We start from the raw sequence: 71477 nt of genomic DNA on the forward strand, positions 1-71477 counted from the left end.
TCCTCCTCCCTAATCTTGTCCTATTCTCATTGCCCCGCCTCTACTTTCTGTCTGGTTGACCCACCTATACTTCCTGTCTGGCCAATCAGCGTTTTATTAAAATATATGATTAACAAAATACAGATAATTCATCCGCACCAGCCTAGACCCAATGTATCCTTTTGTTCTGTCTGACATTGGTTGTGCCTGCCTTATGGAGTATGCTGTTCTCCCAACTGGTTTGGGCTGTGCCTGTGCCCATGGGGTCTTCTGGACTTGAAAAGAAGGCTTTACATGTGGAGGTTGATGAGGTGGGTGGGTGTCTTATTTCAGGATTCTGTTGCTGTGAAGAGACACCATGACCACAGCAACTACTCTCTGACTCTGCCTTTCTTGTCCCATGCTATAGGCCAAGCCAGTTCTTTATTCATTAACCAATAAAAGCAACACATAGACAGAAGAACCTCCCACACCAGGCCGCTAACATTAAACATACCTAGAACCCAGACTTTGTGCTCTGCAGACCTCCCACAGTGTTAATCACCACCAAGTACAACTCACACAACAGAATTTAGCCTTTTATTTAATTATATTAATTTATCCCAACAACTTTAGCTACTGACAGTGCTAATCACAGAGTTTGTTTCAGAATAGAGGTCTTTTAAAAATGTCTGCTCTTCAACCATTACTGCCCCTTACAAGGTTGTCATCTGAAAGCTCCATCCCTGCCTCAACATGTCAGGAGAATTCATTTTAAATAAGACAGGTCTGAAGTAAGAAAATGATGGGTAAAATCTCTTCCATACTCAGGAATGGGTCCAGCCAGTGCTATTAAGTAATAATGTCTCTGATGGTAGGATGTTTTATAACTGTGTTCTCAGTTTAGTAGCCATTAGCCACAGTTGGCTAATGAACTCTTGAAATGTAGCCAGTACAATCAAGGAACAGTTGGAAAATTTCCTGAATTGTACAGAATTTCAATCAAAATGGTCGCAGTGGGTTTGTGGACATCATATTGAATAGTGTTAGTTAGTTTAGAACAATTCTAAGGTTGGAGAAACACAGTGGGCATTGACTTGGAAGGAATATATACTTGTCGGGTATTTTAGAAATGCAAACTTATTTCCTAATTCTTATTTAAAACAACTGTTCCAAGATATTCAAAAGGTCAAAGGCTTCTTTAATATGAAATTTTAAGTTTGCCATATAGAGAGCTAATTACATTCAGAGAGAAATGGGCAAGAATGTTTTTCTCTTTTTATCTCAACAGTACCCTAATTCACTCTGCAACACTTGTGGCTGCACCTCAGTTCTGCTGTGGTTGAGGTGGATATTGCTCAACAGGATTTGAGCATTTAATAGGAATCCACATTTAGCAGGTCCCTGGCAAATATTGTTGGTTCATAGATGGCCCCAGCAAGCCTCAGAAATATTTAATAGCCACATCCATTTTGTCTTGTAAAGACTTTGACTGGAATGGTGGCATTTCCATTCAAGGGAGGGCTTTCCTTTTTCAAAGGTTGCTATTTCTCATCGAGCCAGCACAGCTCTCCTACTAGGGCATCAAGGGAGTTTATTCACCATGATACCTTTGTTCATGAGAATGCTCAGATGTGTTGATCCTTCCAGCACTGGTGACTCAGAAAGACTACATTGTGAGAAAATCTGGTCGTGCATAGCTGAACTAGAGAAAGCTAGAGCAGGTGAATGGAGGTAGAGAGTTTCAAGGGGACTGTACTGAATGTGAAAAACTCATACCCAGATCTGTTGACTCTTCATGGGCCAACCTGAGCTGGAGAGTCAGGACAAATCTCTCTCCAGCCTTCTTCCTAGTCCCACCCCATTCCTCTCCATTTCATTCTGCTTCCTGTTGAGCTAGGGTTCAATAAATGAAGAGAAAATATATGCTAGTAAGCCTAATTAAAGGGTTGGAACATAGACCATTAAATACCCTTCACTTTAACTTTCACAATTGACCACATACACCTCCCAGGTAAAGGCTACATGAGATCAGATAAAGTTATCTACTGCATTTGATGTCTCCTGGAAGGTCTGTCAGACAATGCCTATGCCTCTTTCCACAGTCAGGGATAAAAGCAAATGTTAAATGATTGGTAGGGCAAGAAAGGACTCTGCTGTATTTCATGATGAACATTTCTGAAGATGAAGACAATGACTCCATTGCTTTTCTTCTATAAATACAGCCATCAATCAATGACATAAGACACATGGAGAGATATTTTATGTTTTTTTTAGTCATTTTCTTCTCTCCAATACCAGCAGCCTGGGCACAATGGACGGCTCAGAACTCACAGGAGCAGAAATGTGATGCTGATCATTTGTTTTGCTCTCCATCACTGTTACTCATCGTTCATCCACAGGGTGGACCTGATCAAATCGCCACAGCTGGCTGCTTTTACCATCACACTGACTCAAGTACAGATTCTTACTGTCTCCTGGAGCCCCAGCTTCCACGCATTTCCCAGAAAGAATGTGAATGATCATTCCATCCTGAAAAGAGAAGGAAGGAGACAATTCCTGACAAAGTTAGCAAAGGAAGGCATTTTTAAGATTTCTTCTGAACACTAAAAGACTGATGGAGGTGGTATGTACTAGCCTGGAATAAATGGCAGAATTTTTAGTTAATAGAAAACATAATTTAAATATTCCTAAAATTTAGATGTCTTTCAAGTCTAAGGGATCCTGATCCCCATTATATTGCTGTTATATGATTGTATGCTGTAGCAAGTGGTAACCCGCCCACTGGAGCATGGCCTCTTATACTATATATGCTAATGCAAAGCATGTGTCTGCTCTCTTTCCAGCCTCTCCCTCTGTTCTGGTTACAGATTTTGGTTTCTGTTCTCTGATCAAGCAGAGGATTCTGATTTGTGAGTTTACTCCTGAATAAATAGCCATCTATTTCTCAATTCTAAGCTAGTGTGGGATTTCTTTTAAGTGGCAGTCCTCATTTGGTGCCCATATGGAATCAGACTCTACACCTACCGGGTGGGTGGCCTAACAGCCTGACCAGTCCACGGCCCAAACAGTCTCCCAACCCTGCCCGCTTGGCTTGCTTTTACCTAAGTGGGTTTTTGTAGAATCCCTGTCACAGCAGAGTTTACTGCATGTGGCAACTTGGAAATTTCCCAAGCACATGCATGCATGACTGCTGCATTTCCTGGGGCAGTTCCTTCCTGTGTGGTGACTTGTACAGCTTCTGGTTTCTGCTCCCTGCCCCTGAGTTCTGGTTTTCTTGTTCTGTGTATGGGATTGATTTAATTGCTTTTAATTTGTCAAACAATGCATATTTCTCAGTATTTAACCAGTACCAAGGCAGAAAACTAAAGCAACTCAGAAATTAAAGCAGCCCAGGACCATTCCTGTCGCCACTGTTTGCACTGCTTCTAGTCACAACTCTGCGGTCACAACATCTGCTGGATAATAAAGTTTACTGGATCACATAACAGGTAATTAATATATCATTATGGCAGACTTCGTTAATAATGCAACTTTTATGCTAATGCTATGGATTGTATTATGCGAGACTTATATGACTATGGTGATACTTTAATTTATTGGGTACTAGGTTTCAGTTTTCTTCTCCATATTCTATCATTAAGAAAGAATATGGCGCTTTTAGGAATAATACAGTCTTAACAGACTAATAATGTTGACAGAATTAATACCATCAAAATTTAAAAGTTACCAGAAAAAGTCAATACTATTACAGACAAAATTGAATCCATATCTAAGGGTACTAAGAAACTATCTGAAAGAATTCATACTGTTGAATTTGACAATCAAAAGTTGTCAAAAAGTTATGGTAAGTTAACAGAAAAACTGTCTCTCCAGCATGGCAATCTGCACGCTATTCAAGTAATGTCCAAGGATGAGATGTTTTCTTTAAAGAAGAAACTTCAGACCTTGGAATCACATGTACAGAATAAGGACCAGAGGTTGGGTGCCTCAATAAAATCACTAGAAATATATACAGGGCAGGAGATTCAAGCTTTATAAAAGACAATAATAAAAAGATATGAAATAATTGACAAAATTACTGGAGCTGATAAACAGAGAAAGAAGGCACAAGTACAGGATTCAACATTGCCATTAGTTGTCAGGTATGACTTACCCAGGATTCTAGCTTCCTACCCTGTAATCTGCTCTGACAAAGCATCAAGTTCTAAGGGCCCAAAAGGATCCAAAGGAGGTAGATGGATGTCTATAGGAATGAATGATCTAAAAGAAATTAAGCAAGCTATTAAAACTTATAGCTTGCATTTCACACTTGTTAAGGAGATGATAAAGACTTGGGCTTCTAACCTCAAAGCAACCCCACATGATTTTTTTCAGTTAGTTTCAGCAGTCCTGGATGATGGATCTTTTTTGATGTTAAAATATTTTAGAGAGGAGGCCAAAATTTTGGAACTACAGGGAAAAGCAAAAGACCTTGAGACTTCCCAAGATCAAATTCTTGGTGAAGGCACTTATGCTGACCCACAGGCTCAAGCTCTTTATGATGAACAAATCTTGTCCTTATGCCAGAGCAGCTGTAAATGATTGGGACAGGATTCAAGAACTAAGAAAAATATTTGAATCATATACCAGGGTTAGACAGGGACCGAGAGAACCCTTTACTGACTTTTTACAAAGATTAAGTAAGGCTGTACAAACAGGAGTAACACACCCAGATGTTAGACAAGTACTTATTGAATCTCTAGCTTTTGAAAATGAAATTTTAAATGCAAAAAGATACTTGGGTCTTTAAAGGTTAGTTCAGAACCTATGGATGAATGGATTCTGCATACAATGAATATTGAGACATTTGCCTATAATACTGAATTTTGGATAGGAGAAGTAATTTCCAAAGGAATGAGGAGACATAAAAATGCCAAATGTTTTAATTGTGGTAGAATAGAACATCTGAAAAGGGATTGTAGACAAGGAAATCCTAGGAATAATATCTCTTCTGGGAATGGCGAAAAAGGAGAACTCAGCCTTCAGGTATACATAGAAGGTGTGGCAAAGACCAATGAATGCAAATCAACAACAGACAGACAAGGCAACTTGATACCATCAGAAAATTCTCTCGCAGGCCCCCAAGTCAAAAGTGGCCAAGTCATTCCCAGTAACCATGGATGACATCAGGAAAATTAAAAACCCAGAGCCTTCAGTAGAAGACAATACTATTCTAAATGATGGCATAAACATAAAGGATAAGACAAACATTCCAATAGGAAGAAAGAAATGTATATTCTGGCAGACCAAAGGTAAGCATGCATATAAATGGCATTGTAATTGTTGGTTTGGTAGACATAGGTACAGATGTGAGTATCATTACTCCAGAATCTTGGCATCCAAATTGGCCTCTTCACGAGGCAGATGTTCAATTACTAGGAATTGGAACCATATCTCAAGTTAAACAAATCATGAGATGGGTTGACCGTATTGGGCCAGATGGTCAAAGAGGGAATCTGAGGCCATATGTAGCTAATATTGCAATAAATTTATGGGATCATAACCTGCTGCAGCATTGGAATACCCAGATTAACATTCCTACAGTACCAGGAACTCATGATTCTGTGAAGGACATAAGGTACTATACACAAAGGACACCAGCCATTCAGGCTGTATAAGAACATAAAGCAACTAGCAAACTTTAAGAGGTACCAACAGCCCTACCTTTAAAATGGTTAACTGAGAAGTCAATATGGGTTAAGCAGTAGCCTCTAGCTGAAGATAAGTTGCAGGCTTTAGAACAACTGGTACAAGGGCAGCTATGTGCTCCCCATATTGAAGAATCAACCAGTCCTTGGAATTCTCCTGTATTTGTTGTAAAAAAAGAAATCTGGTAAATGGAGAGTGGTGACAGATCTAAGAGCTGTCAATAAGGTTATTCAACCTATGGGCCCTCTACAATCTGGAATTCCTCTGCCTTCTCTATTATTAAAATGATGGCCTCTTACAGTTATTGATTTGAAAGATTGTTTCTTCACTATGCCTTTACAAGAAAAGGATAGAGAAAAATTTGCCTTCACAGTGCCTACTTATAATTCTCAGCCTACTAGGAGATAGCAATGGACTGTCCCCCCACAAGGAATGCTCAATAGACCCACATTGTGTCAATGCTTTGTAAGTCAGCCATTGGAAATAATATTTAAGCAATTTCCTAAGTCTATAATTTATCATCACATGGATGACATTTTGCTATCTGATTCAAACATGGGTAATTTAGAAAGAATGTTTGAAGAAGTAAAGAAAGTTTTGCCAAAATGGGAATTACAAATTGCTCCTTAAAAAAATACAGAGAAGAGATTCTGTCAATTACCTAGGTTATAAAATAGGTTTGTAGAAAATTAGAACACAAAAGGCACAAATTAGGAGAGATCAGTTGAAGACTCTTAATGATTTTCAAAGATTGTTAGGAAACATTTCCAGTCTACGACTGACTGTTGGAATAACATCTGATCTATTAATTCATTTAAACAAAACCTTAGATGGTGATAAAGATTTGAATAGTCCCAGAGAATTAACAGCTGAAGCAGAAAGGGAATTGACAATTGTTGAAGAAAAATTACAGGAGGCACATGTGGATAGGGTGAATCCAAATCTTAATTGTATTCTAGTCATATTCCCTTCCATAATTTCTCCTACATGAATTTTAATACAGAGGGATGATATTATATTAGAATGGATCTTTTTATCACATAAACCAAGTAAAAAACTAAAAACTTCTCTGGAAAAAGTCTCTGAATTAATTATAAAAAGTAAATTGAGACTTCATCAATTAGCAGGTATAGACCCAACAGAGATTATTGTGCCTTTCACTACTGATGAAATAAAAAAGTTCTGGGAGGACAATGAACCATGGCAAAGAGCTTGTGCTAATTTTTGGGAGAAATTAATAGCAATTATCCTCAAAGCGATAGGCTTAACCTTATAAGGAGAACTTCTTGGATTCATCCCTGAATTGTACATGATGCTCCAATAACTGGAGCCCATACATTTTATACTGATGCAAACAAATTAGGGAAGGCATGTCACAAATCAGAAGAATTAAGTAAGGTGGAATAAAGCCTTATAATTCTGTCCAGAAGGCAGAATTATATGCTATTCTCATGGTGCTAAGGGATTTTAAAGAATCTCTTAATATAGTTACTGATTCACAATATGCAGAAAGAGTTATCTTGCATATTGAAACTGCTGAATTTATACCAGATTATACAGAATTGACTTCGTTATTTATCCAAGTGCAAGACATAATCAGGAATAGGCTTTATCCTATATACATAACACACAATCAAATGGGTGTGCAAGGTCCTCTAGCACAATGTAATGCAGAAATTGATCAATTGTTGATTGAAAACTTGTTGTAGGCTTCAGAATTTCATTTAAAAAATCATGTCAATAGCAAAGGTTTAAAGAAAGTATTTTCTATTTCATGGCAACAAGCTAAGCAGATTGTAAAGATATGCTCTACTTGCTCTTTCTATAACCAAACACCACTACCTGCAGGGCCTAACCCAAAGGCTACTCAAAGGAATGAAATCTGGCAGATGGATGTGTTCCACTTTGCAGAATTTGGAAAATTAAAATATGTTCACCCCACCATTGACACTTATTCAGGTTTTCAGTGGGCAACGGCTTTAAGCTCAGAAAAGGCTGATTCAGTAATCTCACATTTATTAGAAGTTATGGTCATAATGAGTATACCTGCACAAATAAAGACAGATAATGGTCTAGCATATGTCTCTGGGAAAATGAAACAATTTTTGCTTAGTATAATATTCAGCATGCTACAGGTATACCACACAACCCTACAGGTCAAGCAGTTATAGAAAGATCAAATTGAACTATAAAGGATATGTTAAACAAACAGAAAGGGGTAGAAAATGCACCCAGAAATAGATTACATAATGCTTTGTTAACCTTGAATTTTCTTAATGCTAGTGAGAAAGGGATAACGGCAGCAGAGAGACATTGGATAATAGAAACGTCTTCTGAATTAAATCAACTGGCCTACTTCAAGGATGTGCTGACCTCACAATGGAAGCTAGGAGATGTGGTGCATTGGGGAAGGGGTTTTTCTCTTGTTTCCACAGGAGAAGAAAAACTATGGATACCATCAAAATTAATAAGGATTTGGTTTGAAAAGGAGAAACCTCTTGAAAAGGAGAAATGACAGCTCATACACAATGGTGATAACCATACAGGTGGTAAGGAATGCATTAGGGTGGGAGCAGGGTTCTGTTCTTGTCTTTGCAGGAAAATACTCATCTTCAAAAATCCAAGAGACCCTGGAATTTGGATGTTGACAGAAGGAGAAATAACTATTCAATAAGGATCATCAAGAAAAATAAATATGACTTGTAAGGACAGGTAATAAAATATATACATACATATGAATGTATGTGTGTATGAATATTTAGAGCTGGTTTTGGAGTTGGACAATGGTTCTGTCCTTCTCTAAATCCAAGCATGTTGTTAAAAGAAAAATCCAGAGTTTCTGTCTTATGTCAAGAGCCATCTGGTATGGGACAGAAAGAAAAAAATTTTTTTCTTCCTCATATCTACTTTTGTCCTTATTGTACTTTTCATTGAATATATATGTCTGTATGTGTCTATATAAATCATGCTTAAATTTTCCACAATGAACAAAGAATTTTCCTGCAGTAAACTTTGAAGATTCCAGGAAGAAGATGGGACCCACAACAACAACTCCACGTGATTGATATGTCATGATGCTGATAGCACTACTACAAGACCTGTTTTGGATACCAGCTGCACAAGATAGTTCCAACTTGGTTAGCTGAAATGGTGCACATTTTGCAATGTTCTGGCCGACCTCCACCAAATACTCAGAGACTATTTGCAATTATAGTAGACATAAATCTTGGAATTTAAACATCATTTTACTTTCACAAGATCCCATAGAAAGAACATCGCCCCCATGACAGCTCGAAGTAATTCTAGAAGACTACATCCCCTTTCCAAACAAAGTTGGTACTCAGGGTTAAGGACACAATTTAGGGGTTGATTATAATTGGTATAGGTTTGGGGGTTGGGAGGAAATTTTATAGGCTCAGGGAACTCTTTGGAAGAAAAAGGAAAATTGGATGGGATACTAGATTGGTATAAGCTTACTCACACTAATAATAATAGTGAGTAATAGAGTAAATACTTGTGAGTTATTATTTATAGACAACTACATTGATGTAGATTTTTGTATATTGATACAAAGTTAAATTATATTGAATATTGTATGCATGCATGTTTCTACCTCTGCTTAAAATATTTTTATATATTGATATATATTTATCATATTACAATGTGCATTTCTACATTGTTTACATTTGGAAATCATTGTCCTCATTTGTTGCACAGTTGTTTATTGCTATAATCTTTAAGTTATGTAGGTATTAAGAATTATAGATCAATAGTCATCTATGTTTGTCATAGTTAGACTAATCAGGTTCTTTAGATACATAGATATTATAGTCTGCATAGATAGTTAATCTTCAACCACTTCAAAGAACTGTAGAATATGGCATTTAAATAACTTAGGGTTCTGTTGAAGTGAGACACAATTGCTCCTGGCAGCACCAATCTGTTCCCGAGAGAATGTTGAGCACCAAAGACACTCCACTTGGAGCTTGTTTTCTTCTTGGCAAAAACTGAACTTTGGGCAAAGAAATGCCCATGCCTCAACCACTAACAAGAGACATAGTATCTGGAAATGGATAAAAATCTTGACAAGGTAGGGTAAGACAGTTTTGAAATTTTTCCTACCTTTGAAAATGGTCTGGTTTTTAAAATTTTATTTATTAAAAATTTCCACCTCCTCCCCACCTCCCTTTCCCCTCCTTCTCCCCAACCCCCTCCCTCTCCAGTCTGTCAGTTATTGTAAGCCTTAACCAAAGTTAGTTACTTCAACATTGCAAATGAGACTTTGGGTGATTGCCCAGGTAGCCAGCTGTCTCTGTCATTTGTTGCACAGTTTGGAAAATGCTTGATTGCACTTCCTGCTTATTCAAGTAATATTATTTCCCTTCTTGGATCTTCAATGGGGTTGAAGACTGGATAGTTGTAGATACTTTTATCTCATGGATTTGGCCAAGTTATTTATTATACAAGACTTAAACTAGTTAGAATAGGATAATTATTGAATATATTTGTTCTTATTGTATATAATTTTGTATTAGGCTTAGAACTCTCTTATTTAAACAAAAGGGGGAGGTGCTGTAGGAAGTCTTATAGCTAGTGGTAACTGGGGCATGGCCTCTTATACTATATATGTTGATGCAGAGCATGCGTCCACTCTCTTTCTGGCCTCTCCCTCTGTTCCAGTTGTGGATTTTGGATTTTGATCTCCAATCAAGCAGAGGATTCTGATTTGTGAGTTTGCTCCTAAGTAAATAACCATCTATTTCTCAATTCTGAGCTAGTGGAGGATTTCTTTTAAGGGACCGTCCTCAATTGTGCCATTTATTAGAAAATTCTGGTCAGAGTGACTCTGGTTAGGGTGTGTTCAGTCTTTGTGCTGTTATCACTGCATTCACGAACTTCTGCTATCAGAAGGATTTCCTCATTAGTGCTACCTTCTGCTAATCCTGCAATTTGAAACTGTGGCCACTAGGTTGCAGTAAAGAGAAAGACTGAGGCTATCCTGAAAGTCTACTTAGACCATCCATGTGAAAGGTATGGCTCTACACCAACAGAATCAATATTGACCATAACATCCTTTTTTCAAGACAAATTGGATTTCTTTACAAACTTAAGCAACTTTAGCCATAATGTTACAAATTCTTGCTCATTGTTGAAATTTTCCAAAATACAGACTGTAGTTATCCTTATTATTTTCCAGAATATTTCCATTACTGCCAAAGACACCACTACCCAGTAGCAATCATTTGCCCTTCCCTGCTCCTACTAGCCACTGAGAATTACTGGTCTCCTTTCTGTGGTTATGTATTCACCTAAACTGTTGGGACACACACAGATGTGAGCCTGTTCCACCTTGTTTGAATGTCAGAGTGTTTGAGCTTATTTTTGTTCTTTCAAATTGTTGACAACAGGTGTGGCTACAAAACAAGGTATCCTGACCTAGGGTGTGGTTACTTGGTGTTTAGGATATTAAGATGGCCCATAGAGGTGGGTCCACTCCACCACAACCAGGGATCAGAGAATTCTAACATACTCCTGTGCTCCTTCATTTAAAATAGTAGGTTTGACATAGGGAGCGATTGCCTACAGGGTACTTGGTTTAAGGTGTGTTCACTGCCCCAAACATCAAATTCTTTACTCAGGAAATGATGGCTTAATGTCTCAGGTATTGAAGCAAGTAACTGTTCTGGTTGTCTTCTGTGTCATGTTAAAACAGTCTTTTACCTTCTCCCCCCACACCTTGGATATTGGGGTTTAAAAGCATATGAAAATTAAACACAGGTGAACACAGAATTCAGCATTAAGTTGATGCGGGAGAATTGTCTGTATTTTGTCAATCATATTTTAATAAAACGCTGATTGGTCAGTCAGGCAGTATAGGCGGGAAAACCAAACAGGAAGTAGAGGTGATGCAATGAGAACAGGAGAATTCTGGGAAGCAGGGAGGTTCCTCTGCCATTCCTGTGCAGACCACCAAAGAGGCAACATGTAAGCTGTCACACTGAGAAAGGTACTGAGCCATTATGGCTAACATAGATAATGATAATGGATTAATATAAGTTACAAGGACTAATAAGAAGCCTGACCTAATGGGGCCAATCAGTTTATAACCTTATGGAGTCCTGTGTGTGATTTCTCTTTGGGATTTGCCGGTTGTGGGGTACCGGGCATGACGGAAACCCCAACAAGCCGGCCCCCTCATGTTACATTAAGTTTTCACAGAGTTTCTCTCCCGTTACTATCCATGTCTTTGTGTTTCTTTCTTACATCTGTTTTTTCTTCCTAACATTTCTAATCCTCATGCCCCTACCCTGGAACATACAAACCCACTGTGGCTGGACTGCAGAAGTCACCCCCCAAAAGGTGACTTTCAACACTAAACATTTCATGTAAATAGAATTGTGTAATACGGTTCCTTTAAACTAGCTTCTTTCATTTTGTATGCTTTTTTATTTATTGTGTTAGAGCAAAAACTAACACTTCACTTACTTCTTTTTACTATAGAAAAACACACCAAAATTTAGCACTTTTAAAACATTTTCAACTATAAAGTTTAGAAAAATTAAATACATGAGTTGTCCATAATATTTTCATTGTGAAAAAATACTCTCTACTCATTAAACAATAATTCCCTTTTTTCTTCCTTACCCATCCACTGGTAACCACCGTGCTTTTGTGGCCTTAATTGCTTTACATAAAATGAATAAAGTGAAATGATACAGTTTTGGGATGGGTGTGCATGTGTGTGCATGCTTGTGCTCATGTGTGTGTGTGTGCATGTGTATGTGTGCATGTTAGTTATTTAATTTAGTTTAATGTCCCCAAATGTCACTCTTGTTCTACCACATGACAGAACTTCCTTTTATTTTAATGCTGAGTAATATTTCACCATGTGGAATCACTTCTAGGATGTAGATAATGCTAAGTGGAAAGCTTCAGGATAGATGTCCACATTTTTCTATATGTTTATAGATGGATGGTTGGATTGCCTGCAGCACTCTTATGTTATAAATAGTTCACTAGAAATAGTGCCTCCTTCCTTTTCTGACTGAACAATAACTTTCATATATATTCCTCCTTACCCATTCTGGACACTAGCCCCAGGGCCTTGCATTCAATGGGTAAGTGCTCTAGAACAGTGAACTAAACCCCTAGCCACATCTCCTTTCTTTTCTTTTCTTTTCCTTATTTTTCTTTTCTTCTCTCTCCTTTTTTTAAATCTTTCAATTTTTAAAAGCAGGGTTTCTTTGTATGACCTTGGCTGTCCTGGAACTCTTTCTGTAGACCAGGCTGGCTTCAAACTCACAGAAACCCACCTGTTTCTGCCTACTGAGTGCTGGGATTGAAGGCATACACCACCTCCATCTGGTCCATATCTCAATTCTTAATGCCTAGAAATAAACCATGTGTATCTTTTGATTTTGGTTGCTTGTTGAAAATTCAGCTTAAGTTTGCCATGATGGGATTTTCTTCTTCTCTGCTCTATGAACCACCAGTACAGAGCTCCACTAATTTTACCCTCTTTACTCTCAACCACAATTTGAAGAGAAGAAAGACTATAAATGTATATACCTCTTTGCCCAGTGGTACACTAATTCAGCTCGGGAAGGATTCTAATTGAGAATACTTCATGGCCACATATTGCAGATGTGGCAGCCTTGGTACAAATATCAAGGGAATGGTGGTCAAAGAGACCCTCACCAGAGTAGAACAAGAGGGATTCACAGAAGAACTGAGGTAGGTTTGGGGATCATTTTCTGATTGTTCTGCTGCAGCAAGAACTTGTCTCATGGTCAAATCCACAAATCCCTTTCCCTATTTTGTATCTGGGACCAGCGTACTGACCTAAGTACTTACATGATGTGGGACGTTCCTCTATATGCTGTGAATATGTTTTATTACCATTGTTTAATAAAGAAGTTGCTTTGGCCTATAGCAGGGCAAAATATAGCCTGGAGGGAAGTACAAACAGGGATATATATATAGAGTAGGCAGAATCAAAGAGATGCCATATAGCTAGCTGCTCAAGGTAAAGATGTGCATAACCTTTCTGGTAAGTCACAGCCTCATGGTGATGCACAGATGAATAGAAATTGGTTAATTTAAGATGTCAGAGCTAGGTAGGAATACTCTTGAGCCATTTGCCAAGCAGTGTTTCAATTAATATCATTTTTCTGTGATTATTCAGGTCTAGGTGGATGGAAAATAAAGAGCAGGCTCCACTTACAAATGACGTCCAATGTAGGGCTTGGATCAATAGAAGACCCTAAAGACGCTTAAGAAAAAAGAAGAGCTACCAGACCCACAAAATGGGAGCCAATTGCAGCTTGTTGGTAGCCACATTTTTTTTCAGATAAGCTCTGCTTGCTGGCCATAAGAAGAGGCATGACTCCTTTAGGAGAAGGATTTCTGATTTGTGCTGGTGTCATGAATGCTCTGACTCTTTCGGGAAGTCCTTCTATGGAGCACTTGAATAGAGTTTGTGAGCAGAGTGTTACAAGTTGCATATTGGCAACATAGACCCACTGCATCCCTGGAGCTGGGGTGGTGAGCGTGGCTCACAGAGACTGTGATCATACCTCTGCCATGTAGGACTAGGCAGGACCAAAAAGCAAAGCTGCAGCTTTAATCCTAGCCATACCTGCTTAGCATTTAAAAAAAAACTCTCCTGGTCAGAAAATAATTATAGATACACAATAAGACAGAGAAAAAAAACCCTCTGCATAGGTCATAGTGCTGAGTAAATATACATGGGCTTATGAGAGAGAAGAAAGAATACAGAAAGTCATAGATTAAAGGAGTAAAGATAATAAAATAAATGTTAAAAAGAATAGAGTTTTTTAAAAAAATCTATGTAGTCAAATAACAGATTTCTGTGTGTACAGAAACACACAGAAAGTCTGGATTATGTATATTATTGTGTTTTCTTTGTGTTTTTAGACTGCAGAGAGACATTTGATTCGGGGGGGAGTGTGTGAAGCTAAGCCAACACATATATTTTAAAGGTATCTTGACTTCAAAATTTGAGTCTAAGGATATGTTGCTTTGGAAAAGAGTTTCTGCTTTTGTTTCCACAGAAGATGAGAAACTGTGGATTCATTCCAGGCTAATTTGTTTGATGGAATAAGACCACTGAAGGACCTCCATTAACCCTAAAAATTCTTCGCTCCAAAACAGCAAGAAGCAGTTTGGAGAAAACTGTGCCCAAACTCCCAAAAGTTTTTTTATGGACTTTGGTTTATTGATACAAATGTAAGGTCAATTTTGTTATATGTATATTTCTACTTTTGTTTAAGGTGTTATGTTTGTGCAGTTCATTTAAAAATATAATGTATAGTTAAGAAATATCAATTGATAAGTCATTTATGATAGTCAAACTTATAGTCAATCATGTTTTAGTCAATTTATAGTAATGTTTTCTAGATGTACAGTGATATATTTCAGTTAAATAGATAGTCAACACTTCAAAGATCTATAGAATATGAGATTTAAAATGTTTTAAGAAGTTAGATTTTTCTCAACAGTGAGACGTATCTGTTTCTGTCAGCACCAACTGCTTCAGAGAGGTGGATGGGCATTGAAGAAAATTGCTATAGAATTTGCCTTCAATGTGACAAGGCTTGCCATTTGGGCAAGAAACTGTTCTTGCCTGGACTGCTTAACAATATGCTGTATAAACTGGACACATGCAGAATTCATGAAAAAAATGACTGTTGAACTTGCCAAAAGAGGGTGAGACAGTTCTTCAGGGCTCCTGTTCCACCAAAGAAACTGCCAGACATTTTCCAAGGCGTAAAAGAAAGTGACTGACAAACTGCCAACATAGGCAAAACAGTCTTTCAAATTTTTTGCTTCATGGAAAAGTCTGCCAGATATTATGGGACTGTAGGCTGAAGATGATTGCTCCAATGCTACAGAAGAACTTTGGGTGTCTGTCCAGGCAGTGAGATGTCTCTGTCAATTCTAGAATTTTGAAGGTTGTTTACAAAGCACTTCCTGTTTACTTAGGTAATATTATATCCTTCTGGGGTCTTTGATGGAGTTGAAGAGAGATAGTTATAGTTCTCCTTAGTTATAATAAAAGATAAATTAGATATGAAACTTTAGATGCATAAAGAAATAATGTAACTGTAATTCAGCTTAATACCTGTTTTGTTATATGTAATTTTCCTCTATTAAAGTTTAAACCTTCTTTTTTATTAAGACAGAAAAGGGAAGATAATGTGGAATATCCCTCCGTATGTGGTGAATATGTTTTATTGTCATTGGTTAATAAGGAAGCTGCTTTGGCCTATGGCAGGGCAGAATATAGCCAGGAGGGAAATCAGAACAGAGATATAGATAGAGAGTAGGCAGAGTTAGAGACATACCTTATAGCTGCCAAAGGAGAAAGATGCCTGGAACTTTTCCAGTAAACCACAGCCTCATGGTGATACACAGATTAATAGAAATAGATTAATTTAAGATGTAGGAGTAAAGTTGGAATACTCTTGAACCATTTGCCAAACAGTGTTGTAATTAATATAATTTGTGTGATTATTCATGTGTCGGTAGCTGGGAAATGAAGAGCAGTCTCAGTTTAAATTTATATCCCTCTATTTTCTCTCTGTTGGTGTATTTCCTCTGGGAAGGTTCTAGAACTTCCTTACTGGAAATATAGGAGTAAAAAACTTCACAGAAATGATGAAATGCTCACAATTGGATATTCACTATAATAAAGAAAATGACAGACTTATATTTATATTTTAATACTTGGAAAATATTGATTTATTTTCATTTTAGGTACCTGAGTGCTAGCATGCACACCACTTGCATACTGTGCCAGCAGAGGCCAAAGGAGGCCATCAGGTCATCTTGAACTGGAGACTGGTTATTTACCCCCAAGTGGGGTGCTAGGAATAGAACCCAGTACTCTGGAAGAGCAGCCAATGCTCTTAAACACTAAGTTATCTCTCTAGCCCCAACAGCTACATATTTATATATAAATATCTACTTCTTTTTAGGTTTGCTTTGCATCACTCCTCAGTCCACTACATTGGGTGTTGTTTCTGTAACATGCTCCACCATCCTACCTGTGGTCCAAGCTAATGACCTGTCACGGCCAAGAACAAGTTAGCACATCTCCTGAGCCTGGGTTGGTTTTAATTTCACCAGAAACTTCAGTGTCAAACCACTAATCTCAACAACAGGAGTGTGTCATGGAGAGTGCCTGGTGTCTTGGAAGAGTCCAGGCTGCCATGTTAAGAAGGTCAGCTGCTTGGAAGTTCCCTGTGACCAACTGGTATTTCCAGAATGGGTTAATTACCTCCTGAAAGTCCCAATGCTGTTGATGAATGGCAGGGCCTTCCTCCAGGCAGTTCTGCAGAATCACCTGTTCTTGTCTGACATCAAAGCACAGCTGCTGTGGGCTGCCAAAGAGAATCTTCTTCCTGCTGGTGTGCTCCAGGTTCTGGGACAGGGGAGATGGCAGTTAGCAAAGCCCAGAAGACACCTTCTCCAGAGCCACGAGGAGACAAGGGGCAGCCTGCAAGGCTCTTCCTGGGTTCTGAAGCCCCAGTACCTTGGCCTTTCTCACGTTTCTAATTCCACATCCTGGCATGCTTCTGTGGTGTTCATTCTGCTCCCTGTGTGCAGATAAGGCCGTTTAAAAGGCTGCAAGTGCTGAGTGCACACTGCCAGAAGGGCAGGCGATGAGCTCTCTGAGGCCTAGGTAGATGTCCTTCTAGGGAAACCTTCCCTGCCCCTGATTAATTTCATTGCTGTTTGTAGTGTCTACAGACTCTTGGTCATGGTTCCCATTGCCTCTGGGGTTTTATAGAGATAGACTGTGTGGACCTTGACTGATTTAACTGTGAGGCTCCTGTGCTTACTGATGCAGGAGAATTGTCTGTATTCTGTCAATCATTTTTTAATAAAACGCTGATTGGCCAGGCTGGCAGTATAGGCGGGAAAACCAGACAGGAAGTAGAGGTGATGCAATGAGAACAGGAGAATTCTGGGAAGCAGGGAGGTTCCTCTGCCATTCCTGTGCAGACCACCGAAGAGGCAACAACATGTGAGCTGAGAGCTGAAAGAGGTACCAAGTCATATGGCTAACATAGAAAATGATAATGGATTAATATAAATTACAAGGACTAATGAGAAGCCTGACCTAATGGGCCAATCAGTTTATAACCTTATGGAGTCTTGTGTGTGATTTTCCTTGGGGCTTGCTGACTTGTTGGGGTACCGGGTGTGACAGAAACCCCAACAAGCCAGCCAGCCCTCCATGTTACAGCTTACTAACTGGATGGCATGTTTTGGCAAATCCATCCATCTTCTGTTCATTATTGCCTGATGTAGCCTAAACTGACTTTTATGTTAACTGTGTAATCTGAGCCAGCACCCTGCACAGTCACATGAGCCCTGTGCTCAGACAGTTTTCATGCTCTTGGTTCAATCTATTCACTATATGCATTGCTGCCACTGTTTTGAAATTCCTAATAACTGTTGAATGAGAGACATCGCATCTTCCATTTGCATTAGGCCCTGCTAATTTGCCAATTAAATACAGTGGTGTGCCCTGCTTGAAAATTTCCAATGTGTAAAATTAGCATAAGTTTCAACCCTAAAGAAAGGGGGTAGGAAGAGAGGGGAGCAGAGAAAAATATATAGTTCAATAAAAACAATTAAAAAACATTTGAACCCTAAGCATATCCCACAAACTTGTAGGCAATTCTCAAGGGAGAGTAATTTTTTTTCCTACTTAAGATCCCATCTGTAGTGACAGGTGATTTCCTTGTTTTCTTGTGGTCACTGGGGAGATATTTTTAGTACAGCTTTGCAAGGATAGGCTACTCTGTGATGGTCCAAGCTGGGTAAGATGAAGTCTCACTCCCAACCTCATCTCTAATGAGCTGAGGCTGGGCTCTTCATGCTTCTCCCCCCTGAACCACACTCCTGAGCTCCTGAGGTTGTTGGCCACTGACCCTGTCACCTCTCAAGGAAGCCCAGCCCACACATTGAGTTTATTTTCAGTTGCAACTTGAGTTCTAGTTCCTGGATATTTGTTTCCATTTCTTTCTTGTGAGCTCAGTGACTGTATGGAAAGGGGCACTTCATCTTCTTTTTAATCTAGGCTTTCTTTTCCCTGGGGTGGGTCAGTTTACTGACTTTCCAATATTGCAGGCTCCAGAGATCTCACTAATAAAAAAGAAATACACAGAATAAATATTCTGTCTGTTTAAAGGAAGCCTACAGCACATGAACAAACCAAGACTCAGATGGTAAGAAGCCTGCTAAGATCTCACAGCTAGCCAAAGGGAACTTAATTCAAACCTGGCTCCAAATGGCAGGAAAGCTTGAACACTTATCACCCTGACATGTGATTTCCTCACTTACTCTTCAAGTGCTCATTCCTTGTGTTCAGTGTTATGGTTTAAATGTGAAGTAGTCCCAGTAGGCTCATGTTTCACATGCCCCAATGTGTGACCGTGCACATTGACGGCTGTGGAGCCTCAGGAGGTGGGGCCTGACTGCTGGAAGCTCATCACTTGAGCAAAGCCTCTAAGGGTTTTATACACATAGGTTGCTTTCTCTGCTTCTTAGTCTGCACCATGTGAGCAAGCTACCAAATGTGTCATACTTCTGCCTCACAGACCAAACCACTCCCACTGCCAGGCCCTTCCCATAGTAAACCTGAAATCCTCCTGAGACTGTGAGGTAATAAAACCAACAACAACAACAACAACAAAACAAAACAACAATAGTAGCAAAAGGAAACCCTTTCCTCCCACGCTTCTGTCAGGGATTTAGATTATAGAGATGTGGACGCTCACTGACATATCTGGTATAAATGCCCAATGGCATTTTAGGAAAGAATGGTGAACTACATAGATAGAAGAGACCAAGTGAATCTTGAGTCAGTCCCTTCCCTGTTTACCCTCAAACACCTGAGCCTATGCTAAGCACTCTAGGCTGCTCTGCAAGGCTGGACCAGCTTCCACAGAGATGTCCTAGGCTGCTCTGCAAGGCTGGACCAGCTTCCACAGAGATGTCCTAGGCTGCTCTGCAAGGCTGGACTAGCTTCCACAGAGATGTCCTAGACTTGCCCTGCAAGGCTGGGCCCCAAACTTCCAGTGAAGATGCTTTCCCCTTCTCCCCAGGCTCTCTAAGTCTCCCTTAACTGTTGTTTGCTTTTGTTAGGTAATTTTGATGTATGACAGCTCAATTCAAAGGATCCCCCATCACAGTCTGAATCAGATAAGGAGCCAGTCTACACTGAGAAGTTATTCAAGTTGTAAAAAGAAATGGACTCATGACCCCTCAGCCAGGATGGACAGCTTTCAGCTACCTAGGCCAGTTTTTCCTAAGATGAAAAATTGAAGCAAATATGAGCACCCTAAGGGTCACAGTGACCTTCCTAAGAGCCAAAGGGTCCATGTGACTCTTGACCCTTCTCCCAACTTCATTACTTCTATTCTACTAAGAATCTTGGACCCTTCCTCAAGCCAGGAGGATCTGAGGTAGAAATTTCCGGGCTGGTGTTTCTATGACAGTTTCCCAGATTCAAGGACTGGCTAAGCAGCCTCTTTGTTCCTTCGAAATGAGATGCTCCATTCTTTGATGCTGGTCCAGATCTATGGTGAGGATGATGTGGGTGTATCTGTGACAAGTCATCACAGTGGGAAACCCTGGCCTGTCAAGGGACATGGGGCCACATAGAGGAGCTACTTTGAAGGGAACTGAAAGGCACCCTGGGAAACAGCACTGACTTGTCTTTCTTGACAGAAAATCGTCTCAAGGATTATCATCACCCACCTGTTGTGGCCGGTTGTTACTGCAAGGGGCTAAAGTCATAGGGCAGCCCGGGATGTCCTCTTCTGCTTGGCAGTCTGCACAGAAGCCGAGTCCAGTGTTGTGGAGCTGAAAATGGGCATCCACAAAGATGTGAATCTGACCTCTACTCTGAAGATGCCATGAAGCAGACTCTAATCCCCTGTCCTCTTTAGACCTTATCCTGATGTACGTGTCTCTGACACGGTAAGCTGGATCAAGCCCAAGTCACTCATCTTAAGACACAATCCTCCATAAGGAGTCTGGCCACATTCATTTTGGTGAAGGGATCTGGCATGGGCTATAGGGGAATCCATATAACCCTCTGGCTGGCAGGGAGGTGGGAACATGGAGTCCAAAAGCCTCTGAAACCTGCTGAGGTTGCCTGGTGTAAGGGATGAATGCTCATCTACTAGCAAGTGACCCTGTCTTTCTTCCTTTCCATTCTCCCCTGAGTCATGTCTTGCCTTTCCAGAGAACCTGGGTCTGTGCTCAGATGGATACAGCTCAGGGTAGACATTGGCCAGAAACCAGTGGAATGTTCGACAACCCAACCTCCTTTGCAGCTTCTGGCGTTCCGTGCAGTCTGGCTTTGCAACCTGTAGGTGGAAAAGGACATGGGGAGCAAAACACAAAAGCTTGTTCCCCACATCCCAGACAGTATGAGAGGAATGGAGGTAGACATGAAGAGGCAGAAGAACTGGGACAGGGTTGCAAATGGGAGGAAGACTCATATGTTGAGAGAAGTATAGAAGGTACAGAGTCAGGCATCATCTCTGGAGAGAGACGTGGAACCAGTGAGATTGGAAGCAGTACTACCCATTCTCACAGACCCCCAAATCTTCAACCTACAAAGACCATGGTGTCTGAGCCTTAAAGTCTTTTCTCTGGAATGTGAAGAAATGATGGACTCTGTACCTGGGTTGTAGCATGAGTTGGACCAGAGGTAGTGGAGATGAAGTCAGCTGAAAAATTGCAAGGGTGGGGGCTGAGGAAAGGCAAGTTGATTTTTCTTCTTCCCTGAGTTTTAATTTTCTCCATTGGTGAAACATTAATTTGAGCTACATTGGCCCCTCCCTTTATATACAACTGTAGGATTATAGATACTAGCCCTCAATACTAGTTTACTGCTTTAGGCTGTGTTGGTGAGATATGAAGAAACCCATCTAGAAGGGTAGTATAAATTTCCTGGAACAGACAGGATTTAAGGTGGTGCTGGAATAATCAAACATGGAGAGATGGGGTGGGGAAGGAGGAAGGAGGGAATGGGAAAGGAGAAATAAAAAAGGGAAGGGGTGATTCCCATGTTCGTGTTCCCCCTTGGTGGTCTCTGGTTTTCAGTAAGACATAGAGGGCCAAGCAGGCTGTAAATATTTTGTGTGCTATGTTGGGCTAACCTCATCCAAAATGCTGTGCTCTGTTGAGCCTGTCTAGAGCCCAGGTACATCGGAAGCCTGGCTAATTCTTTCTTATGGGTTCTTTTATAAATGAAATCTGTATTGACATTAAACAGGTGTCCTCTGAAATCAAAGAGAAAATACTAAATTGACATCCATTACATGAGAGTGGAAAAAATGATGCTCAATACAAAAAGAAAAAAAAGATTAAATTCCACAGTGACTCTGGGGTCTATATAACTCTGTAGAAGGGTACCTACTTCCCACACTGAAAAAAAGGTACCTACTTCCCACGCTGGAGAAGGGTACCTACTTCCCACTATCAACTGGGTAAAGTCTAAACTCTTTAGCTCAGCCCTCAGAGGCTTCAGGGTCTTCCTCCCGACCTCCTCTGGTGTCTGAGTGATCCCACACAGCCATAGTTGAAGCACTGCCTTTCCTGAGGAGTTCTCCTGGGAAATCTAAACTGAGGATTAAGTGGAATCCTGGTGAGAACTGCCCTTTCATCTCTAATGCTTCTGCTCTACAAACCCAGCCAGAAGCTACAGGAGTGCGGATCCTCTTGTGTGCGAAAAGATCTGATGCTACTCTGGGTGACTCTTGGAGTCACTCATGGTGACCCAGAGGGAACTCTTGCTACTTAGACCTTGGGATTGAATTGAAATGTGTGTGTCATCTCCCACTAAGGAGACAAACATTTATACATCCGGGGAGTTCTGAGCGATGTCTGGAGGTTGGTCTGCTGTAGGAAGGGAGTTGATCTGAATAAACAGGAACAAAATCCTGAGGACTTCAAGAACAAGGAGTACTGGGACCCCTGCATGACTCACCCTTGTCTGACTTTCCTTGCATGTGGCGGGCATGGGTGTGTCTCTCTGAGGACCCTGCTTTTGTCTATGCTATTCAACAGAGAGCCGGTGAGGGACTGGCAGGAACCATTTCCCAACTATGCTGCTCCTTAGGGACCCGACCTACAGCGCAGTAAGTGTAATGGCAGCCTGTGGCTCGCAGAAGATATCATGGTATGTGTCAACTCCATAGGAACTGACCAATCAATGACAAACTGGGGAACGTTAATTACCTGTTTAAATTTCAACTTTTCTGTGATTTTTTTGATAAATTCATATTTATTTTTATAATCAAATCTTTTCTTTGTCTTGGTTATTCCTTAGTCCTTAATTACCACTCAGGATGAAAGGACCCTCAGAGATGTGGTCCATCCATTATCTCCCTCCGGTTCACAGCATCCTAGAGCAGTATGGGAATTCCAGGTCAAGGTCAACTGTGAGACTCCAGGGATGTGATGGGAGGGACAGAGGACAGCCCCACCAGGTAGAAGGATCACTCTAGAGGGCCAACTCAGAGAAGCTCAAGCCAGAAATAAGAGAGGGACCTCCTTGGCTGACCCAAAGCTAGTGACCTTATGTTGGTCAAAAACCCCCTAGCAGCCCCTCTTTACCTTGCTCAGGGAAAGGGCCTCTGGGATGTGCCTGTAGAAGGTTTCTTTGAAGGACCCCAGCCAGGTCTCAGCAATGCAGACCTTGTTCCTCAAGATGACCTCAGGGTCAGTCCTGGAGCTGACATCTTTGCTTTGGTAGATATGTCCCACTCGAGAGCAGGGAAGGATTTCAACGGAGCCACCACAAAGCCAGGCCTGTCATAGAAGGAGAAGGTGATTGGCTCTCCTTTCTACCTCTCTGTCTGTGAGCGACTGACAGAACACCAGGAAGTCAAATGCCAGAATGACCAGTTCATATCCTTAAAGTATAGTTCCTCAAGCCAACACTGTGTGGAGCAGGGCAGTAAGGTGGGAGGGACAGAGGACAGTTGTCCTAGAATGGAATTGAAGGCTGACACCTGTGCACTTGCCTGGACACACCACCTGGAAACATGTGCAGACCAGAGGATACTTTCTCAGGGAAAACAAGTCTGCAGTGGCCCCGAAATTTCTAAGAGCCAGTGGTGTCTCCTGCACAGACACTAGAGATGAAAGCACACCTTCCTTAGTCTTCTTCACTCCATCCAGAAGCTTCTCCCTGCCCCCCACTACTCGTTAGATAAGTATCCTTTATTCTATACTTGGTGACAGAAATCACAATTGAATAGTACTGGGACAGGCTATGGTTCAAGAACTAAAATCACGTTAGGCATGGGGTTCTCGAACACAGTGCCCCAAGATACCTCAGAAGACTCAAAGAGCACTTCAGACATTTTTCATTTTTTAGAGAAATAGAAATGAACACTATAAAATTACAATCTTGTAATTCACACATCCACATTAGATTGGTCTGCCCATGTGAGGTGATGGACATCTTCTCTGGATTAGGTTTGGGGCAGTGGGTATGACTCAAAGGCAAGAATAATGCTAGGAACAGAGTGGAGCAGAAAGTATGGGTGGTGCCTGTCCACACAGGTCCCAGGACGGAGAGGACAGCTATGCCCAGCAGGTCCTAAGTCAAATGAAATCCCATTGTTTGGATGAAACTTCTCAATGCCAAGAGTTGTTTCACATTTGGCTGGTGGGTACCGTAAAAGATCCCCTAGATGCTAAGAGTGCCATGAACAGAGAATGTACCAGAAGCTCTGGATTCTCTGCACTGAGATGTGAATGACTGATATATACCTTCTCCTGACGAGGATTCTGAAAGTCAAGTTCCCAGAGGAGACTGAGAGTAAAGTCAAGGTTGGTCAAAGAGTCATGGCCTGGGAAGAAGCGGGAGGCTTGACACATCTTGGTGCAATGACTTTATAGAATGTCCCCACAAGTTTATTTCCAGCCCCTGCCCTTTCTAACATCTACCCCTGAGCTGACTGCATACATGGCTCCAGAGATACCACCCACATCCATTGTTAACAAAGAACCTACCTTGAAGGACATCTCAAGATTTTCCCCACCCTGAGGTGACATGAGAGGATCATAAGCTCCAGAGTTTTGGAAGTAGTGTCTGTCCACGGCCACCACCTCTCCAGATACCACAGGGCTCCTACACAGAGAAGTCAGGTAAGAGACTGCAGGGTAACCCAAGCATAGAGACCCAGGGCCTAGGTGGGGCTTCCCAGAGCAGGTTTGGTGAATGAGACAACTGACCCTGGGGCTCTGGTGAAGCTCAATATTTTGAACCACAAGACTGGAGCAGAGCAACAGTGTTTGAAATCCAAGAATTTTATAAAGAGAACTATGTGCTGGAGAGATGGCTCAACGGTTACGAGTGTTCGCTGCTCTACCAGAGGACCCAAGTTTGGTCTAGCAGCCATGTCAAACTGATCACAACTGTCCGTGACTCTAGCTGCCTACGGCACCTGCACACACAGCATGTTCTCACACAGACATGTAAATAAAAATAAGACTGAAGATTAAGGAACACTAGACTTGTCTGGGTCTTTGTAGCTTGTCCTTAGGCCTTTTTATGTAGAAGGGAGTAGTGATTGCACTTGAGTCTCTCCAGAGAGGTGTCTGAGGAGAAGGTTCTAGCTAAAATATGATACCTCAAGGAAGGCAATTGTCAGGCCCAAAACAAAGGAACAGCCAGGCTCTCTGTGGCTTGAATGTGAAAGTCTCCCATGGGCTCATGTTTTGAACACTCTGTCCCCAGACTGCAGCACTAACCTGAGAGGCTTGGAGCCCTTAGGAAGTGGGACCTCGCTGGGAAAAGATCACTAGCAGTGGGCCTTTGAAGGTTAGACTCGTCCCTGGCTCTGGTCTAGTTTCCCATCTGACCAGTGTGAACAGGCCACCACCACCACAGGCATGTGGAGACCTGACTGAGCCCCTCCTGCTATCAGGCTGTCCTGCTGTGATAGACAGAGATCTCTGAAACCTGATCCCTTCCTACCTTAAGGTGCTTCTGACAGGTGTTTCCTCAAATAGAGGGAAAGGCAATGCACACAGGCTCTTCCTGCTTCTCTTCCCCCCCCCTTCTTCTGTTTTCTTTTTTCATCTATTCCCTCCCCACCTTTAAGATGAATCTAACAGGAGTTCTGTAGATGGGTTCCCACCAACACTGGGTGAAATACAATGGCTTATCCATGCAGATAATGCGAAACTCTGGGCAAGGGAATGGATGGGAATAACAGTCCTCAAAATGGAGTTAAACAAACTAGCTGTGGTGGTGCACATCTTTAATCCCAGCACCTGGGATGAAGAGGCAGGCGGACCTCTGTGAGTTCAAGGCCAGCCTGGCTGGGCAGATATGGTGAGTTATAGAATAGCCAAGGCTATACAGTGAGACACTTTCTTAAAAACAAAACAACAACAAAACAAACAAACAAAACCGTTCACAGCTGCAGCTTGTGGGGATTGAAATCAGAAGTTGCATGCAGTGCCAGGCACCATCCTTGCCATATTTTAAATACAAAGCTGTACAGTTCTGTGGTTTGGGAAGTCCTTCTGTATATGTGTTGCTTTTATTGGTTAATGAATAAAGAAACTGCTTTGATCTGTGATAGCGCAGAGTAGAGATAGGCAGGAAAACTAAACTGAATGCTTGGAGAAAGAAGGCAGAGTCAGAGACAAGCCATGTAGCCCCACTGGAGACAGACGCTAGACTGAACTTTGCCAATAAGCCACACCCACGTGGCGATACACAGATTAATGGAGATGGGTTAGTTTAGGATGTAAGAACTAGCCATTAAGAACCTGGAGCTAATAGGCCAAGCAATAATTTAATTAATACAGTTTCTGTGTGGTTACTTTGGTTCTTTCTGAGTTCACTATTCCTCTCTTAAGTTCATGGAGCTGTGGTGCAGGAGTTCCTTCTGTTTGTGTGTTGCTTTTATTGAATAATGAATAAAGAAACTACCTTGGCCTAGCTGATAGAGCAGAATTTAGGTAGGTGGAGAAGACAGAACTGAATTCTGGGAGAAAGAAAGGAGAGAGAGAGAGAGAACCGCCATGGAGTTGCCAGAATCAGACATGCTGAATCTTTCCCAGTAAATCTTTCCCAGTAAGCCACGACCTCGTGGTGATATACAGATTAATAGAAATGGGTTAAATCAAGATGTGAGAGTTGGCCAATAAGAGCCTAGAGATAAGGGGCCAGGCAATGATTTAATTAATAGAATTTCTGTGTGGTTATTTTGGGTGTAAGCTAGCCGGGCGACCGGGACAAACAAAGGGCCACCCTCCTCGTGCAACATTGCTGTTGTTTTTTCTGTTTCTGTTTGCTTCTCTGACTTTGCTTTGTTTTGGTTTTGGAGACAAGGTCTTACTGGGCAGCACAGGCTGGCATCAAACTCACTATCATCCCTTGGGATATCGGGTGTGACCATCAACCCCTGACTCCTAGTGTGAGTTTTAATTCAGAACTTTTGGATTTTAGAAAGGAGCGTACATGACACACTGCCTTTCAGCTTTGGTCGCTGCACTTTGTGCCGCACACTGACATTTCCTCAATCAGGGTGTCACTGCTCAGCGTGGGCTCTACCACATCTGCTGCCCAGTGCATTATGACAACATGCTTGGTTTTCAGAGTGCTTTGGTTTTCAGAGGGCGGTTATCAGTTGTAGACTACAGATGTGTACCAGCCACCCAGTTTAGCACATCAGGGAAACAGGTGGTCTTAAGAGCCTGAATTTCCACGGTCATAATGTTGGGAATTTGATCTGTGTGTGTCTTGGGCACAGTGGAGTAGAGACAGCCAACCTGACTGAGTCATTCCAGAGCTCATGACCCACAGAGTCTGGGAGCTTGAAGAACAGCTATAGTCTTACACACTAAATTTTAAGTGGTTTGCTATCTGGTAGAAAATTTCTTTAAAAAAAATACTTAAATAAGATAATTGTTCAGAAACCAAAACAGGACACAGGAGTAGCAACTTTCAAGGCTGGATCTATTTTCTTCCTTTTTAATGAGCAGGGACTTGAGACCAAAGTATTTGCTGTGTTATCTGGGGCCAAAGTCAGTCATCTTTCTCCTCATCCTCACCTTGGGCATCCACCGAAGCTTCTAGAAGGGTTTCACTGGACTCCATTGGTATCACAATGGTAGCAGCGTTGCAGCTAGCTGACTGCTTTTCACACATTGGCTTGTCTGGCTTTCATACCCATCCCATGTGCTAGGCACTGTCATCAGGAAATGGGGACTCGGATGGAATGGTTTGCTGTCCAGGTGTGGAGATCAAGGAAGGGCCTCACCTGATAGGGCTGATGGGGGATGGGAGGGCCTTCTGCTCCTGTTCCCCCAAGGGCTCCCATCGGAAATCCAGCTTCCAGTCCAGCACCCCTCGCTGCAGCTGCTTGACTGCAGAGTACTGAAATGTCTTCCAATCAATCACGTCTATGACTGGAGACACCACTCGGCTCCTGGAAAGAATGGAGGATAAACAACGATGCAGGCGACTCACTAGCTGGGGACAGGAACAGTATCTATGTGATGTGTGGCCCAGGCCAGCGACCACAGGCCGTTTGCACCTGTCAGCCTTGAAGCTCTGCTTTGTCCATAAATCCCAATTTAGAAGAGTTAATAGGAAAAAAGGATGTAAAAACTTTCAATAATTTTATATTGATTCCACACTGATATTGCATTTTGAATATGCTATGTTTACATTATTAAAATTGTTTTCAGCTGTTTTTACTTTATAACATGACTGTTTTCAATAAACACATGACCCATGTTGTATCTCGTCTGTAAGGCACTGTGCTATATCTGAAGGACTTGATGTACCTCAGACAGGACCCTGGGCAGTCAGTGAGTGGGAGACAACCTGGCATGATGCAGTCCTTTAGCTCTTCCTAGAAACCCCCCTTTTCCTTAAGAAACCCCCTTATTTAGAGGTGTGATTCTCTGCCTTGCTTGGTTAGGCATTAGAGCTGATGGACAGAACAAGGCAGCTGGAAGCTGGATACGGCAGATGACCGTGGCCTTCCTTCCACATTGCAGCTTGATCAGGAAGCTGCCATTGGTCAGCAACCCCAGACCACCCAGAACCAGTTGTTTTGGTGTAGAGTTGCTTTGTACAGTTATAGGGACTGTGTACCTACCACTCAGACCCAGAAAGCACCTCAAATATTGTACTTATTATAAAATTACATATTTATTTTTACAATTTCCTTAAATAAAATAAGGGGCTGAAACGTCTCATTCCAGCACTGGAGAGACGACTCAGCTAGGAAGAGCGCTTGTGCCTCTTTCAAGAATCCAGGTTCAGTTCCCAACACCCATGGCAGGAGCTCACAAGGCCCTTGACTTCATTCAGCTCCAGAGAAACTGACATCCTCTTCTGGTCTCTGTGATCACAGCACACTTGTGCTACACATAAATACACACACATGTGCATATATACACATACTTGCATAAAAAATAAATAAGCCTTTAACAGTAAGAAAGAAAACTGTCTTATTACAATATAATCAGTGTATTCCGGCAAATGTTTGAGGAAAGAAAAGGACAATGAGGAAAAAACATTCAGACAAAGCTGCCCCTTGGCTAGGGCCAGAGCTAGCTCACTGTCAGGATCAGGGAACCAGGGCTGGTAATGAACTCCAGAGTCTTTGACCAGGCTGTACAGGAAGCTATGACTCTGCAAAGCAGCTGCCTGGCTACCACACTGTCTGCTCTATACCCCTTCTGCTCCTGGGTAATGAGAGCTCCTAGAGACTTTTCCCCATCTGTTGAGAGAAAGTCTCCTGACACAGGCTGGAGAGGCAGCAGCCCCACCCCCCTTCCCTCTCAAAGCACAGTTACAGCTCTGGCTCTCAGGCCAGAGAAGTTTCGCTTTCACAAAGGTCTGCTGTGCTGTGCTGTGCTGAGGTATGGTGTGGTGTGCTGTGCTGGGGTGTGGTGTGCTGTGCTGTGCTGTGCTCTGGTTCTGACGGTTCCATCCAGCTGGGAGCCAGGAGGTCCTACCGTGTCTCAGGGCGGCTTGAGTGGCATGGGTGTTGACTGGGTGAGCCTCTCCCCACACTCCTAGGGGAGCTGGTTACCAGGGTTAGGTTTTCTGAATACGATAGTCATATTGAGGGGCATGACAGATAGGTCAGGCATAGGAAGAAGTGGAGATGAGAAAGAGGAGTGGAAAAGATAGCATGATAGGGTTAGAAAATTAGGAGCTCTGTGGACGCTACAGAGGAGCAAAGAAAGTTAACTGTTGAGAAAACCAGTGATGGGGAAATCTAATGCCCTCTTCCTGCACATAGGTGACCTGTGCTCTAGGCTAGTTTAGGAATTTGTTTCCCCAACAGAAACTGGCAAAGTCCAGGAATCAGAACAGGCATGGTGTGTACTGCCCTTCCTAGGCATCTTAGCAGGACTGGCTCATCTAGACGTTGTAGAAGCTGTTTTCTAGCCTTCCTTCCAACGGTAACTCCCCACACGTCTTACAACACCCAAGTGTCTGGAAATCCTAAGGAATAGCAATCAGTGGAAACCAAGGTGCTTCTCAAATGGTGGGTAGATAGTCTGTTCTCAGAGTAACTGTGCCTGGGCTGTCTCTCCCAGACCCACTCCTTGCTTTGAAGATCCTGGGTGGAATGAATTACCTGTCATCAGCTATTCTGCTGAGGAGAGGCTCCAGCCATCCAGGGTGGCACTCACAGTGGGCATCCATGAAGACCAACACATCCCCTGTGGCCATGGTGGCCCCCAGCATCCGGGCTCCGACAGTGCCAAGCCTCTTGTTGCTCCTGAGCAGCTTCACAGCCTCCAGTCTGGCCACATAGTCACTGAGAGCAGACTTCAGTTGTTCTGGAATTGACAGGGTCCTGTCAATGGGGGTCATGGATGCCACACTGAACAGGATTGTGATGAGCATTGCAGACTTAGAGACCCCAGCGGGTACCAGATTCTGAGCCTCCAATGTGTTACTAAAGGTGGTCATTTCTGAAGTTTGGGATGGTGCACAGTTCTCTGTATCAGCCAACAGGCTGGAGGAGTGGAAAACCAGAGGAGGAGAGAACTGCAACTGAGATCAAGATTATTGCTCAAGAAAACCACTTGCTCTTACATCCCAGCTTCAGCTCTCATCCAGAGAGCCCAGCTGAAGACAGCGGACAAGGGGCTTAAGAGCAGAGGGTCATGAAACTGCAGCTGGTAGCCCACGGAGGTGTTGTCTCAGAGGTTTCACCCAGTGGCAGGATGAGTCTGAGAAGAGGATGTAGAGGAGAGGAGAAACCATGGGCCCTTCCAGCTGTGGGCTTTGGACAGATGCAAAAGCTGTGACTTAGCTCCTAGCCAAGAATCCAGGTGCCCTCAAGTAGGAAGGGCTGAAGCTGAGGACTTGGGAGGAAGCTTGTCTTAGGTTTCTATTGTTGTGATAAAACACAAGGACCAATAGTGACCTGGGTAGGAAAAGGTTGATTTCCTCTTACAAGTCTCAGGTCACACTTCATCACTGAGGGAAGTCACAGCAGGAACCAAAGCAGCTCATTAGTTGACAAGAAGGGACAATAGGCCTGCTCTTCAGAGGACTCTGACCCAGCCAGGACCCAAAGGGACTTCAGGTACTTTACCAACCAGTCCAGTGCACTGCCTGCCCATCAGCCTCAACAAATGCTATCAAATGTACCTTGCTAATCCCACACAATTCCAGTGCCTTCAGCTGCTGTGACCCTCTGTGATGGCCAGGCTGGCAAATTCAAGATGGAAGAATCTTCAAAAGAGACTCCATCCCTCCATCCCACCCTCCTTTGTTATAGAAGGTCTGGGCAGACCCCAGCAGGGCTCAGATTTCTGCCCAGTGCCTCTACTTTTCCTTGAAGCCAGCCGGGCTGCTAAATGTCTGAGTTAAGCAAAGAGGACTTTGATCCCCAAGGAAAGACCAGATCATGAGTTATGCAAATGTGGGCTCTCAGATGATGGCATCACTTCACCTGGCTGCTTGTTAGAGCTATGGGTACCTGGGCACAACTGAGGTCTAGAGACCCTGGGGTTCAGGGTTAGCTGGTAAAGTTACTGAGGGTGAAACCCAGGGTTTCACACAGAATGGGCACGTGCTCTACTACTGAACTGTAATGTGGTCCTTTGTTTGCTTGTTTTCTTTTTGAGATTAATTTAAGTACAACATCTTTCCCTTCTCTTTTTCTCCCCCTAGACCCTTCCATATATCCCTTCCTACTGTCCTTCAAATTTATGGTCTCTTTTCCCACTAATTGTTATTGCATAAATATCCAGTTTTTTTCTGTTCCTGCTTCTATTCTCACCCAGCTCTATAGGCCCACAAAACATTGCAGGCATAGGTCACCAGGCAGCCTAAGTAAACAGACAAGGAAAGTTTATGGCCATTGGTCCATTAGCATTTTTTTTTAAATGTTAGCAAGCTTCAATGTCAACAAACTCTTAAGCTTGGTGGTTATCAGAGACACCAGTGAAGGTTTGTCATTCACTGGGCTGTGGGTAGATGGTTAATTATTTTTTCCTGAGAGTAAGACATAAGCAGTATATCTCCTGGACCAAAGTCATCAGTAAACTGAGGTGAAGGTGAGGTGAAGAGTTAGGAATCTTTTAATGCAAGGTTAGTTCTAGGTCAAAACTTTTCTTATCTAAAACTGAGGTAAAACCAGGGCGTGCTTATTTTTTCTATCTTTGTGAGCAGGTATGAATTAACAACTTTGGGCATGTGGTAATTCTATGTCCTTGGATATCTGGGTATGTCTTAAATAGAATGCTTTTTTCTGGACCCTAAACACTGACCAAATGTCTGTCAATAAAGATAATTGCATGAAGGCAGATCTCTATGTTTAGATAGGAGAGGAGCAAAGACCTGGTAGTGGGAAGTGGGTCTTTTTGACTGTGTGACTGTCTTTACACATAACTCAAACATTGCTGAGCTGTAGGAGATAAATCCCAAATTCGTAACAGAAGGGAAGTCAGCTACAGCAAAAAATCTACAGCAAAACAACAGCCACTTTATTCACAAGGCAGAAACACCAATACGCTCTGCGTCTTGGTTTAAACCATCACCAAAACCCTTGGCTCTGCTGAGTCACCTCATGAAAAGATGGCTGAGTAATTACTGTAAAATATTGCGGCTTATAGCAATGTGAAGAATTGGGGCCTGAGGAAAAGAATCCCAAGAGAATCAGATTGAAGTGACCCTCCCCAGGGCCTCTTGGGTTTACCCTCTCCTGGGAGTTCCCTATCCCAGGACTCTTCCTTGTTCGAGTATTCCTCTGTTGTCCCCTTTCCTTGTTGCCTTACTGATCTTCTCACATAAATAAATTACTCGCAGTGGAGTATATGTTCCCTCATCACCTGAAGCTCCACATCCGGGGAACCTTGTCTATAGCCTTGAACTCTTTCTTTTATGGAACTCCCCCTCCCCCCTGTCTTGTCCTTCCCTCCTCCCTTCTGGCCCAGGGCCAACCACTCCCAAGTGATCCAGAAGCCAAACTTCACTTACCTTGCTGGCTGAGGTCATCTACAATGATGATCTCCTGCAGCAAGGCCTTGGGCGCTGTGTCCAGGATGCTGTGTACGGTTCTCAAGAGCAAGGGCCAGGCTTCATCATGGAAGCAGAGAATGACGCTGGCTGTAGGCAGGCCACTTGCAGGGTGCTGCTGTAGACACCTGCAGGGGAAGAGAGTTAGGGAGCCCCCATGGAGGAGATTCTGCAGAGAAGTCAGACCAGGACCCTCACTCCTCCACCCTGGCTGGCCCACCACAACCACATCACTGTTACAATTCAGTGGCTCTCCTGGGATTTCGTCAAGTAGCCAGCCACACAGAGATCCCAACACATTACAACAGCACCTTCTAACTCTCTACCTCAGATCTCAGAGCTCTGCTCTGCTGAACCCAGCACCTTCTTTGTTCTTAAGGGGAGCTGGTCCCATCAACTGAGATGATGGCCCTCAACTGTACAGTGGGGATAAACAACAGCGTCACCATCTCAGGTGAAGCTCAACAAAGGGGCCCGCATCCTCTAGGCCCATCCTTGGTATGTGGGAGAGCCTAAGACACTCTACCTTCAGAATTTCTGGGCGATGTCTATTTCACCAACACATGGTTGGATACTCTGACTCACTGTGCTGCCTAAACCCCAGGGGCCATGTGAGCCCAACAGCCCTGTCAGGGAGCAGGGACTCAGCAGCTGCCTGACTTGTTGCCATGGAGTCCATCCTGGAGGGAATATGGTAACAGGTCTGTTGCACGGAGCAGCACAGCTTCACTTTACGAAAGAACCCTCCTAAAATGAAACTTCTTTTTGGGTCCCTCTTCAGAGAAAAACCAGAGTCACCAGTCTGGACCTGGCCTTGTCTGAGGCATACAGTCCCCCAATGCTGCTGAGCGTCCTTCTGCCTGGTTCCTTCCTCACCAGGGAAAAAAAAAAAAAGTAGTAAGCAATGAAGCAATGTCCCTTACAGGGACAACCAGTCCTAGGTACGTGCTTAAGACCTCATAAACCTGCAGGATACTGGAGGAATGTGGGGGAGAGGACACAAGAGGCAGAGTCTCCCAGCCCTGGTAGGAAAGCTCAGGGCCCCACACAGCAGACAGAGGCTTATATGCAGCATTTCTTGTCTTTTCACCCACTGGAAGGTGGAGGGAAAGAGAGCGCTGCCAGCTTGGATAGAGGACAGGGGTTTTGCCTGGCTTTGCAGGGACTCTTGGGTATCCAGGAGCCTTCTGTGGGCTGGGAGATCTGGGGTCTGGTAGCAGATGTGAGCTCTGGCTGCACCAACCGCACTCGCTGATGACAGCCAGCAGAGGGCGCTGTCCACCGCTACATAGAGCTGGTCACTATGAAAACCCTGGGATGGAGAGCCCAGTAGTGTTTCACTTTAGGCAGAGAGGTTTCTTGACTGCCAGGGTTAAAATGGCCCAGACAACTGAAATGCAGTGATTACCATGGAGGGAAAAAAGAGCCAACAAAGGGGTCTTCCCAATATATACAAGTGTACAGGCTTGTTTATGTCTAACACACCAGGTGTATCTGTATCTGCTTGTACCACCAACCCTCCCCACAATTCACACATTCACATCTCACAACAAGCAACACACTCTAACACGAGCACATGACTATCGCAATAAACATTTTACAATACAAAGAACACACACGTGCCCCGTATATCACGGAAAATAAAGTTTCATGTTGTATACGCATGTATATAGGCATGGTACATGTGCACATCACATCAAACATACAGCACATACAATAGGCATGTGCAGTCTACTCATGTATGCCACACATAGTGCATCTACATCTACACCTATGCATGGCACTCGTGCCACAAAAGGCACCCACTTTGTACTACACTCACAACATGTCATTTACTATTACTACATAATAAATACATAACACATGCACATGTGTCTCACACACAGTGCACATACGGCACATTTACAACACATAAAGTACTTACAATACATACACTGGCACTATACACACAGAGGCACATGATACATATAAAATAGGCGCAGCACAACACACATACATACTACATAAACACATACAAGACAAACACACATCAAAACACACACAGTTCCACATAATACATGCTCCAATGCACAATAGATAACCTACATATATGTATGCACTGTACACATCAGCAAACATTCACAACATGCATACACACATGACACCATACCTATATAGCTCACACTTCTGCCCTATGATGATGGGTGGTATGACCCCCACATACAACCTGCATAGACAAAACCCCAAACTACTATACACATGTACTACATACAACACACATTTATTTACTATACATAGCATAATATGCATTCAACATACGATGCATGCACAGTGCATATGTGCACATGCATACACGCAGTTCACACACGAGTGTGCATATTCAGAGTGCTCTGGAGACATAGTCACACCCACATCCCAAAGCCAGAGCCAACATTTCTTGTTTACAGAATAAAGACTTTCCCTTTTTCTCTCAGCCAATGACAACACACATGGACAGAACTGGAAAGTTGCTCCTTCATCCAGCAGTCATTTTTGTACAGGGAGTTGTGTGCTGGATGCTGAGACATGCGGTGCACAGCTGTGCTGACCTTCTGCAGGCTTTCGGCACAGTGGCAGAAGCAGGCACGGCACAAACAAACGCGCTGATGGCTATTTAGTGTCTGTTCTATGACGTGCTGGGAGTTCAGAGGGAGCCTGAAACTGGAGTGGGGGAGGTTCTGGACAGAACTTTTAAAGCCAGGGTATGAAGTCGGCATCGCAGAGCTGGGACTGCGGTCAGGTGGGTGCTCCAAGGGCAGGTGGGTGCTCCAGGACAAACAACCTCAGGAGATCTGTGCTCTTAGGTAATCAGTGACAAGGCAGAGGGGTCAGGGGTCCAAAGTCTCATGGCCCTGCTCCCAACTGTCACTGCGCATGTGTCCTTTCACTTCCAGGGGCAGAAGATGAGCTTGCTTTCCAGAAACTCAGTGGGCTGTGGAAAGAGTCGTGGCTTCTAGGGCAGGGCCCAAGGTCACTCTGGCTGTCCAGCCACACTGCCTCTGGATTTGGGTAAGCAATCTCTTGCCTGTCTCTGGCTGTCCATCCTGGGAGGGGAAGCAGGGGCTAGAGAATGAGCCACCACATTCTGCCTGGGTACAGATCTGCAAGTCACAAATACTTTAGGCTAAACTGGTCGGTACCATATATGAGCTCCCAGGCAAGGGAACTGTTCGTTTCTTGTTGGGATGGAGAAGGGTGGTAGAGAGTGGTGCTTCAGGACCCAATGGTGCTTAAATGCCTGAATTCAAATTCCTACTTTGACACTTATCAGCTGTGTGACAGTGGGCAAGCCATAGAGCCTCTCTGTTCCTTGCTTTTTACCATACAAACTAGCGTGAAGCTAAAGTAATGCAGAGGACTTTCTAGGACCTTCTGGGTTGCATGCAGAAAGCTTAGATTTAAACCAGACCATGGCAAGAAGTAAAAAAGCATTTCTTGCCATGTTTGCAGTTGCTTCTCTGATCCCAGATAAAGGCAAACACTAATGACAAACCAATGTGAAAAACTGAATGTCCATCATGAGAGCTGGGAGGACCCTTGAAGAACTGTGCTTCCATCTCCCTATTAAAGCCTCGCGACCCAGGGGCATTAGCAGTGGGACTAGAATCTAGGACTGGGAAGAGACCGTCTCTCCTTCAGGACTTGTTAGAGGCAGATCTGTGGATCTGAGGCTTTTGGCTGAGCAGGTCTGAGATGGGATTTGAGGATCTTTAAGTTTATCACTTCATCAGCAAGGCTGATGGGGACCACATCTCAGGGGCCACTGTCCCAAGGATGGGAGAGGCAGATGACAGATAGCCCCCACCCCTGACTTTGCTACCCCTGAATCACACCATATACCAGAGAAGGGAACGCAGGGGTCTTACTTACATGGGGTGCCGCACCTCAGGCAGGATTCTCCTCGAGGGCAGGTAGTCACTGAGTGCCTTGTTGAGGCTCTCTGTGTCCAGGCTGAGTGGGATCAGCGACTCTTCTGAGTCCTCCCCATCCTCCTCAGTCCTCCAATCCCTCTCAGGGGCTTCCTCATCCGGCCTCCTGTTCGGGTGTTTGAGGAACTGGTAGCTGCTCCGTCTCGGGTGCTGGCTGTGATTCCTCTTAGCCATGGGTGAGGCCACAACCACCAGCAATTGATCCTCCTGCAGGGAGATGAAGGGCAGAAGGCCGTCCAAGAAGCTGTACTCCTCACTCTCGTCTTCAGCCTCCAGAACCCATTCTTGGGAGTCCCCAAAGTCCAGGCGATACCCAGCGTCAGAACTGTGTTTGCTAGCTTGGACTGTGACAGCTTCGTGCAGGGTGGGCAGGGGAGGATGCAGCATGGTCACCATCATCAGGACACATCCGAGTGTCAGCAAGAGCAGGAGGAACTGAAGCCTGCAGCGTCCGTTCCTGGGTCTCTTCCTCAGGAGCATATCTTAGCCACTTGCCCAGAGCAGCAGGTCCTGATCAGGTCAAGCTTGTCATTGAGTCTGGGCTGCTCATTCCAGCCAAGAGGCTTTTTGCCAGTCACCTGCCCCTTTTATTCCATCTGACACTTGCCAGTAGCAGTTGTAAGACCCACTCCCCTTGGAACCAGAAAGCCACAGGAGCCTGGGGCTGCCCTTGGTCCTCTCTGGATTTTGTTAATTGTCTTCTGGAAAGGGTCTCTGGTTGCGTTGTTTGCCCCCCTCACCCTGCTCTTGTCCATTCTGCTCTGGTGGTTAGTCCCGTGTTTCTTCCCCCCTCTGCATGAATGGTAAGGTTCTATGGGATGTCTGGGGCAAGTGGCTGGGGATTCAGTCAAGCCAGGAAGACAGACATCCTCCTTTGGACGCCTTGAGTCAGGCCAGACCAACAGACTAAAGCCTAAAGACAGCAGGCACTGCCCAGTTTCCTTTCACACATAGCTCCAGCCCTGCAGGAACCCTCTGCCAGACACAATGGGAGCCAAGCGAGAGTCTCGCTCTTGGTCCTAATGCCCTCAATGTTCCAGGCTTTACACAACCACAAAGCATCACCCTGAGAGCCAGTCCAAAACAGCATCCTCCCAGGAGTTCAGACTTGAGCCTTATTCATAGGGAGGCATCCTCTCCCGCCCAGAGCAGCAGGAAGGAGAATTCCGCCCTGGCTCAGCAGGCTGCCAAGGTGGTGCAGATGCCAGGAGCCAGCTGTCGATCAACACCTTCAACCTCCCACAACAGTCCCGGCTATACTGTGCTCTTTCCTGGTGTCCACTACCCTTGCCTTTCTAAGGATGAGGGGCTGAAGGAGCCCTTGTAAGTCTGGCCACCTGGACCCCACAGAGCACTTGGAGGCTGGCAGAGAGGCATGCTTCAAGCTTCCAGTCTTCGAACTCCACTCAACTCACACACATGTAATGAGCAGTTGCTATATGCCCCCAAACTGCTTTCTGGACCAAGAGTACAGCACAAAGACAGTCGAGCTGGGACCTCGTAGTGCTTACATGGCAGTGAGGGAGATGAGGAGATGATCCATTGGAGTGTGTTATGGGTCAAAGGCCAGGGAGAAAAGAATGTGATAGAGAGGGAGCTGGGGATACGGTCTGGGGGCTGACAATCAATCTTAAGTGGTACTTCAGTTTTCCTAGAAGAGCCAGCGTCTGTGTAAGGAGGAGAGCTGGGCAGAAGAAATAACACAGGTGAGGTTCTGAAAGGAGCAGGTCTGGTGTGTGGAACAGCAAAGAGCCAGAGTGACCAGAACAGAGCGGGCCAAGCACAGTATGACGGGGCATGATGGGAGATGGGGCACAAAGCTAGATGCTGAAACAATGAGAGACTGAGCTCAGAAGGAGGCAGAGCATGACAGGAGGTGGAATAAGGAGAAGTGAGGCATGCTGGGAGATGGGGCATGATGGGAAGTTGGGTACAACAGGGAATGAAACATAACTGGAGGAGGAACAATGGGAGACAGCCCTCAGTAGGAGGTGGAGCATTATGGGAGGTAAAGGGCAACCAGAGGCAGGGCAAAGAGAGGGAGTATGGAACAATAGGAGTTCAGAAAAATAAGATATGGAACATGGCTTTGTGACAGACACACATCTACTCACCCTAGAAAAGGAACCCACAACTGACCAAAGTAATGACTGCACCAAGGTCCAATTTGGTGGGTCAATGAGTCATTATTGGGATCACAGGAGGAGGAGGATGCAGAAAAGCAGCTGCACCTTTAAGAGGCACACCCCAACACAGGTGATGGCTCCTGAGAGCAGTCACACTTAGCTTTCTATACAGCCTGCAGGCAGCTCCTGGGTCCTGCAAATCTCTGCAGCTATATCGACCAGTCTCCTTCCCAGAAGAAGTCCCCAAGGAAGGATCCCCCAAGAGTCTTCCAAGTTCCCACTTTCCCGGACATGGGACCTTCTGATTCCTGGCTGAACCTTCCCCTTCCCTAGGAACGGTTTCCATTCAAGAGAAGTGGGGCCTGACTGTGTGTGGAGCTCAACGGAAAGTGAAGAGCATGGAGTGAGGGGAGTGAGGCGGGGTGGAGATGAGGTGGTCACTACAGGAGACCACAGGGAGCAGGGGTGGGGAAGGAAGAAGGATATCTTGACGGGTGCGTGGAAAGGGCCTTGGCTTTCCCTCTGAGTGAGATGAGCGCCCTTGGAGACCTGTGGATGGAGGCGAGGCAGTCTGACTGACTCGGGTTTTAACTGAGTCCCTCTGTCTGTTGGATTGAGATGACAAAGGACAGGGGCAGAGGAACCGATCCCTGGTGAAGCTCAAAGTGATGCCAGCAGAGATGAGAAGTGAAGAGCAGCAGATGGGTTTTAAGAAAGAACCTTTATTGTGTACTGATAACTCTGGGATGTGTGTGAGAGAGGGGTACCAATAACTCTGGGATGTGAGAAAGAGAGGTACCGATAACTCTGGGATGTGAGAGAGAGAGTCGAGTCACGGAAGGGTTCCGTGAGAAGTTGGAAGACTGAAGTCACCATCAGCCGAGTGAGGAAGGTGGGGAGCAGGTGGGAGGAGAATAGCAATGGATTTTCTGGGGACAGGTGATGTTGGCAATGTCTGGCAGGTGGCCAAGGGAAGATAAAGTGTAGTCTGTGGGATCCATGCCCACTCAGTCTCCTGGATGGCAGCAGGGAGGGCCGGCTTGATGCAGTGACACTTCAGAGGCAGCCACATGGAGAAGGTGATGGAGACTGAGGTCCGAGGCTGCTGGGGGCCACACGAGAAGGGATTATCCGAGCTTCATTAGTGTGGTTGTGATAAAGTAGCGTGATAGAAAGCAGCTTAGGGGGAACAGAGTTTATTTAAATTTATAGTTCCAGGTTATATCCATCATGGTGGGGAAACCAAGGCAAGAACTTCAAACAGTCCTCTCAATCCAAATCAGGAGAGAAAGGAGTACACACATGCTCGCTTGCCTGTGCTAAGCTGGATTTCTTAACAAAGTTCAGCACCCCTGATGAGGGAATGGTGCCACGCACCTTGGACTGGGTCTTCACACATCAATTAATTAAGACAACCTCACACAGACATTCCTCAGTCCCTCACTGAGATTCTGTCTTCAGACCATTGCCTGTTAGGTCAAGTCAACAGTTAACATTCTCCATCACAGGGATGGAGAAGGCTGAGAGATCTTAGGTTCTGGGTCCAGGGTTTGGTGAAGGGCAGTTGACAGTTGCTGTGTGAGCTGTGTTTTTTTTTTTGTTTTGTTTCGTTTTTTGACAGATGTAGCCTTGATGTGGGCCAATCACCACTGGGGCATTGTTTTATTTTTATTTTAGCTTTTAAAAAGAACCATTTTCTATTTTACATACCAATCCCAGTTCTCCCATCCTCTCCCTGCTCTTCCCCCAACTTTTCCTCATCCTCCCCCCCCCATCCACTCCTCAGAGAGGGTGAGGCCTTCCATGGGGTGTCAACAAAATCTGTCACATCATGTTGAGGCTGGACCAAGGCGCTCCCCCATATCTAGGCTGAGCAAGGTATCTCTCCATAGGGAATGGGCTCCAAAAAGACAGCTCATGAATTAAGGATAAATCCTGATCCCACGGCCAGTGGCCTCACAGACTTCCCAATCCCCACCTCTGTCACCCATATTCAGAGACCCTAGATTGGTCCTAGCAGGTTCCCCAGCTGTCAGTTTGGAGTCAGTGAGCTCCTGTTAGCTGCCTAGCTCAGCTCAGCTGTTTCTGTGGGTTTTCCCATCATGGGCTTGACCCCTTGCTCATATTATCACTCCTTCCCCTCTTCAGATGGACTCTGCGAGCTGGGCCAGTGCTTCTGTGTATCTCTGCATCTGAGTCCTCCAGCTGCTGGTTGAAGGTCCCATGATGATAATTGGTAGTCATCAATCTGACCACAGGGAAAGGCCAGTTCGGGCACCCTCTCCACTATTGCTTAGGGTCTTAGCTAAGGTCATCCTTGTGGATCCCTAGAATTTCCACAGAGCCAGATTTCTCTCTAACCCCATAATGACTCCCTCTATCAAGATATCTCTTTCCTTGTTCTCCTTTTCCGTCCTTCCTCCAACCCAACTGGACCATTCTGTTCCCTCATGCTCTCCTCCCCATCCCCTCTTCCCTCTCCCTCCCTTCCTGCCCTCTCTTCTCTCTCCCATGCTCCCATTTTACTCAGGAGATCTTGTCTGGTTCCCCTTCCCACCACTGGGGTATTTTGGAACTGAGCTTGATCATTGCTTGCTGTTTCAATTTTAATCTTAGAAGTTAGCTTTTAACTAACTCGATTGTTCCTCCCTCCCTCTCTCCCTCCCTTCCTCTCTCTCTCCCTCCCTCCCTTCTTCTCTCTCTCCCTTTCTTTCTCTGACATAATGGGCTATATACAGGTGTTTTCTCAATAACCAAGCACTAATCCAGTGCCCAGACCTCAGAATGCTTGGTTCAATCCTAGCCTCCAAGTCTCCAACTGTCAGAGTCAGGAGTGGGCAGGGAAGCTGGTATGTCCTTCAAGTTTAAGAGTCAGGACCCTAGGATATATAGTCCAGAATTCCCGAGACATGGTGAAGTTAACAGGGATGTTGCAACCAACGGTTTCAAATCAGAAAGCTCAGGGGGCAGTGTCACCATCTTCTGGCAGAGGACTTTTGTCCCCTCATCTCCTGTCAGGCTCACTTCCAACTCACTGAACTTCTAGCCCAGGGCTTTATCTGCCTCCTTAGCCAAACTGCTGTGTGGTCCCTTCCTCAGAAATCCACACATACGGCTCACTCTTTCACCTCCATGTTTCCTGGTGTGTGAATGTGCGTGTGTGTGTGTGTGTGTGTGTGTGTGTGCCAGAGTTTCCCAGAACCCTCTTTTCTACATCCAAAGCCCTTTTGCCCATGCACAATATTCTCTAACCTCCTTCCTTCTTTCCTGAGGGATGTAGCTCCCCTGAACCCCTGAGAAGTTAAATACTCAGGCCTTTGGAATGTCTGTTTTCACTCACTTACGTAGATGTATGGTAATCAGTGACAGGAGTTGGTTTGTTTCAGATGTTTGCCCAGTGACTAAGCGTGTATGTATGTGTGTATTCTATATAGAAAATTTGCCATTGAACCTATATAGAGAAATTGCTCCATAAAGATTTGGTGAATGGATATGGAGACAGCTATATGGCCATTTTATGATCTGTGTAATATGAGGCCCGAGAGTTTTCTTGCACTCTGGACTTCAGATCAACTTGATATGACTTCATACAGCCGACAATCATGGGGTGACATTTTAAGACTAGATTACTGGATTCTCCAAAATAGACAGTGAACTCAGAAAATGCTTGCACTGTTCTACCTGCTGTAGGTGCTCAGAGATGGAACAGACGTGTCTGTGTGTCTGCCACCAAGAAACTTAGTCACCAGGCCCTGTCACTGGGCTCCTTGGTCACCGAGGAGCTATCCTGGATTCAGATCCCTCTAAACTGGGACATTCTCTTTGGTGGGTCCCTGAGGGCCCTGCCAAGGCATAATTGCACAGTATTAGTGGGGTCCTTTGACACTGGCTTCTCAGCATCACTCTAGATTAGACGTGGCAGAAAGCTTTCTGAATTCCAGGCTCCAAGGCCTGCCATCTCTGCTCTGCTTGCTCCTGGCTCCTGGCTTGGATGTCACGTTGTTTCCCTCACACATGTCCTATGGGCATAGCCCTCCATTCATCTCCATACACAGCAGTGTGTCTTCAGTCCACAGTCCTGGCCTTGGCTTTTGTTCATGTATAGCCAGAGTCCTCTTCTCAGTGGCCCACCCCCAGAAGTAAAACTGTTCATGCTTCTTTCATTATCCCCCAGAATTAAAACTAACCAAGCCATGGACTCCACAAATACACAGCAAAAATCCTTATAGTCACCTGTTCCTCCTGGCCCCAGAAGCAGGAGACTCACTGGAGCTCCTTGTGTCCCAGCACCTCAGGGCCGACCTGACTGGGCTGTCTGGGGTACTGGGGCCTGTAAGTCGGCCCCCTGCCCCTTTTCTCCATCATCCAGCAGGAGGCTCAGCATCTGTCCCATTTCCTACACCACCACTTTCGTTCCTGCGGTGGTTTGCTTACGTCGTGTCCTCTTGGATACTGCGGACTTAGCCCTTCCTCTGGACCTGGGCTGGGGCCGTCACAGAAGACACACACCTTTGGATGATCAGATAAAATGGTCTCAGCATGACAGGTGTCCTCACACAGGGGACAACTGGGGCAGTGACCCAGCATGGGGAGAAACCCTGCAAGGTGAAGGCTAAGACTAAGGTGTGGCAGCCATATATCACCAAGAACGTCACCCCTCGGGCTAGGGGTGACATGGCACTGATTCTCTCAGGCCATTCTCAGATTTTTGGTGTCACCTCTGGGGAATGAATGACATCTGTTGAAGCTCCTGAGGCTGTGACGTTCTGCTGGAGCAGATACTTTTTTTGGCTGCCCTTCCTTCTCTCACGCTTCTCCCTCTTGTGTTTCCTCTCTTTGCAGAATGTAAATTAATAATAAAACATCAATAGCAATAATACCGTGAATAAAGAGAGGGGTCTATTTGAGAAGAGGATGACACAGTGGAAGAGGCAGAAGAGGGCAATGAGGGGGAAGGTTGTATAAAATCAAAGGGTCTAGAGCACTAGCCTCAGGGAGGTTGAAACAGGAGGACTGTGAGTGTTTAGCTTGGGCTACCTTGTACTCAGAGACTGTTCTTTTGTTTTCTGGCCACCCAGACCCAAATAATCACACAAAACCATATTAATTACAACACTGCTTGACCAGTGGCTCAGGCATATTCCTAGCTAGCTCTTATATCTTAAATTAACCCATTTCTATTAATCCATATATTGCCACGAGGCTGTGACTTGCCAGTAAGGTTCAGGCATCATTCTCCTTTATCAACTACATGGCCTCTGTCTGACTCCGCCTTCTTTCTCCCTGCATTCAGTTTAGTTTTCCCACCTAGCTATATTCAGCCCTGCCATAGGCCAAAGCAGATTCTTTATTAACCAAAGGTAATAAAATATATTCACAGCATACAGAGGGGAATCCCACACCACTACTTAATGGGATCCTGTCTCAAAATAAATTAATTAATTAATAAATACTTTTAAAAGAAGAAAGTTTTCTTGGCAATCACCAAGCATACCACTACAGTTAAAACACATGAAAGAAAAATAAAAGTAAACATCTACATAAACTATTATTCCAGTTAATGACTGCCAGTATTCATTGTATCAGATAGATGGACCATTTACAGTAATCTTTCTTTACATATTTTTTAAAAAATATTTATTTTATTATTCTTGTATGTGAGAGAGAGAGAGAGAGAGAGAGAGAGAGAGAGAGAGAGAGAGAGGGATGCAGGTGCCCTGCATCCAGAAGATGGTGCTAGATACCTTAGAACTGGAGTTTCAGATGGCTGTGAACTGTCATGTGGGTGCTGGGAATTAAATCCAGGCCCTCTGCAAGAGCAACCAATGCACTCAACCACTGAACCATCACTCCAGCCCCTTCACATATTCTTATATGCCCAAGATTTCCGGTATTTGTGCCAGAAGGAGAATTTCGGGCTCAAACACCATGCACATTGTAAAAGCATCATTGTCACTGCTTGTGCTGCAAAGAGTTTGCCTTAGTTTACACCACACTCGAGCATGCTGGCTTCCCCATAATCTCACCAGGAGAATGTGTTATTAACCTCTTTGATCTTTGCCAATCTGAAAAATGAAAAATGGTATCCCCCCCACACACAAAAACTCTAAAGTAATAAATTTCATGATATTTATGGGGAGTGGCATGAATGTTGCTGAAGGAACAATAAACCTGGAAAGGAGCAGCTGGACCCCAGACTGAGAGGGGACCACAGAGGTCAGCTCCCCTCACGTTCATCCAGAAACCCAGCGTCATTGCATTCAAAGCTACAACTCATCTTTCCGTAGGTCCCAGCAGCTATTCTACGATTCTTCCAGAAATGAAGAAGATACACTAATTATGAAGATCACGGTGAGAAATCACTTTGCCTAGCTACGTGTTAATCAGTAAACACCTGTTACTGTAACAAATGCCTGGGATCATTAACTTATAAAGAGATAAGGTTTATTTTAGCACATGGTCTCAGATATTTCTGTCCATGATTAGTTGGCCCCAATGCTTTGGGCCTGTGCTGAAACAATGCAACCTGGCAGAAGAAAACTTCACACCTCCTTGTTGAAGCACAGGAAAGAAGAAGAAGATAGGGCCAAGCGTAACATGAGAGCCGGCTTGTTGGGGTATCTGTTCCCGCCTGGTACCCCACAGCCGGCAACTCCCAAGGAAAATCACACACAAGACTCCATAAGATTATAAACTGATTGGCCCATTAGGTCAGGCTACTTATTAGTTCTTATGACTTATCTTAACCCATTATTCTGATCTATGTTAGCCACATGGGCTCAGTACCTTTCTCAGTGTGACAGCTTACATGTTGCCTCTTCGGTGGTCTGCGCAGGAGTGGTGGAGGAGCTTCTGCTTCCAGAATACTCCTAGTCTCTTTGCTCCACCCCTACTTCCTGTCTGGCTTTCCCGCCTATATTGCCTGCCTGGCCAATCAGCATTTTATTAAAATATGATTGACAGAATACAGACAATTTTCCCGCATCAGCCAAGGTTCTGTTATCTCCCATAAGGACATAGCCCAATAACCTGGAACCTCCCAGTAGGCTCCATGCCTCCAAGTTTCCCCAACATCCTCACAGTACCACCTGGAGATCAAGCATCAAACACATGGGTTTTGGGTGAGTACTTAAGTCCAAAGTGTAGTACAAAAGTGCTAACTAAAACATTATTGGTATTGACACATGAATGAGAAGAAGAAAAAAAAACAAGATATCTAGATACAGACTAGCTAAACTATTTCAAAGTTTAAATAGTTCGAATACACCTCATCAGTCAAATACACAGGTAAAGGGACCTCTCATTACCATTAGCAGGAGTATAAGTTGGTGCGGGTTGGTGAACATTTGAGCAGTAGCCACTGATGTCAATGACAATCTTATGCTACCGCTTCTGTGAGGAACTTCTGTGTGTGTTCACTGGAAGTTGTGTCAGGGATGTCCACCATCCACCTCAACAGCTGCCTCAAGGATTATGGGAGCTTATTCTGAGACTGGATCAAACGAGTGTGTCATCTGCGTGTGTACCCTTGACCTGAGATCAGCCATCTTTACTAGGGAAGGTCATCCTTTTCAGCCAAGCACACAGCTTCAGGAGGAATACACCAAGGAGGGGGCGGGGGAAGACCTGCCTAACCAGCCAGATCAACTAGATGACCCTGGTGCTAAATGAGGTGACAGATTTCACAGCCAGATCATCCCCACAATGCTCCAGGTTTACGAGATGTCCAAGGATCATTGTTCTTCATAACTTATGGAAACCTCTAGTATGTGACTCTTCTTCCTTGGGGATCATAGGCCCTCAGTCCACAAGGGTGGAGGGAGCAGAAGTTGGGGCACTGAATGGCTGTGGATACAACAGACAGAGCCTTCCAGGAAATGACTTCAGTGCTGTGACTCAACTTTATTCCAGAGTATTAAGACTATAGAGGTTTGCAGATGGTAGCTGGGGAATCTCCTAATTTGCATGAGACAGCACACTCCTATCATAAATTTCATATGTGGCAGCAGGGTCCTATAGCAAAGCTCCTAGTACAAGTCTTAGTTACCATATGAACAGCAGGGGGAAAACTGCAAGCCAAGGGTCTCGCTAGAGATAAATCAGGCACTCAGGCCTAGGGACAGCTTTCAGATAAGGTCAGTCCTCAGGGCCTAGAGACAGTCTCCAGATAAGGGAAGGTAGAGAACAGGAAGTCATCACTGGGGAGGGTCTCCCTCTTGTTACCGAGCTTGGAGAAGGCTGCTAGGCCATGGTAGACGACAACCTCTGACCAGCAGGGCCTCCCAATACTAGGATGTTGTTGGTGCCTTCCTTCTTGTGAAAAATTGATCAAGCCTATTGGGCTGCCCATCTAGTAGGTACTGGTATGTGAACATGGTTCTTCAAGCAAACAGCTGCCATCTTTACTGGACCAGCTGTTTCTGCTTTTGAGAATCTGTCACCGCTGGTTTTGTTGATTGTAGGAAGTTCCTGCAGAAAAGAGGGGTGTGAAGGATCGTTGACCTTCACCTGAGATTCTAGCCCCTCCTTCCAACCATTTATATGCAATTTTGACTTAATTGAATGTGACTTCTGGATCTTAGGATGTACTAGAGTATGCATAGGCTAGGGAGGGTTAAGAGAGAGGGGTCCACCTATGCCAGAAGTCATCATTCTTACCAGGTGAAATTTGTTCACTGCAGTTTCTTTAGGGTCAGCTACACCCCTGTCCCCCGTAAGTAAGCCTAACAAACTCATTGGTTCCCCAGGGTGAACCATGGTGAGCTCCTACTTTGGTTTGTCATTGGGATTTTATGGGGTGGGATAGAAGATGTTTATTTCTTCCCTCAGGGAAGGAATTCTTGAAACAACCAGGTAGCCCACTGAATAGCTAAGAACAGTCTGCCTCCGCAGTCTTCCACCTGTAGGATGGACTCTTGGGAAGCACAGATGGAGGTACCCACAAGCCCAAAATAGAGCACATAAAGTTAGACTACAACCATGTTAACTCCCGTTGCTTCTGACAGATGGAACACACATCCTGAGAAGCCGAGACACATGGCCATGGAGCTAGACAGAGGCCCAGGACTGTGGGAGTAGAGTGCCGGGGGAACAGTCAGGAAGTCGAGTATCTAAGTTTTGACTCATCTGTAAGTGAATGTGGTTGAATCTGTAGGTTAACGTCCAAAGCTCCCTGCCATGCCCAGCACAGCTTTCTTCAATGGGGTTTGCAGCCACCTGGCCAGTGTGACACACTTGGCTTGTCTACTGCAAAAACCACCCAGTGCTCTGCAGTGATCTTTCCAGAAACCAGGATTTCTGGCACAGGCTTGCCTTGAACTTGCTAGGTGGTTGAGGCAACCTTTGGCTCTTCCTGCCTCCACATCTCAAGTGTTGGGATTTCATGTATGAAGCACCCTGCAGAACTGGTGATCAAACGAAGTACTTAGTGTTTGTTAGGCAAGCACTGTACCTGAGCTGCTTCCCCAGCCCCTGTGCTACACCATTTGTCTTTTCTTGTTTTGTTTCCTTGGTTCCTTGTGCCTTTTGAGAAAGAATTTTGGTATATGGACTAAGTTTGTCTCAAATTTGATCCTCCTGCCTCTGCCTCCTGTGAGCTGGGTGAAGGTTGTATACATACAGCTGTAACCTTTGCCTTTATTCTTATTTAAGAACTCTGGAGAATCTAGGAAGTCCTTTTGTCCAGGCTAGTTTTTTGTCAGCTTGATACAAGCTAGAATCACCACAGAGGAGGGAGCCTCAGTTGAGAAAATGCCTCCAGAAGATGTATTGTAAGACATTTTCTTAATTAGTGATTGGTGGGTGAGGACCCAGCCCATTGTGGGTGGTGATATCCCTGAACTAGTGGTTCTGGGTTCTATAAGAAAGCAGACTGAGCAAGTAATGAGGAGCAAGCCAGGAAGCAGCACCCCTCCGTGGCCTCTGCATCAGCTCCTGCCTCCTGGTTCCATCCCTGGTTCCTGTCCTGACTTTCTCTGATGATGACCAGCAATGGTGGAGTGTAAACTAAACAAACTCTCCCCAACTTGCTTTTGGCCATGGTGTTTCATCATAGCAATAGGAACCCTTATTAAGAGACCTTTCAAATATCAGAGGTGGTGCAAACGATCCTTACTCCATAGCTAACAGAAAACATATAGGAAAGAAATTGCTACAAATCTGTCCAGCTAATTAACACCTTCCAAAGTCAACCAGCTGTCCATGGGTCTTGATGTTCTGTGGCTGCCATATTGGTACAGGAAAGTCTGCTTATAATTATATTAGTTACTTTTTCCATTGTTATGACAAAACACATAACAAAAGCTACTGACGGGGGGGGGGATGTTTTGGTTCACAGTTTTGAGGGTACAGTCCATTACAGTGGGGAAGGCATAGAGGCAGAAGTGGTAGGCAGCTGGTCACATTGCATCCAGGATCAGGAAGTAGAGATAAATTTGGTGCTCAGCTCACTTCCTCTTACTCAGTCTGGAATCCTACCTCATGGAATGGTGCAGCTTGCTCAGTCTAGAAACTCCATCACAGAGAAGCCCAGAGGTCTGTCTGTCTTCTGGGTGATTCTAGGTCCTATCAGATTTACAGTCGATTGTAATCCTCGTGATGGCAAAGGGAGTGAGTATCCCAGACCTAGCAACGTCCAAAGAAACCAGCAGTCCCTAGGCATCTGGGGATGCAGAGGCATGGGGAGTAAAGACTGGCTGGTGCCTCTAAAGCCACCCACTCTTGTGATGCTGCCGATTTTGTTTCTGGAGTTGCAGTCAGTTGGGGAAGGCAGCTGGGTTTTGTTTATTAATGACGGGTTGGTTACTGCTTCAGGTGCTAGAGATTCAAAGCCAGGGTAGCAAGCAAGCTGACTGTGTGGGAGCTTCTTCAGTCCTAAGGGGCTGCTCTGAACGACTCTCCCAACCTGTGACCCCTGCCTGCTTAGATCCACCAACCTGATTCCTTGACCCAGAGTGGCCTCATGGCTTCTGTCACCACTAAGACTGTTTTCTTGGCTGGGTTGTGGAGGGCTTGGCTGCTTTGGGGCTGTGAGCTCATTGTTTACTATAGTTTTGTAAAGCCTCTGCCTCCCTGCTGTAGGCTGGTTGAGAGCAGGAGTCAGCGTGGTGTGTGTGTGTGTGTGTGTGTGTGAGAGAGAGAGAGAGAGAGAGAGAGAGAAAGAGAGAGAGAGAGAGAGAACTCGAGGCAGCCAGCGTACTAGAATCTTGAACACCAAACAACCAGTTCTATGCCTGCAGCACCATGTCTTCTTGGAAGCATGGCTGGGCCTAAGCTCTTCCCCTGTCAGCTGCTGTTTGAGGTGGAGAGACACTGGAGAATCTGTTACTAATGGCATAAAATCCAAGTTGATGGGGAAGGAGATGAATTTGTGAGCACTCAAAGCTTAGCCCCCTGGGAGGGCAGAGAGGAGACTGTCCCTCTCGTCCTTCTTGCCTTTTTACCTGCTGTAGTTCACAGTGTCCTCTCTAAATACCTGGTGTGTGGGAGACTTCAGGTTCAGCAAGGCAGGGCAACCACCCCTGGATGGTGGACTGGGCCATCTCCTGGTATGTCATGTGCAGTGTGTCCCCCTTTGCAAGGTCAGGCTGTCTCTGAAAAAAAAAAAAAAAAGCCTTGAAGAGCAATCTCTTTGAAACCATAGTTGGTCCTGATAGAGCGCACACGTGGGAGATGATGCTGATGTTGGGTTTGCTATAAGCAAGAGAAAGGTGGGTAAGAAGGAGGGGTTCTCCAACTACAGAGGAGACAGACTGGGGTATGCAGAGAACTCTGCTAGCCTCCGAGAGCCCCCAGTTTGTATACAGATGGCCATGCATACTGATGGCTGACACACAGAGGTGTTGTGGGAACATCTTGAACATATTGAAGGGATTGGAGACACATGGGGGCTGGAGGAACTCCCTTGAGAAATTGACACAGGATGCTAGATACGAAGTTTCTACACCTGACTCTGGCTTGATTGGCAATTCCTTGGGGACTGGATCCCTGTTCAAACACTGTGTGATCCTGGACAAGCCTCTTAATCTTTAATTCACAGGGGAATTGCTACCCCTCCCCAATACTTTGAGCAGTGATGACAAGCCTACTGCTTGTAATATTACAGATTTTGCCTGAGAAGTTAAAAATTTTATTGTATTTATCGTGTGTGTGTGTGTGTGTGTGTGTGTGTGTGTGTGTCTGTGTCTGTGTCTGTGTCTGTGTCTGTGTCTGTGTCTGTGTCTGTGTCTGTGTAGAGCTTGCGGGGATTTGTTCTGGAGATTGAACTTGGGTTGAGGTTGCCAGGCTTGGTACCAAGTCACCTGCTAAGCCATCTCAACAGCACATGGCTGAGCAGATCATACAGGACTTCCAAATTAGGCAGTAGAAAAAAACGTGAGAAGATTCAGCCTGTCTGTATTAGTTACTGCCTCGCCATTGTAACAAATACCCAAAGAAAGCAGATCAAGGCAGCAAGGGTGTGGAAAGAGAGGGATGTGAACCACCTGGGGAAGATGCTTATTTTTTATCTCAAGGTGCCAACACCCCCTTAAATGCTGCACCATCCAGAACATTCCATGTAGAAGGACGGAGTAAGTTGTCTTCTGCCTGATTTGCTTCAGTGCAGAGTGTGTGTAAGGTTAAAAGCCTCATGAAGATGCCCTGCACTGGCTCTCCTGTCTCCTTTGCATTTTGCCCTGTGGGACTGACCAGCAGCTGAGCAGATCTAGGCTCTGCCTGGTTCTCAAAGGAACCGGCCGCAGCTGCCTGCATGAAAACATAAAGGAGTTAAAGCTCTTTCCCCTAGTGCCCCAGTCTCCTAACGAGCTGTTAGCATCTGGCACAACCTGGCTCCACGGTTGTGATCTGAGGATTTCCAGAAACTGTTTTGGGAGCTGGAAAGTTTCCCAGAGACCCAGGAAGTGGGGTTGCTTATCCCGAGCCTTCAGCCCCTTGCTATACCTGTGATGCCAGAGCCTATGCTGTATTTGATAAACCTTCCCAACCTGATGGAGAAAAGTCGAGAGGCGAACGAAGCGCTGATCATCCCCCAACAGACTGCGATTTACATGTATGTAAAGTGCTCACATCTTCAGTGTACCACTCAGGGCATTTCTGTGTATTCTGGGAAATAAAAAACAAACAGAAGATTTTATCACTGTACAAAGTTTCCTGTCCGATCTGTTACACCTCACCTACTAGCTCTGTGCAACCACTCACTACTGATGCTCTCCCTCCAGGACGTGTTTACTGAAGCCCCGTCTCCAGCTGGATGCTGTTTGAAGTAAGGGAATCCTTGGGAGTAATTAGGTTTAGAAGAGGTCATGAAGGTGGATCTCCAAAACGGGATTCACGCTCTTACAAAAAGAGGAAGGGACAAAAACACACCCCCTTCCAACAAGAGGACTTTGATCTACAAACCAGGAGGAGAGCCCTCACCAGGCTCACATCTGCCCACAGCTTGGCCTCCAGTCCATTGCATTTTTGTTATAGCTGTCTGAACTGCCTAAGGCACTATTATTCTGACCTTGCTTTAGTCTGAATTAGTCACACTTCCGTAACAAAATGCACATTTTTAGAAGCTAAAACTCAAAGGACAAAGCTCTGGTCAGCTCAGTTTCCTCAGGTTCGATCTCTTTGCATCTTGCATCTTGCAGAAGGCCCTCTTCTCTCTCCATCCTCACAGGGTATTTTGTCTTAATTACTTTTCTGTTGCTGTTTTAAACACCGTGACAGAAACAGCTCAGGAAAAGAAGGGTTTGGCTGTCAGTCCCAGGGAACAGTCAGCCCGCTGTGGCAGGGACAGTGTGGGGACAGGAGCATGGGGCAGATGGCCACATTGCAGATGTAGTCAGAAGCTGAGGGGGAGGAATGGGTGCTGCTGTTCGGTTTGTTTCTCCTTTCTATGTAGTCCAGGATCACAGCCCGGGGAACGACACTATCCACAGTGGACAGGTCTTCTCTCTAATAGCCTAATCAAGACATAGCCTCACAAGCATGCCCAGAGGCCCGGATTCTCCGAGGGTCTAGTGGATGACTGAGAGTAACCGCCATGTTGGTGACAGAAGAGTGAGTGGGTTCCCCGTGGGCTTCCCAGTTTCCTTTAATAAGGACACTAATGCCATCGGAGCAGGTGCCATCCTTGTGGCATCTGTTACTTCAATGACTTCTTTAGAAGCTGGAGGTTTGGGTTTCATGGGAGTCTGGCTTCCACATACGAATTGGGAGGTAAATGCACATCCAGTCCACAACAGGCCTCTCGTACCTGGGTTAGAATCAGTGGGTCTAAGGCTCTGTGCAAATGGAAGCCTGCAGTCCGTTTTCTTGTCAGGTAGGGTTTCTCTCTCCACTCAATGGAATTATGTTTGCGAGTCATCTGTGTTGTTGTATGGGTACAATGTCAGTGGTTCATTCTTTTTTTTTTTTTAAGCAGAGAAGTACTCTGGTGTGCTAACCATACTTTGTTTATCCATTCTTCTACTGAGGATCATTTTGGGTTGGTTCCAGATTGCCAAAAGCCATTTATTTGGCGTTGTGCACTACATTGGCAGTCAGACTATAAAGAAATGTGAAGTATAATCCATTAGCAATGCATGACCTTGCAAAACCACCAAGAAGGCACCAACACACAAAATAAAGTATGGCTGATTCGTGGAACAGAGAGGTGAAGTCAGGACTCAGAGGAAAGGCATGCTTTTGGGAGCACTGGTAAGGTTTGTTTGCAAATACTTGCACTTAGAAAATGAATAAGCAAAAAACTATCAGTTTACATGGAAAAGAAAGCGGTGCCAAGTGTGGCGGGAGTAGGCAGGTGCTAACCGGCTGCACGGCACCTCCGGGAAACCTCATAAAGGTTTCGTTGCCTGTGTTCTAAGCCAAAGAGCTACACAGTGTCAGAGAAGGGTGAAAACAGGTCCCTTAGATTGAAACTGGCTCAGACTTTGTTTTTGTGGTTTCTTCCAAGAGGGTGGGGAGGGAAAGGTCTGCTCTCCACAGAACAGCCAGACGCTGTGGAGCTCCTGGTGGGAGAGGCTCTAGGCCAGCTCAGACACAGATACTCTGAGTGTGTGGGAGGCAACTGAGCATAGAATATAAGTCTAGGGTCCCAGTTAGAGGTCTGATGACTGCATATTTACACTATGACCCAATGGTGTGTTGGAGTCAACTAAATAAGATCTTTGGGACTGGGATTGGTGCTATGAAGTCAGGAGTGGGCAGATGAAACTCATGGTTGTCCCCCCAAACACCTGCCCAAGAACCTGTGCACAGCAAGATTAGCGTTCCCATTCCTGTGTCCTCATAAGCCTTCAGAAATCCTGCTGCCCCAAATCCTCCCATCATGACAGGGTCCAGGCTTTCCTTACTGCTATGGTTACCCAGCACCCAAAGTCAGAGTGACATCAGAGCTCCAGAGGGGAGGGCTGATGGGCATAGGGGGCGGCATTCAGGACCACATGGATCATAATTGTTCATAACTGCTATCACATTAGAATCATGTGCAGTTTCCTCCAGCTTTAAGCTTTCATTTTTAATATTTTTCATTGAAATGATGAGTTGTACTTAAAAAAAATCAAGAAAACTTCCACACAATCTGTCCTAGCAGATAAGCTCTTCTGCTTCTCACAGCACATATGACACTTTCCTGAAGCTCCAGCATTTTGTCTTGCTGTAATTGTCTCTATGATGGCTGTATCTTTAGTTTCACAATACTAAATGCTACAATATGTTAATTACACTATAATGATACTGAGAAGTGCCATAATTTTCCATTTTTTCATTGTTAGGCATCATATTTGTTCAGAGTTTGCTTCAATCTATAATTCCAATATTGACTGATTTCTTTTGCATAAGAATGTTTAGTTTTTCATGCCAGACCTGGGGAAGGGTCACTTTCCTTGGGGACCTGCTAGTTTGATTTGATTTTTGATATGGAGTCTCGGTATCTAGCCCACACTGACCTCAAACTTCCAGTCTTCCTGTGTCTGCCTTCTGTGTGCTAGGATTACAGGACCTGCCCACGACACCTGCCCCAGAGCTGCATGTCTGAGAATGGAAAGGAAACCAACAATCGCCATGGAGAAGAACGGTCCAAGTCTATGCATTTCCAAAGATATATCTTTCTCAGATAAATCAAACCCACGCCTACATAAGTAAAAAGATGTTTTAAACTTTTTGAAAGAGTAAGTAGTAATTAAACGAGAAGGTCAATGTTTGTTAAGATTACCAATGAAAATCACACAACTTTTCAAATTCCGCCCCCCCCCCTCAACGTTTAGACTTTTCCTGAAGATGCAGAGACCTGGAGAGGAGACTTTGTCATAACATTGCTTGTCCCTGTCTTCCCAGGATTTCCTGCACTGGAAAACGAGACGTTTATTATCTCAGGAATCTCAGAGTCCCAGGAGACCATGGCTCCTGAGTCCGTGTGAGCTGCTGACAGCGGAAGGTGCAAGGACGAGAAACGTGTTCTCACGATCTGGAAGACGGGAGTCCAGGATCGAGATGGCGGAATGAGCAGTTTCCCAAGAACACCTCCCGCTGGCTTATAGATAGCTGCCTTGCCACTCGGTCCTCACAGTGAGGTGAGGAGTATAAGGGGGAGACAGAGGAGAGATGAGAAGGGGATGGGAGAAGGGGAGGGGGAGGAAGCTGGAGAACACTCACTCTGCTTTCTCTTTCAAGAGAATACTATTCCCATTGTGAGAGCTTGGCATACAATTCCATCTAACCTCAGTATCTCCCAGAGGTGCAGGCCCAAGCACAGTTACCACGGACATTAGGGCTGAACACTGACGTTTGGTGTAGCTCAATGGACAGCGGCAGGTCACTCTAAACCCAACCCCACTTTTATCTTGAACAAAAGTGAGGAGCATTTTTTGACACCCTTCCAGCTCCCAGGTATCTCTCTCTCTCGATGTGTCCCTCATAAACACCCTCTTGATTTGGAAGGCCCGAGTCTCACACAGCATTTGGTTTTTCCCCATGTGCTTCATTCTGGAACAGAAATGAGTAGAACTTCTGCATTTCTGTTTTCCAGGGAGGGATGTTTTCAGCTTCGAAGGAGACAAGAATGGAATACCTGTTTTCGTGAACCAGAAATGAACCACGCCTGTTCTTACAGAATTATAGGCTCAGGAAAGAAGTGACAGGAAGAAAATGTTCTGTGGCTGAGACTCCTGAGTGGAGAGCTGGCTTCAGGGAAGATGGACTGAGCATCGCGGGGTTCCTGAAGGACAACAGACCTGCAGGCTCATTTGTACCTGGACACTGTTTCCAAATTATTTCTTTAGTGCTCCGTCCCATCCTAGGGTCTTTAGATGGCCAAAGAGAAGGAAGGAAGGAGAGCACCATATTTATCTTGATGAGGGGTTTCTGAACTCACGCAGGGCTGCAGGCAGGAGCTCCAAAGGTGACGCCATCAATGTCCATGGAGACGGACTGTATCACTCAGAGAAAAGAGGTACCAAATATTATTCAGTCTGGTGAAAGGGAAAAACTTTTTTTAAAAAATAAAAACACTTTATGTTCTTGTTTAAAAAAGAAAACACTTTTTCAGAGATGAAGGATTTGATTTCAACTGATGAGTCATCCCTGTGGTTTTCTTCCCCCACTTAGCCAAAAAGTGAGGTTTTTAAAAACATGTCTTGTGACAAATTCTTCCCTTGCTTAGCTTGCCATCCTCTGAGAGACAAGGCCCCATGATCACTGTGAACCTCAGTGGCTGCCTGAGTTCACATGAAAGACTGAGGCAAGACTCATAGCTACCAAGGTTCATTGTGAAAAAGTAGCCTTAATTTAATAGCCATGATCTAAAAGCAAAATGAGAAATGGGAAATTAAACCTAAAGCACGAATTCCAATGATCATGGAGTGTTTTTGGAAGTGACACCCGAGGGCCAGAGGGGTGCTGTAAAGGTTTGCCTGAGAAGGCAAGGACCTGCACTGAATCCCCGGAAACTGTGAAGAACAATGCCGGGTGTGGCAGTATGCACCGGTAATCCCAGCAGCCAGGACCTGTAGGCAAGAGGATCCCTGGGGCTTGCTGGACACCCAGCCTAGCCTATTTGACAAGTCCCAGGCAAGTGATAGACTCTGACTCAGCCAATCAATCAACCAACCAACCAGAAAGGTGAACAGTCCCTGAGAAATGACCCCAAAGGTTATCCCCTGGCCTCTACATGCACATGCGCAAATGTACCCCATTCCCCCAAAAGACACAATGAGTGCACATCTGCAATCCTAGCTCTTGGAAAGCTGAGGCAGGAGGACCTCAGATTTGAAGTCAGTCTGGGCTATATAGTGAGATCTTGTCTTAAACAAACAGCACAGCAAATGTCAGAAAGATTTTAAAAAAAAGCAAGGGAGCTCAGTGCTCTTGATTGTGTGAGTCCTAGTATCAAGACCTCTATGACTCTTCTGCATACAAATGGGTGGGCTGCTCTGACTGTCTGGGTGAGCATCATGTGACAGCAATGACAGTACAGATTTTCAACTAATTAGGAAAGGCCATTCAGGTTCTTCTAATTTGTGTTCGGATACTCTCTTAGAAAGTCATCAGACAGGGGGGAGTGGGAGGGTGTTGGGAGGAGGGGCGGAAATGGAAACTTTTATAAGTTAATAAACTTTTATAAGTTAAAAAATAAAAAAATAAAAGTAAAAGAAAGTCATCAGACACCTCATGACAAGTCTGACCACATAAAAACTGCCAGGCTGGACAACTCCACTAGGGGAACATACAGAGACAGAGAGCAAGATCAAGGGGGAGGAGGGGAGTGGGAAGAGGTCTTGGTCCTGCCTCATTGAGGTGATGGAAGAGACTTAGTTGACTTCCCAGGGGAGACCTTACCCTCACTGAGGAGTGGATGGGGTTGGGCTGGGGTAAAGGTAGGGGGAGGAGTAGAGGAGGGAGGGGGGACTGGAATTGTTATATAAAAACAATAAATAAAAATAAATAAATAAATTTTAAAACATAAAAAAGACAGAGAGATAGCACAAGAAGGATTGGAAGATAGAGACACAGAGAACTCAAAAGAGAGGAAGGGAAGAGAGGGAAAGACACACACACACAGAGAGAGAGAGAGAGAGAGAGAGAGATACATAAATAGTCCAGCTGTTCTAGCCTCATCTAGAAAACTTCTCCAAGTTACAAGCATGCAAATGAGGAAAGCTTTGAGGTGATGCCTTACTTAGTCCCTGCCTGTATAAGAGACCTGAAAGAGCCAAGCCCACCAGCAGCACCAGTTTGAGCTGGTCTGCCATACAACAGCAGCTAACCTACAGACTAAGAGTATGTTGGTTAAGCATGATATGATATGATAATACTCTGAAGGTCCCCACTGGACACTTTGAAGTTGTTCCACGGTTTTTTTTATCATAAACCTTGATCAGTGTTTGCAGCTACATGGGCTTCCTTACAGTTACTTCTACAGCCAAGCACCTTCTAAGCCTGGACCCACTATCTGGAATGCTTCTTTTGCTCACCGTTTCTTCCCCTGACCCCTTCATCTTGGTAACCTCCTACCCACTCTCCAGGACCCTGCACTGCTTGGCTCCTTCTCCTCAAGTCTTAAGTTTCTCATGGACACTTGTAAGAGATTTTCTCAAAATCACCACAGATGTCCTTTTGATCCTACATGCCGTTCCCAACTTGGCCGCTGTCTTATCAACTTCGGAACTTCATGAGTGTATTATTGATAGATTAGGGCAGTAGTGACATTGTGTGACTGAGTCTAGATCACAAAGTGATCTGGCTCGTATCCCATTCCCCAGTACACCTACTTTGGGAACTCCATCATCATATTGTTAGGAAGTTCAGGTTCAGAAATGGGGCTACAGGTGTTTCATAAAATATCTCCCATGGACCCAGAAGACAGCCACTATCAATTGCCAGACAAGTGAGATCGTCCTCTGCTGAGTCCAGAAACTCTCTATATGACACTCCAGCCACTGTCCTACAGAGAGGAATGAGCTGTCCCTCCCAAGTGTTCTTCAATACTATGTGGTCTTAATGACATTGCTTTAAGGTTAAATTTAAGGGGTGCTGGGGAGATCACATCCTGCCTCATAAACATAAGGTATTATGTAGTGCTGCAATCTTGGTAGTGGAGGGTACAGAAGGGAAGTAGAGGCAGATTCTTGGAGCTTATTGGTCAACCAGCCTAGCTTTATGTTCCATGAGAAACTCTAAAGAATTAATGAAGTAGAAAACAATAGATGAAGACATTCAGTATTGACCTTTGGTCTCTATACATGTGGATACATGTATGCACTAGCTGCATGCTCACATGCACATATACAAGACTAATTTAATTTAAATAACTAATAAAATGTAAATTCTATGCAAATAGTTTTTATACTATGTTATTTATGGAACAATGACAACGATAAGAATGTTTACATATTTAGTACAGATGTAGTTTCCCCTAAATCTTAAAAATCATCTATCTATCTGTCTGTCTGTCTATCCATCCATCCATCCATCTATCCATCTATCTATCTATCCATTCATCTATCTATCCATTTACCTATCTATCCATTCATCCATCCATCCATCCATCTATCTATCTATCTATCTATCTATCTATCTATCTATCTATCTATCTATCTATCCATTTATCTATCTATCTCTATCTATCGATGTGTACACATGCTACAGAGCACATGAGGAGGCCAAATAACAGCTTGGAGGAAAAGGTTCTCCGTTTCTCCCATGTAGGTTCTGAGAATTAAGCTCAGTGCCTTTATCACCTGAGCCATCTGGTTGACCCTCTTGAATGGCTGAACCCTTGTTTGGTTGAATGCACAGAGGTGGAAATTGTGCACCTGAGTGCAAATAGTACTTTGCTTCGACTTCCTAAAATTGTACCAACTAAAACTATATAAATTATGTTTAGTGAATTCCTCCATATCTGTTTGTAGTTTGAAGGTACAGAGCACCATGAAAGTCAGGTCACTAAGAGCCTTTTCATGGTATTTCATGCACTTGACCCTAGTTACTGCACAGAAGTGTCATATACGTATATATGTACATATAATATACATATTCAGTAGCTTCCTGCTGACTTACACTTGCCCAGGGGAATTATGCCTCCCACAGTTGGCAGATCTTCCTGCATATATGGAGTGAATAAATAAAATATAGAACAGCCTAAAAATAGTACATGGATAAATCAAGCAAGTGCCCAAAGACTATAGAAGGATGAGGGATGACACAGCTCAAGATGCTGAGCCAGAGGGATTACCACCAGTTCAAACCCAGCCTGCTCTGTGTAGTGTGTTCTAAACCAGCCTGAACTACAATATGAGAACTGTCCCATGTAGACTGGAGAGAGGGCTCAGGACTTAAGAGCACTGGCGGCTTTGCCAGAGGACCCAGACTCAATTCTTAGCACACATGTGGTGGCTAGTAACAAACATCTGTAGCTCCAGTTCCAGGGGCTCTGCAGCCCTCTCAGGTCTCTGTGGGCACTGAATGTACGTGGCATACTTATATGCAAGCAAAACACCCATACACATAAAAAATAATCAAAGCAGTGAGAGAGACATAAAGAAAAGGAAACATGAGGGAAGAAATTCCACATTGTAAGATGTCCATGGAGTTTACAAAACGGGTTGCGGTTTGTTTTGCATTTACCAACCCATTGTAGTACACCTGCGTTAACTGCTAGTTTGGCCCTATCCAATCACTCTAGAGTAATCATCACACTGTCATAATAAAAGCCCTTTATCGTCTTTTGGCCCCTGTTGTATTCAGTGTAAGTTATTGGTTCCAGAAACCTTCTTTATTTGTGTATTTGTAAAGGATATAAGCATAATTGCACATGCAAATAAAAATTACCCTCAGGGGTGGGGATTCTTCTGGGAGGGCAAGTTAAACTACACAGAGGAAAACACGTTTGGAGAAAAACATGCTTAAAGCCAAGCGGGGCTCAAGGAGCTGATAAGTGCCATTGCGAAACACTCAACTGTTGTTTTCCAAGAACATGTGGGAGACTGGGGGGTGGGCGGCTGCCACAGTGTCCGTCCTTCCAAAAGGAAACAAGCTCTGAAGAAAGGAGAAAAACAACAAAATACCAATTTATCAATTTACAAACTCCAGACAGAACTAGGTCCTGAGCAACCAGTTTGGCTAAGAGAGAAGGGATTTAGGGCCAAGACCAGCTAAAGACCTGTGGGAAGGAGGAGGTGTCCACCGGCTGAATAAACAATCACGGAGTCATAGATGGCTGTAGTGGGGCCTTCAGAGACCTTTCAGTGTGGGTTAACAAATCAAGTATGTCTTCTAAGAAGCAGGACCGAGATTTGATTAAAACTCCCTTCTACTGAGAGTAACAGTAAAAGCAGCCTTGTAAAGTGGAGCCAATCAGCGTTCACAAAACCTTTGCGTGTCACATGTTAGGAGGCCCACAAAACACAAAACAGCAACACACAAAGTGAGGAGGTTTCTTCTGTGTATTCACCTGTGTCCTGGAGCTTCTCACTAGGAATCGGGGTCACTGATGAACCCCAGCCTTCCTGATTGGGTAAGAGCAGGAAGCCTGACCGGCTGATCTCTCCCTAACATCCAGGACTTCCACTCCACTTTCGTTGTCTCTGTGATAAATATCCTGACCCAAATACCGCAAAGGGGTAAGAAGGGTTTCCTTGGCTTACAAATTCAGGTTACAATTTATTTTTACAAGGTCAAGGCAGGAACTTAAAGTATCAGATCCACAATCCGGAGAAGAAAGAGACCAAATGTGTGGGTCCTTATCCTTGCTTACTTTCTGCTTTCAGCTAGCTTTCCTCTGAAGGCTGTCCAGAGGCCCCTTGCCCTGAGGAATGGTGGCTCTCACAGTGGGTGGGTTTTCCTGAATGAGTCACAATCAAGATTAACCCCACAAGCCAGTCTGCTGTAGACAATTGCTCAGCTGAGGCTCTCCTCTCAGATGGCTCACGGTTGTGTCAAAGTGACCATGAAAGCCACCCAGGACCCTGGTGCTCAGTAAATACTTGAGCAATTGAACCCTTAGGAACCTATTTGGAAGACAAAGTGTTAAAACAAAACAGTAAATCAATGAGTCTTATTTTGGTCTCTTATGCTGAAAAGAGAGTTTAAGGTGAAAACAAAATCACAGAGATGGTTAGAGAAATAGGACACGGCCTGTGGAATGTTTGGTGGCTCCACTGAGAACAGAATGTGATCTGGAGTTGGGGGTCAATGGATAATTATCAGGTTGGCTAGTTACAAGGTACAAGCGAGGTTTTTTGTTTGTTTGTTTGTTTTTGCTGGATATAATGTGTGTTTTTTGTATTCAAACAATGTAAAACCCAGCTTGAGAAAGGTAGATTGTAAGTATACAAAGAGTCATAGCAAATAGAATGCTGACTAGGTAAAAAAAATAATAAAAAAGAAGACACCGGGTTAAAATGCCCTGAAAAATAAAATACAAAAAAAAAAATATTTCAATTGGCCGACTCTCAAGACATTGGTGAACATTGACAAAGGCACTCTATTGGGCACAGTGGCACAGGCTGCCATCCCAGCTACTCAAGAAGGCAAAGGATTTAAAATTCAAGATCTGCCAGTGTGACAGTGAGGTCACAGCCTATCTGGGCGACAGGAAGACCCTGTTTCAAAATAAAAGTTAAAAGGTGGAGAGGTTGAGGGGAGATAGGTCAGTCAGTGGTAGAGTCACAAGGCAAAGCCACGAGAATCAATCCTTAGCAAACACACACACGCACACATGCACACACACACATGCATGCACATACACACGCACGCATGTGCTGGCGAGTGGCACTCTGACCTTGGCTTAAATTTTACATCTGGTACCTCTCCTCAAACACACCCTGGCCTTGGCCTATAAGAGGGTAGCCTTTCAACATTTGGATCATTTCTCCCACCAGTCATGTTACAAGCCTAAAACTTAACCATAAGTTTTTAACAGCATGGGGCCACACCCCTAAGATGACAACCCAGACCTCTTGAGTTCCTGCCAAGAAAGTTCAGTACTGTTGAAAGACTTTACTATTTGTCCTAAAATCCGTCAGCTCCCTCCCTCCCTCTCCCTGAAATGCTTCCTTAATAAACAAAACACTTCATCATTGTAAATCACATTTGTTTCCCTTTCTGGCATGTCTTGTACAATTCAGAAATGTCTTTCCCAAGGAACCAGAAGCCATTGTAAATGCCAAGAAAGATGGGGCTCCCCACTGCCTTGGCTCCTAGGCTCTGTGGAGAAATGGGAACCTATCTTCAGTGAGCTTCAGTTGGCAGATGTGAAATGCCAAACCATTCCAGTTGCCCATCCTCAGAACCTTTGCTTTAGCTCACCCTCACATTTTGCTGGAGCACACCCCTTCTTCCCCGTGCTTTGGTAGAGATAGCTCAGGCTATCTCCACTCTGGCAGTAGTCCTGAGTAATATCATCTTGCTGCCTTTAACTAGGGTCTGGCTTTCTGACTATCGGATAGCTCTGACTTCAACATCAATACAGGTCTTAAAGAGAAAGGGATGGAGTTGTACTATATCCTGTTAAGAGGACAGAGAGTGACATTTCCTTGGTAAATATCCCTTAAGGAGCTTTTTGAATATAAGAAAAAATAGAGATGACCCATCAGGTAGCCAGTATACAGACAAGTGGCCCTGCCAACCTTCTTCCAACTCCATATCTTCCTTCCAAGGGAACTTGAAACACAACCTCTTCTGAGGCCCAGTTTTCCGTCCGGAGTTCAGACTCTCTTCGAACCCTGCAATGGTTTCCAGGGACCCCAGATATCTGAATGAGAAGAGAGCCTGGCCAGCTAACCCCATAAGTGATACTGAAATGGCCATGGTCTGTATGAGCCAATGGACAAGGTATACGTCACTGGGCACCCAGAAAGAGTTCTCTACCTTGCCCATATGGCCAGAATCACCCAGAACCCAGAAGCACATATGATTGCCAGAGAGCCTAATTTTATGACTCAGAGTAAGCCATTTGCCAAACAGTTTTTAACTGAAGCTTCAAGAGCCAAAGCTGACTGGAAGAAAAATCGAGCAAGTTAATTCAGTAGGATTATCTTTGCTAAAAGAGGGTTTTCTGTGTTTAATTAGTTGGAAGCCATTTTGTCACAAGCAGATTATTTGGATGTGAGAAGTTTTGGTTTCCAGCTTGTTCCCCCTCCCTCCACATTTGGGCCTCACAGAATCCTTGGTTAACACCAGTCTCTAGCCTTCCCTGCCCACTCGAAGCTATATTGCCCATCTTCTGAGGCATCCGGCTTCACAGACGTCTTCTTGACACCATGCAGGATTCAGGTGAGGGATTTCAGACTGGTGGAGGAGCCAAATGTCATCTACTCTCAAGTACACCCTCTTAGTCAATCACTGGGTGCTCAGAACTACGTATTTATGGCTGCATGAATTTATGCCAGCGTCATCAGACAAGCATGAGCAGGAAAGTTAGCACCAAACAGTGGAAACGCAGTCACTGCCGGGTTGAGGGTGAGCGGTGGAGGGTTAACTCTTTCTGTGTGGGACTCTGGGGATGTCCAGGAACTTCACCAGCTCCATCTGCTCCTGCTGAAGCTGGCTAAAGGAGTTAGTGCCTAGCTAGTGGCCGCTTTCCAGCAGGAATTTAAATGGCTGTGAGTTCTCATCTGTCCTCAAGGCTCACAATATGAGATTTTAGATATATAGTCAGGACGTGGGCTTGGTGTGAGAACCCAGGTCCCATGTGTTTGTCGCAAATGAACATGCTGGTCAAAACGCTTCTAAGTTTCCAACTGGGTGAGATAATTCAAGCAACATCTCCATTTTACACACTTTGTTTATCCAGACATACAAAAGCAGCAAGAAGCCCTGGAGGATCCTACTATGATTATCACCGGTTTCCACAACCATCAGCTGAGGGCTCCTCTTGGTTCCAGACCTTCATGGATCTCTGCCCTGGATCCCTATACTATATTACACACTTTCCAAATGAGAACACCAAGACGGAAGTGTCAGTGAGGAAGAACAATTTGACACTGTTATGCTCAAGGGACTGGATTTAGCTTCAAGCTGAGAAAAGGGCAGGTGCAGTATATCATATTCTTTGTGGGAAAAGCTTGGCCTACTATACTCTATAGCCTTTTAAAAATTAAAGAACTTACTCTCTAGTTAGCATGCAAAATGATACTTCATAAAATGTTTCATACACTCATAACATTGTGGCTTGCTGATGTTTGTCCTCCTCTCATTCCTGTCCCTATGCACTATTAATATATAATTTTTATCTACAGCATGAAAGCCATAAATATTGTTTTCATGATACAAATGACAGAAGGCAAAACCAGGAAAGAGTTTCATCAAAGCAGAGGCTGAGGAATATGGAAACTGTCTCACTCTGTGAGATTTCAACTCATTGGAAAGGAGCTACAGGGTATACTAGGTTATAAAACACAGGACTGGGATATACCCAGCGCTCTCTCCTCCTTGACCCTGTTTTAGTGACTTTACTATCACTGTGATAAAACACCGTGAGCAACACACTATAGAGAAGACAGGACTTCCTGGGGCTCATGGTTACTGAGAGTTGGGAGTCCATTACCATCAGTGTGGGCAAGTGTGGCAGCAGGGTGACAGGGTGGCAGGAACAGCTGAGTGTTTATATCTCAAACTGCAAGCAGGAAGCAGAGAGAATGAACTGAAAATAGCACACGGATTTGGAACTTCCAAGCCTGCCACCAGTGACACACTTTCTCCAGAGAGGCCTAAACCGACCCAAACAGTGCCACCAGTTACAGACCAAGTAGTCAAACATTTGAGACTATGGAGGACAATCTCATTCAATCAACCACAACCACCCAGGTCAACCCTAGCCCATAACTAGTTTCCATTATAGCCTCTCGTTTAGCCTCTATAAACAGGAGGCTTCAGGGCCTTTCTGGAGAAGTGACTTTCCTTGTGATTTTAGTTAAAACATAAAGTCATTCATAAGTGCCCAGTATATGACATTTCCAAATTGGAAAAAGACAGGAAAAAAAAAAAAAAGCAATCCTCGTGGTTCTCAAACTGTTCCCTGGAGTTTCATGGGCACATGAGAAGTGGAGTAAGTGCTGCCCAGCCTCGAACACGTCCCAGGAAGTCCTCCACTGTCTTTGATTTATTTAGAGGATTCTGCTGTAAAATTTCACTGTCATTTTTAAAAGCCTTTTGCTGCTGAAAACCACTGACAACAATCTCCTTTCAGGAGCGAACATCTGACAGCGCGGGCAGGGGCTGTGACTTGCCCAAGTCACTTAACAGGATAGACGGATGGGACCAGAGCCATCCTATCCTGCCTTCTATGGACAGCTGCCGGATCAGGATAAGTAGGAAGTCCTCAGTGTAGGAAAAACCCCTTCTGAAGGGGCTGTGCATGGACGCTCTTCAGCTCTCTTGATCCCAAGACAACTCATCCAGTAACTTTCCAGCTGTTTGGTCTGGAATAGTTCCAAGGGGTGAGAGGTGCTATAGTCTATGAAAATGTCCCTGTGGCTTCCGGACTGCTGGTGAGAAATGCTAGCATGCTACCATATCCACCTCCTGCCAGAAGGTCAGTTCTACTGTGTTGGGTTCATCCTCTCCTTCAACTAACACTCAAGATGGAGACTGTAAACACACAGCCCTATAAAGACTATCAGAGGAACTTCACTCTGGGTGCTTTAGAAGACCTCTGCAAAGGAAGCCATTGTTGGGAACATGGTATCATGATCACAGTATGGGGTATTGGGTTCTTCTTGGTGGAACTCAAGCACACTTGAACCATGGCCCTTGCAGCACAACGTCAGAGGTTGTCAGTGAGCTGGATTCTACAGTCTGAGGCATTTTGTTTGGTTTGAGTGGTATGTGAATAGTCATTAAGTTGCTAGCATTTTCAAGATGGGATATGTGATGTTAAAAGTGGGGGATGGCTGGTCACACTGGGAGACCCGAAAAGCATTTTGTTACCATCAGCTGGAAGCTGGAGTTTTGAATTAAGCATACATAGTCTCACTGGCTTCAGTCCCCGTCACTCCCTGTTGACTTGCATTTAGCCTGCTTCATGTGTTCATCTTATCTGGTAGCCACCTGAACTGTGACTTAATCCTCCCTGACAGAGTTTCCAAGAAGGATCCTCACATATTATCATCAGAAGGGTCCACGGTGCTGCCCTGAAGTTCGGCCCCAGACACCTCGGTTCCTGAGTGTTGCTGAGATTCAGGATTTTCATTTTAAACCAATAGCCCAGAGAAGCCAGTACATTTATGACCCTGTTTAAGAAACATTACCTGTATGCAGCTGTGGAGGCTCACACCTGCAAATCTGAGCTCTTTGAAGGCTAAGACAGAAGGATCACAAGGTCAAATCCGGCTTGGGTGACACAATAAAACCCTGTTTCCAAAGTAACTGAACAGAAAAGCTACATATGGAATCCAGGCTCTTGGCACCGAGTCCACATTTGAATCAAAAGAGCGAAACTTTATACTAATATTCAGCTTTTATTCCAAACTAATTGAACCAGAGAACACTGGAGAATAAGAAAATTTATTACCTGCTCATTTATTTTGAAACAGTTCAAATTTTGAGTGAGAGGTTGGGAAGCCCCTTGGTGATCTACAAATTGGATTCTTGTAAACTGCTTATCTTGTTTGTCGAGGAGGCGAATCTTCCTACCCCTGCTTTATCTCTTATTACATATGCACACACGCATGCGCATGTGATTCGAAGCCAAACATGCCCTTTCTTCATTAAGTTGCTTTTGGTCAAGGTATTTTACCACATCAGAATGAAGTTAGGACATGTCTCCTGTCACAGTGAATCCCCAGACCAGGAGCCCAAATCATCTCTCCTCCACCGAGTTGCCTCTGTCAGATATCTGCTCACAAAGATGAATAAAGTAACTATTATGGTATCATTTTCAAAATGCATAGAAACCCCACAAGTTGAAATGCAGGAGCTTGGCGCTAGTGAACTCTAGACTCAGAAATCCCACTGAGAAATCAGGGGACTGTCTAAGCTGTCCTTCAGCTCTCCTGTTCAATGCTGTCTGCTCCACCAAAGCTTTTGCTTATGGCCACAACATCTGAAGGGCACATTCTTAGAGATTTCCCCACCCATTCCTGGATGGCACTGGCCATTCTGTCCAGGCAAACTTCGTTGTGTCCTTAGCTTGATGTGGGAGTCCCTTCTGTGTGTCTGTGTGCTGTGATTTCCATTAATGAATAAAGAAACTGCTTTGGACCTATAGCAAGGCAGAACTTAGGTAGGCAGGGAAGGCTAAACGGAATGCTGGGAGAAAGGAGACAGAAGCGGAGAGAAGCCACAGAGCCACTGGAGACAGACATGCTGAAACTTTGCTGGTAGGCCACAACCTCGTGGTGATGCACAGGTTACTAGAAATGGGTTAGCTTAAGATGTAAGAGTTAGCCAATAAAACATTAGCTCTAATGAGACAAGCAGTGTTTTAATTAAGACAGTTTCTGTGTGATTACGTCAGGTCTAAGCTAGCCAGGGGGCCGAGAACCAAAAGGGCCTCCCTCCTGTAACATTAGCTCCCTGACATAAAAGCCAGAGAGATTACTGTCTAGGTATGCCTATGAGAATGTTTGTAAAGACAATTGGCATATGGCCCTGCAAAGGAAGGGGGAAAAGGCTCCCTGAATGTAGGTGACGCTGTCTGGTAGGCAGGGAGCATGAGGAAGGAAGAAGCTGAGAATGCAGGACTCTCTCCCTTCCTCCCCTCTCTTTTGCTCTCTCTTCTCACTCCTTCCTGGCTGCCATTTAGAAAGAGCCCTGCTTCCCCACAGGCCTGGAAGCAATGAGGTCAACCAGCCATGACCTATAAGCTCTGAAACCACGAGCCCAAATATTTTTCCCTAGTTGTCTTTATCATCTGATGACCCAGCGTTTCCTTCCTCACCTCCACTTTGACTCTCACTCAACAAATTCTAGTTGAAGAATTTCCTCTGCTGTGTTAAAATATCGCAGAGACTAGGGACTCCCTGTGAGAGCTAACTTCCCTACCCCCACCCCATCCATCCTGGTCAGTTTTGTTGTCAACTTGACATTCCTGGAAACAGGGACCTCATCTAAAGGATTGTCACCATCAGATGGCCTGTGGGTATGTCGGTGGGGGCATTTTTTGATTGCTGGTTAATGTAGGAGGCCCCAGCACACTATGGGAGGTGCTATCTCTCTAGGCAGTAGGCCTGGGCTGTCCCACGCTATTGTCTCGCCAGCAAGAATCACGCAGGATACTAGGATCCTTCTGCAGAAAAGCTTTTAATGCGTCCTGAGAGAGAGAGCATCAGCTAACATGGCCGGGGACCCCTAAATGAGGGAACCCCTCCTTTATATAGGAAGCAGTCCTTGCTTCGGACGTGTTACCCTTGGATTGGTCCGCTGCCCAATTAGCCCAGGTGAAGCCTCGGGAGTAGGCGGGGACAGCAGTGGAAAGTTACCTAGCACATGTGCGTTCACCTGGCGGTGAAACCGGATGCCAGCGCCATCTTGTAATGGGGCATGTGGATGCGGCCCTTCACACTGGCCTGTTTAGGAAGAGTAGTTGAAGGTGAGCCTGGAAACAAGCCGTGAGCAGCACTCCTCTGTTGGTTTCTGCTTTACACTCCTGCCTCAACTTCCCTCCACAGTGGACTGTACCCTGTAAGCCAGATCAACCTTTTCTTCCCTCCGTTGGTCTTTGGTCAGTGTATTTTCACAGCAGCAGTGAAGCAAAAAGATCATCATCCTTTTTGACCCCACAAAGTCAAAACTCCGTAACCATTGCTTCCTCCCAGTCATTGACACACCGACCCATGGCCTAGCCTGAGGAGAGCTTGGTTGGGAGAAGCCGCAATGAGATTTAAAATTTACTAATGTTAAGTGAATAAGAATTGATTCAGGAATCAGTGGAATTTCTCAAGCCTTGGGGAGCCCCACGAGTTTGGGAGTTTACACTCTTACAGGTTCAGTGAGAGAGAGCATGGGCTATGGGCCCCTCAAATGGAGCCCACTTACCACTCTCCCCCAGGCTTGCTCATCTAAGAGCTCCATTCTTCTGTGAGGCAGTCCCTTCTGGGAACACATACACAGAGAGTGGCAGATGTGAGTGCTTAAAAGTCCGCTTGGTTACCATGTGACAGTCACCATGTTCGGCATTCCTGCTCTGACTCCCTACGGAGATAGTCAAGATGCCTTGAAATTCTGTCCATTTGCCTTAACCTTCTGGGTGGTGGGAACATAGACATGCCCCGCTGGAAGCCTTGAGGCCAACCTGAACAACATGTGAACCCTTTTATTTGGGACAGGGTTTCTCTGTAGCTTTGAATCCTATCCCGGAACTCGCTCTTGTAGCCCTGGCTGACCTCAAACTCACAGAGATCTGCCTGCCTCTGCCTCCTGAGTGTTGGGATTAAGGGCATGCACCACCACCGCCCAGCCTAACATGTGAGCCTTTTAACAACAATGATTTTTTAAAAAAAGAAAACACTAAAAGATGACAAGGTCAGCAGGTAATCTAATACCAGGAGAAATCAAACCTACCAACACCTTGAAATTAGATCAGTCAGCCTCCAGACATATGAAAATGAGATCAAATTCAGGAATATAGTTCAATGAGTCAAGTGCTTGCTCCATAAATGAGAGGGCCAGACCAGCAGTGCACATTTGTAATCACAGGGCTCCTACAGAAGCTGGATACAGCAGTACACATCTGTAATCACAGTGCTCATACCCAGGCTGGGCACAGCAGTGCTCATCTGTGATCACAGTGCTCCTACAGAAGCTGGGCACAGCAGTGCACATCTGTGATCACAGTGCTCATACCCAGGCTGGGCACAGCAGTACACATCTGTGATCACAGTGCTCCTACAGAAGCTGGGCACAGCAGTGCACATCTGTAATCACAGGGCTCCTACAGAAGCTGGGCACAGCAGTGCACATCTGTGATCACAGTGCTCATACCCAGGCTGGGCACAGCAGTGCACATCTGTGATCACAGTGCTCCTACAGAAGCTGGGCATAGCAGTGCACATCTGTAATCACAGTGCTCATACCCAGGCTGGGCACAGCAGTGCACATCTGTAATCACAGTGCTCATACCCAGGCTGGGCACAGCAGTGCTCATCTGTGATCACAGTGCTCCTACAGAAGCTGGGCACAGCAGTGCACATCTGTAATCACAGTGCTCATACCCAGGCTGGGCACAGCAGTGCTCATCTGTGATCACAGTGC

The 71477-nt window shown here is 44.7% G+C and overlaps 2 protein-coding genes across 7 annotated transcripts; one reads left to right on the forward strand and one right to left on the reverse strand.

Moving 5' to 3' along the window:
* Positions 1–536: 536 nt before the first annotated feature.
* Positions 537–38270, reverse strand: Galnt15 (polypeptide N-acetylgalactosaminyltransferase 15). Of its 3 annotated transcripts, XM_085687819.2 has the most exons (11): positions 37118–38269; positions 33191–33357; positions 30333–30537; positions 27990–28157; positions 24724–24841; positions 23317–23511; positions 20928–21059; positions 20446–20550; positions 16952–17095; positions 5665–5805; positions 2353–2490 (listed from the first exon to the last, which is right to left on the reverse strand). In XM_085687819.2, the coding sequence occupies exons 1-10, from the start codon at positions 37654–37656 to the stop codon at positions 5698–5700; spliced, it is 1881 nt and encodes a 626-aa protein (XP_085543945.2). In that variant the 5' UTR covers positions 37657–38269; the 3' UTR covers positions 2353–2490; positions 5665–5697. The 3 variants fall into 3 exon arrangements, with proteins under 3 accessions (XP_085543944.2, XP_085543945.2, XP_087762346.1); XM_085687818.2 differs by lacking the exon at positions 5665–5805 and having other exon boundaries at positions 537–2490; positions 37118–38268; XM_087906220.1 differs by lacking the exons at positions 2353–2490; positions 5665–5805 and adding an exon at positions 11476–11607 and having other exon boundaries at positions 37118–38270.
* Positions 35686–57132, forward strand: LOC146894869 (uncharacterized). Of its 4 annotated transcripts, XM_087906222.1 has the most exons (7): positions 35686–35987; positions 36142–36256; positions 45590–45653; positions 53787–53987; positions 55280–55459; positions 55626–55861; positions 56317–57132. In XM_087906222.1, exons 1-4 carry the CDS (start codon positions 35876–35878, stop codon positions 53856–53858), a joined length of 363 nt encoding a protein of 120 aa, XP_087762348.1. In that variant the 5' UTR covers positions 35686–35875; the 3' UTR covers positions 53859–53987; positions 55280–55459; positions 55626–55861; positions 56317–57132. The 4 variants fall into 4 exon arrangements, 2 of the variants coding, with proteins under 2 accessions (XP_087762348.1, XP_087762347.1); XM_087906221.1 differs by lacking the exon at positions 53787–53987; XR_015737870.1 differs by lacking the exon at positions 45590–45653 and having other exon boundaries at positions 35688–35987.
* The last annotated feature ends 14345 nt before the right edge of the window (positions 57133–71477 follow it).

The sequence above is a fragment of the Myodes glareolus genome, chromosome 5 (assembly GCF_982192425.1).
Source record: "Myodes glareolus chromosome 5, mMyoGla1.1, whole genome shotgun sequence".
Classification (NCBI taxonomy): Eukaryota; Metazoa; Chordata; class Mammalia; order Rodentia; family Cricetidae; genus Myodes; species Myodes glareolus.

Coding starts and splice junctions, on each gene's coding strand:
- LOC146894869 (XM_087906221.1), top strand. CDS start 35,876: ATGACGTGCTGGGAGTTCAGAGGGAGCCTGAAACTGGAGTGGGGGAGG. Junction 36,257..45,589: donor CACACTGCCTCTGGATTTGG/GTAAGCAATCTC, acceptor ATCTTTCCGTAG/GTCCCAGCAGCTATTCTACG. Junction 45,654..55,279: donor CACTAATTATGAAGATCACG/GTGAGAAATCAC, acceptor TCTGTGTGCTAG/GATTACAGGACCTGCCCACG.
- Galnt15 (XM_085687818.2), bottom strand. CDS start 37,656: ATGCTCCTGAGGAAGAGACCCAGGAACGGACGCTGCAGGCTTCAGTTC. Junction 28,158..30,332: donor AGCAGAATAGCTGATGACAG/GTAATTCATTCC, acceptor CATTCTTTCCAG/GAGCCGAGTGGTGTCTCCAG. Junction 2,491..16,951: donor AGCATTGGGACTTTCAGGAG/GTAATTAACCCA, acceptor TTCTCTTTTCAG/GATGGAATGATCATTCACAT.